General features: G+C 38.5%; 2 protein-coding genes across 5 annotated transcripts; one reads left to right on the forward strand and one right to left on the reverse strand.

Moving 5' to 3' along the window:
* Positions 1-25,749: 25,749 nt before the first annotated feature.
* On the reverse strand, positions 25,750-35,952 carry NPY1R (neuropeptide Y receptor Y1). 2 transcript variants are annotated; one of them, XM_039700308.1, is made up of 3 exons: positions 35,827-35,952; positions 32,521-33,329; positions 25,750-32,400 (listed from the first exon to the last, which is right to left on the reverse strand). In XM_039700308.1, the coding sequence occupies exons 2-3, from the start codon at positions 33,217-33,219 to the stop codon at positions 31,942-31,944; spliced, it is 1,158 nt and encodes a 385-aa protein (XP_039556242.1). In that variant the 5' UTR covers positions 33,220-33,329; positions 35,827-35,952; the 3' UTR covers positions 25,750-31,941. The 2 variants fall into 2 exon arrangements, with proteins under 2 accessions (XP_039556242.1, XP_039556243.1); XM_039700309.1 differs by lacking the exon at positions 35,827-35,952 and having other exon boundaries at positions 32,521-33,524.
* Positions 35,953-43,043: 7,091 nt separating this feature from the next.
* NPY5R (neuropeptide Y receptor Y5) lies at positions 43,044-49,762 on the forward strand. 3 transcript variants are annotated; one of them, XM_039700119.1, is made up of 2 exons: positions 43,044-43,078; positions 47,844-49,762. In XM_039700119.1, exon 2 carries the CDS (start codon positions 47,853-47,855, stop codon positions 49,182-49,184), a length of 1,332 nt encoding a protein of 443 aa, XP_039556053.1. In that variant the 5' UTR covers positions 43,044-43,078; positions 47,844-47,852; the 3' UTR covers positions 49,185-49,762. The 3 variants fall into 3 exon arrangements, with proteins under 3 accessions (XP_039556053.1, XP_039556054.1, XP_039556052.1); XM_039700120.1 differs by lacking the exon at positions 43,044-43,078 and adding an exon at positions 45,511-45,631; XM_039700118.1 differs by lacking the exon at positions 43,044-43,078 and adding an exon at positions 45,521-45,631 and having other exon boundaries at positions 47,841-49,762.
* The last annotated feature ends 22,327 nt before the right edge of the window (positions 49,763-72,089 follow it).

The following is a 72,089-nucleotide window of genomic DNA, read 5'->3' on the forward strand; positions in this document are numbered from 1 at the left end:
CCTCTTTATTGCAAATTATTTAGCTCTTTATATTTGGTATATTCAGCCCAAAGCTGAATATACCAAATATATGGACATACAGAAAGGAAAGGCAGCTGTGTGTCCCTGCTCTTTAGGCTTCTTAGGTAACCATCCTCTTTGCTCAGTGTCAGAGTAGAGGAAGGAAATTGGCTCCATTTGAAAAGGAAGAGAAACTTCAGAATGTGAAGTTTATAAATGAAGCCATTTCTTCACTTCCTTCCTTGTATCTTCTACCTAAAATGATAGAGATAAAGGAAAGCGTGAAATGGCAATTACTTCCATAGAGAAAATCATTGGACTTGGGATGCTAGAACATCAAACAGCAGAACGAGACAGTGCCCATGGTAACAAGGGGAAAATCTTGCTGCTGGTAAAGGCTGAAAGAGAAGCAGGAATTGTGAAAGAGGAGGGAATTTAGACTATGACATTATGGTGTATATCACAATGACACATGAAACCCCAGTTGGTGAACAAACTAAGCTACCAAAAAAATTATTTAGGAAAAAATAACATACAACAGTGGAATTGATAAATATTAGAGTATTTAGGGAGGTAATGATCCAATAGGTAGAATATTTGTTAGTGGTTCACATAGGCATAGTAGTGACAATTTTTAAAAATCAAAGCTACCCACAAGACTGAGTAAATTTGAACTGAGAAGAAAAAGCATAAATTTTGCAACTAGACTATTTGAATGCTTATATATTTTCTATATTAATAAAATCTATTTTTATATTTTATATATATAATTCCATTTTAATATTACATATTATATATTTTTATTTTATCTTAGCATAAGACCATTTTAGCTTCTTAGCATAAGCATCTTATTTTACTCCTATACATAAACAAGAAAATCAAACACAAAGGTGCTTGTAAGGACAATTTCTAAACCAAAAGCCAAGCCTTTTCTTTGCTTTACTACTTTTACATTCATGTAATCTTCACTCAATCAAATCTTCCTTCTTTGTCATCTGTTATTACACAGCCTAGTAAAATTGCTCTGTGATTTGTCTTTGTTTGTATATTTGAATTATGTATTTAACAACCTATATTTCTGAGAGCTGGTATTCTTTGTGATGCTGACCAGGATCATTAACAATATTAACAAAATACCACATTGCAAAAGAGTTTGTTTAGATAATGCAGTGATTTCTCTGTTTGATATTCCTAGATGCTTCATAATTATAAGATAGGAACACCAAAAATAGAAATAGCTACGTGGTTCTGTTAGGCAGTTTTTGTTCTGCAAAAAGCACATTGTGATGTTAGTCATGAATCCAAAATAAAGAATATATCAAATAGATTGCAGTAGTATCAGTGAATTCAAAACTAGGAATTTGGCATTTCATCAAATTGCTGGTAACTCCAGATGGTACTGTCCTATCTGAAGCATGTTCAGAAGACGAGGCCACCAATTACAATTATTTGTTCTCATTAAAATATTTTCACAAAGTGCTTAATTTTGTGTTCTCCATTTAGTTTAAATATAATCTAGATAAATTTTTACTAGCTATTCACCTTTTGAAGACTTATTTATCTATTAATACACTTTTCAGATTTTTCTAATACTGTGTTTCCTGCTTGAGAGATACAAAAGCTTGCCTAGAAATCTTCTCAGTGTCCAACAAATCAAAATATATACTTCAGTCACATATTCACTGGCACTCAGCTGAAAATAAAGGCCAAGTAATAAGGAAGTTAGCAAGCAATTCTTAGTCCAGCATGGAGTTTTCAGTCAGCTGTGGACTGGAGATTCAGTTGTCTCCTGATCACTTATATGAACAGGAGATACAAATCCTTCTAGATTTTCTACACTGGAATGGGGGGATTCATTGAGCCTAATGGTTGATCTGGTTTTCAACAGAAAACTCATAGTTAGGCTAAACATAAATACTAGGAATTTCTACAGATATAGATCAGTAAAATGTTATATTCACTGACATGTGTACCATTTTTTTTCTGTGTGTTTCAGTAAGAAAACTCGCCTTTTTTGTTTCTGTCTAAATTCAATATTCCTCAATGCCATGTGACAGAAAATGGGTTAGACTAAGAATATTAATATCTACTTCTAATATTTTGTTCTGAGACCTCAAAGAATGTGATCAGCTTCTTGACCCCCATAAATAAGATTTTTTTATCTATTTGCCATCAGAAGTGTTAATATGCCTCAAAGGCTTAACCCCTTACCTCTTTTTTTATCTTTTAGGAGAGTGAGACTGAAATGGTTAATGTCTCAAACATTGTTAAAATCACTAAAGGGCTTTGCCCACTGCAGGAAACTGTGCAAAGCAAGAACTGCTCTTCTGTGACCAGCAAAGTGACCTCCCTCCCCCAGAATATGCTTCCTGATATGGGAACTTGAGATATTGTCCAATTATCTCAGGTCTATGGAGGAGTACATAAAGCTGGGGGAGAAGAGTGTAGCCATAAGGAAAGCCAGACCTTGCAGCTGTGCTGAAAATCATCTCTGGCTGAGTCCATCTGGGGCTGGCCACAGCCCAGAGACTCATTTGCTGAGGCTAGGTTTGCATGCTCTTCCCCCCAGAAGAGGAGGAGGAGAGGTTTTGCGTGTGTGGCAGTGAAACCTCTGCATAAGACAGAGGGGGTGAACATCCATCACTGGAGGCTAGAGGATAAGGAGCAGACCCTGCAGAGAATCCTCCCTTACACAACAAACTCACTGGGCTCACTTGTAAAACTCCCGTCTCTGGAGGGTGGAATCTACGGAGGACAGTCTCAAAAGAGGCAACCTTCATGTCTTACAAAGGGTCATAAATTATCAAAGATCCCCCAAGTTCCCCTCAGACTCATTTCTGAGGCCTTCCAGAAGAGCACTGCATGTGATCCCCAAGTGCTGCAACAGATCCAGAGTTTGTTGCAAGAGACAGTGCAAAACTCCTCCTGCAGGGTTCTCACATATACCTGAGCCTACATTAATCCATTGAACTCCGTGGCTTGAGGGACCACCCCAAACCAAGAATACCAGAAGAGGACTGACAGGACACCACTGGATCCACAGGAATGATGACTCTCACTCTCTTTTTCTCCACCCCTCTCTTTTTTCTATTTCTTTCTGTCTCTCTATCTCACATTTACTGTTGACTTCAGCATACGGAGTCATTTGCACCTTAATTCTGGCAGAGGCATCTCTCTAACAATCATAATAATCAGATCATAACAAGCAGTTTACTATTTCATAATAGAAGATGGGGATTTTTGTTCTGGGATTTTGTAAATCTACAGGTTTATTTTCCGGCACAGTAATTTATGGATAAAGTTTCTTCAGTGGAACATTTTCCTCCAGCACTTCTCAGAATTTGTAACAGTTCTCCACATATAATTGACTTCAGGTCAGCCATGACCACTCCGTGGGTGAGCTGGCAATTTGGAACAACCATCCTGAGGCTTTTTTACAGAGGATGCTGACAAGTTTTAGAGTTAATCTTACTGGCCACTGTAGACTCTTGGCTGTATTTTATATTCCAGATATTCCAACATGCCTCTGAGGTACAACAGGGCAGGGTGTGTGGAGGCATTCATTTTGCAGTGCCACAGACAGAATTACTTATTATTCTAGTATTCAAAATTCAGTAAGTCTGCAAGACCCTTTTGTGTGAGTTTTACAAGGGGGACAAAGGAGGGATTTGGGTAAAATGTGCTGGATTGTAGGACAAAATGCTGAGTGACCTCAGAGGCGGAGAGCGCTCAGATTCCTTGGGAGCACTGAGATTCTTCAGGTGGGTGGGATGGGCTGCACTGTGTCTTGGGAGAGCAGGGGCTGTTCTATGGGAAACACTGAAGCGCTTAAGAAGGCCTGGGGGAGAGGTGTGAAACTCCAGTGAATAATTTAGGTGAGAAAGGCAAGCAGTGATGATGGAAGCCTTGAGTGAGGTCTGTCACAAGTTTCCTGCAGAAGGTGCAGTGCATGGAGGGGACACGACACAACCCAGCACAAAACGAGCTGGATGGTGGAGATTTTTGGCAGGAAACACTGAGGTACATCAGGGCAACAGACCATTTTTTAGGAGAAAAACAGGTATCTCAGAGGGAACAGTGGAGGTTCTTGAGGGTAGAGGACACCCAGATATTTTAAGGGGACATAGGTAGGAAATGCTGAGATACCTCCAGAAGATAGTGAAATTTAGGAGTGTGCTAAGCATCCACAAATACCTGAAGAAACAGTGTAGGATTTGGTTAGAAGTGATAATATGACTCAGAAAGAATAATTAATGGCTTTGGCTAGTAAAAACAGTGGGGTAGAGGTGGAAAAGGACAGGGTTGCTAAACAGCAGGAGATTTGGGGAGGGGAAGACAAAGGGAAACTAGCTTTGACTTTGTGGAAAAGCAATGAACTACCTGAGATTACATATACAGTAGCACCCAGCAAGAAATCTGATTTGGGAAGCAGTAAACTAGCTCTAAAAAAAACCCCAAAAAAGGTAGACTAACACCTGAGATGTAGCTGAGTTCCCAAAATGGCTACTGTTGTAAGGAGAGTGAGAATTACTGGGAAATTGGAAGTGTTCTGGAAAAAAAAAACCAACAAACCAGACTGAAAGGGCCTTCAAAAAGACTCATCCTCAGGGGTTCCACAGGGAAAGCTCACTACAAAAGGACCAGAGAAAGGTACAACTGAGAATGAGTTAGAGATTAGGTGGGAAAAGCTGAGATGACAATGAGCTAGAAAGCAGAGTGAGTTTTTCAATACAATAGTAAGTGAGAAAACAATCTTGTGCAACAATATCCTGAAGTAGAAGCAAAAAATGACTATTTTAGCAGGAAATACTTGAAAACCCTCTTTGCTTTAGGAATTATTTTTGCTCTACATGAAATCTTGTATGTTGGGCCATACAAGTCAATGGAGAGTCATGAATGCAGGTTTGGTGTAGGTTCTAAAAAGAAAATTCAAGTCAGTCACACAGTCCTTGGGACATGGATTTTTACCTTTTAAACATTTTTTTTAAACAGGAAAGGTTGTTGGATTAAGACATATAAAGTATATGATAACTAAATCTATATCTTAATGGAACTATGAAAAAAAAAAAAACCAACCCAATTTACAATCCTTGTGTGGGGGAAAGAATTACATGGTACAACACCCTGAGAGCAAAGTTCTGCAGAGGGGTGCTGCTTCTGCCTGTCCCTGTTTACAGGACTTCCCCTATCATGCCCTAAAACATATGCCTGGAGTCTCAGCCAAGTTATGAGACTGCTAACCTTTGCTGTACCTCTTGCCCCCGCAGCAAGAGCCACTGCCAAGGAAGGAAGTACAGGAAGCAAGGGAGGAAAGGCACAGGCTGTGGAGAAGCAAAAAGAAGGAAGAATCACTGGGAAGACTGTGGGAAGAAAGTGAGGGAAGAAGGATGGATAACAAAGAGTGGGGAAGGGCAGAAGAGAGGTGCTCTGGGCATAGGGCTTTAATCCCATTTGAGCATCCCCATGGAGGGGCCTGTTGGTCCTCTTTCTTTCTCAGACCTGGGTGATCTCCCTGTAAACAAGGTCAGGTTGGAGGTTCAAGGGCCATTTGCCACATTCCTCCTTTGGCTATGTGGAGAGAGATGGCTCTGTAAGGAGGGTGAGAGTCGCTCTTCTCTCACTTGAGGGGGAATCTGAGCTCACCCCAAGAGGAGGGCACTGTTCATCTGTCAGCTTTCTGCCAGCTGGTCCCATACCCAGTATAACAGGACTTACCAGCAGTGGTCTCTTGAGACAATATATTGAGAGTTCTGGCCTCCATCAGCCTGTCTGGGAGGCTTGGACCGATGTCTCTGGCTGCCCAGCTTGGTCTCTCTCTTCTGGAATTCCCTTTCTTGTGAATGTAGTCTGCCTGTGGTGCGCCTGTGGTTTTTCTGATTTTTTAACAAAATCACTGCAGTATAGATTAATTTGACTTCCCAGGCCTGGAATACAAACCTCATGTATGCCTGCAAGTCAATCCTGCCTCCTGTCCAGTGCTAAGGAGCATTCAGACTTGTTCCTGCCCACTTGGTAGGAAGGCTGATAGTGCCAGCCTGGCTGTGTCTCCTTGTCAGAGTCCATTCAGCACAACAGAAATTGAAACTGAAATTCCTTGTTCGTATTTTCTTGTCCTTTCAGTATTGGAAGTTTAAAAAAACAGTAGATGTTTCCCATTCAATACATGTACCAGAGATTGCCATTAATGTTAAATAGAGGAAAATGGCCCATGTGCTTACCTTTTTCCAAGAAGACATTCATTCCTCAGCAAATGGCAAAGCAATTTGCAACTCTCCTTTAACTTATGCCATCAAAACTGCACTTTACATTTGCATTTAATTTGTCCCCACTTTTATCTTTTTTTGATTGCTCTAGGTTTTAGGTTTGTCTTCTCAGGATTCTTTTGGAAGTCACCATTTAGTAGTTTGTTTCAAGCACAGCTTTGAAATTTTTGTTGTTATTGTTGTTCAGGAATTTTCTGTCAGGGGAGTTTCTTTCTGTAAGAGTGGTGGTTTTTATCAGATTTTTTTAATAGCTCATCTTTTAGTTGCAGTATGGGAAATCTATAGTGTGAATGGGTAAAAGTCATACAGTTTTGTAGAGGACTCTTAAGAGCAGCATAGGGGCAAAGCTGAGATGTATGGTGCAACCTGACTGATATGGAAAGTTAATAGAGAGTGAATTTTGAAAGTCACTGAGACAGTTAACATCTTACTGGCAACTTCAGCCCTTTTTCCTCTGCCTAGATGGGGGGCTGAGAAGGGCCACATGTAACTGAAGGTACTACAGTGGACCTAAGCAAGATTCAATTTACATGAATTCATAAAGGTGCAACAATTGCAGAGAAATCCAGTTGTGAGCTGTAACTTCTGTTTAAAAAAATGTAAATTCTCCCTTGACTAGAGCTCACTGGAATAAACATGCTACTTGTTTATTTCTCAAACTGTCAAAAGGTTTAATTTCACTAGAAGGCACTGTGAAATAGTGAATTAAATTATTTCAGTTTTATCTTATTTGAAACTAATCCAGATTCAGAGAGATTATTGTTTTTCAAGTTTTACAGGTGTGTTGCATTTTTTCTTGTATAACTACAGTGAAAATGGGATAAACACCTCATTTTTATGACCTGAGAAAACGTTATTGTAACCCCTTAAGTCCTAACTTACTTAATGTAACAGAGGCTTTAAATTCAGAAAGTTTCTTTCATGATTTTGGACAAGTCCTCAAAAAATCAAATGTGTGTGTTTTTTCATTATTTTGATATTAAAATGTATTTAATAGGGAGAGAGGAAATTTAATAGGGAGTGGTTGGAAAGTGGTAGGAGGGAGGAGGTGCACAGGGGTGTTTGAAGCAGGTATAGTGAGCCTGCATGTAAAGCCTAATCTGAAATTGTAGTTGTAGATGCTTGTCCCCTAAGGTTTCCATTTTGCACTGGTTTAGCTGTGCATTTGCAAAGAGAGATCTATACAATGGCATAAAGGAGTATGGAAAGTGGAGGGTGAGAGACATTTAAAAAAGATAGAGCTCTGCTCCTCTTTTTTGACTATGAAAGGGAATAATACCTTGGTTCCTATAATACTCAACAGAAACTTAGAATTCAGTCTTGTATGTCAGTTTGTATTCAAAAAGTTAAGCCTCACCAGTTATGTGCTGTCACATCCTAGTTTTCCATTAGTGCAAGATAAAGTAGAGTTCTCTGAATTCTGAGATAATTCTGAGGTAATCACCCATTGCTGTTGGTACAATTTTGACATATCCCCTATCCTTCCTCTCACTCCTGGAAACAGTGTAACCTGATGGTTTCTGTGCAGTTGCCACAACATATGCCTGAGCCTTGCCCTTTGCCTCTCATTGTGAAATTTCGAGCACTCAAGGCTATAAACAGACCTTGCTGATGGAGCTGTGTCCTGAGAGGATCACGTTGTTCAAGATGAAAAATGTTTTGATAACATATTTAACACTGCACCATGCACAGACAGTCTGTAGTCATTTCCTCATGGTCAATTCAGAGATAAGAAGAAATGAATGACATTTCAGATACCAGAGAAATTATTCCTGAGTAGAATGACTCGTGGAAAGCCCTTGAGAAATGGACTGATCTCTGGCCTTATGAAAGAGAATACTGGTTTTCTAATGAAACAAATGAGTAAATAAAGCCTTGAAAACAAATATATGTATTATTAATTGATGACACTGATATTTCATGTCAGCATAAGACACTGGACATAAAACATTACTAAATTACACACAGATATGGAGTCATACTTCAAACACTTAGGTGAAGCCTGAAATTTATAGGAAGTATTATATCCAATAATATGATATTATATAGACTGATTGTAGTATCAGTTTGTGATATAGCCTACAGTATCATATTATAACCCATAAATTAAATTGGATCTTAATGATAACATAACAGGAAATGTTGACTCAGCAGCTACTCCCAGAATGCTTTAATTAGTTCACTTTTCAGATTTTCAGGTTTCTTTCAAAATGGGGTTGAGCTGGTGATACCTAGGTAGGCACTGCAGTGGACCTGCCCCCTCCCTTCATGACACGAAAATGTGCTGGGTTACCCAACGGGAAATTCTGCTGGCTGCTCCAGCAGTGTGTCAGAGAGAAGCACAGAGGACTTTTGTCTTTTCTGATATTCTGTCTGCCTTGTCTCCATTGTGGAGCTCAATCAGTCAGGAGTAAGGACAGGCTTGAAGTTTCTTCACCCAGTGTTCCCCTCAAAATCATGGCACACTTACTACCTCCTTTTACCTTTTTCTATCATCAAGAAGAGAAATGTGGTAGTTAAGTGAAAATACCTGCAAAAAGATGAAGACTGGTCCTCCTCATCTGCATGCTCCTTGAGGGAGGCTGTTGCCTCCACTAGTGTGGCAGGATTTGTATTATTCAGCTGGTCCTATTTCTGGTTAAAATACAAAATTCAGGTTAGCTAGCAGGATGCTACCAGAGATACTTGGAAAATACAAGTGACTGTGGAGTGCCATGGATGTCAGGATTTAACATTATGGGGCTCTTTTTTTACATAAGAAACACTGCATACACTTCAACTAAGGTAAAACCCGTTTTAGAGAAATGTTTCATTGTATTTGAGCAACCATTTGGTATATGCAGTCATCCATTGTCCTTTTTTGTTTCTGTAGCCTTGGAAATACTTGAAGGCAGCATGATGATTTTCCCCTTACATATATTTTATAAATAATCAGTGTTATTTGCTTGCAATAAATGTAGTTGGGTAAAAGATTTTGAAGCTACATGAGATTGTGTCCAATGGTAATAATAACATGAACTGCCATAGAAAGCTGTGTTCCATTATGGCCTAAATTGAGAGAATACTCATCCAATATTTTACTTCTTTATAAGGGCTATAAAATTAATACCAGAACTGTGTGAACCAATTTTTTTTTCAGATTATTAAATACTGAGCTAAAACTGAATTTTTAAAAAATATAGACATATTGGAATGTCTGCAGAAACCACTGTTTCCCATTAATCAATAATCAGAAAAGAAGCCAAACCTTAAAATATATGTTCCTAGTTTTGAGATTTCCACATGAAAAAAACATGTGTTTTGTCTTATCCCATTTCTCACAGTATCAGTGAACCTTCCTATTAGTACTACAGGAGTCTTTATGACAAAAAATTATTTACAAACAGCTTGGACAAAAAAAAAACCCCATACCTACATGTGATCCAATTAGCCTTTGAATAGAAATTATCATCACTATAAAGCTAGGTTAGAAAGACAAAATGGGCAATTTGTTACACAAATAAAATTGTTCTACATATTATTTAATTGCTCTTTTTCATAATCAACAATGGAAAGTTTGCAGTGTGTCATAAAATTTAACACAAACTGCCTTTATCATTAACACTTCAGGCTGAGGTATGCTCATATTACTGCTATCATTAAATGCCTGCCATTCAGTTTCTGAGTTCAAATCATGGCATTTGCTCCTGCAAATAAGTACAAAACAAGGAAACCCATTATACATTTCCAATAGGTGCATGCTGAAATACCAGTATGTTGTTTGGCCAGCAGCATTCCTTTCTGAAAGCAAAGGTAGACAAAAGCTGTTCTTCCTCAAAAGTTAGGTCTTCACATTCTGGACGGGATCCGTTTCCATCAGTTTTTCCTGCAGTGTCCACATCAGGCTATTAGAAGCCCGGGCACGGATCACCCAGCAGCACTTCACAAGCAGCACTGAGCTGTGCGTCTCATCAACGGCATCCCATGGAGATCTTGGTGCAACTTGAACGTGGCAGTCATCAAACTTGAAAAACATTTTGAAGGACTAGTGGAGAGAAACATTCCCCTTCTCAGACAGACATAAGCTGCATAACTTTTCAGAATATTTTTTCTTATTCAGATGATATACCTCATTTAAAGTGGTATCTATTAATTAAGCAGGACTTGAAGCCTATTGACTATCTTCGAATAGAAAGGAGTAAGGCTTGTTAATTTCTAGACTTGAGGAACTTGCAAGACAGACACAAGGGTATTTTTTAATTGCTGAAGATGACTGCTGCACTGCAGATGCTGTAAGGACTAGCATGACATATTGTAAGGACAAGCAAGACTTGAAACATTAGCATTCACAGAGGATCTCCTTGACAGGATTCAGTATTGCTAAGATGTAAGATCTCAAAGCCTGGGAGAGTCTCCCCAGAGAGATGTTTGGAGAAAATACTCTACATGCAACATTTCTGCTTTGTTTAGAGAAAAAGCATTGCATTGTTTGACACTTGTGATTTATATCCCCACATCCCATTTATATCCATGGGACCACAATCCCATGGACACATGATCAGCTCTTGTAGAGGCATCCTTGCTGTAAAGTTATGAACATTCATGAAAAAAAAAACCAAAAAACCCAAGCCAAGCAAGCAAGCAAACCAACCAACCTCCTCCCAACCTAAATAAACCCTCCCCAGCCAGGATCTATCAATACCTGACATTCATTTAAACTAATACAAATAATAATGCTTCCAAATGTTACACAGACACCCAACTTGGAAAAAAAATCTACAACATGAAAACAGGCAGAAAGTGTAAAGAGGAACTTTTCTGCATGATAAATTATGTTACTTGCTACAAGCTGTGTCTGCAGGGTATTTTGTAACCCTCATAAAGTTCTTATTGCACATTTTCTATCAATAAAAGTATAATTTGTTATTCTATTGTATATGCATTGCTTTTCTACTGCACTTTATACCATAATGATAAGAACCACAGAGGAGACTTTCTAGGGGGACGTGATGACAGATATCAGTTTCAATAGGCAACAATCAGTTCCAGATCTGGAACTTAGACCTTGGCAGAAACACAGATGGAGGTATCAATCTCTATTGTAGGACTAAAGAACAGAAAGACATGAGACAACTGCAGCTCAGAAAGTTCTTCTCTGTATGGAGATTATTATTTCTGTGGTACTTTGGCCATTTACACTTGCCTAGACTATTCCAGATGACTTCAGAGAAATTTTCTCTGACCAGGTCTAAAAGGTGAATTCCCTTTAATTAAATTACTGCAGAGTAAGGCATATCATTCCATAGTCTTGAAAAATTCTCATTTGCTGTAGCCACACATCAGAACACCAACAACTTTTAGGGATGACAGATACTTAAAAACGCTCATAGAAATAAAATCAGCAATCAGTACAGTCCAGTTAACAGTTCTGTACAGATATATATTGCACATAATATTAAAAGCTTTTCTGCTTTCTACCACTTGAAAGTGTACACCATCCTGTGTTAAAATCATTTTGCAAAACTCATGTCAAACCAGACTTCCACGAACTATGAGTCAAACTCTATGACTTCCACAAACTTATTTAAAAGCAACAGCTTGCTCTCAGAGATTAAAAAAAAATTGGATGCTTTTATATTCTTCTGTCTATGTGCAGCTTGCATCAGAGAAGTGTGGATTTAGCAAGCATGGAAGAATGAGAAATAATCTGGAATTTATTTGTATTTTTTATCAATTTTGTGTGATTAAAATAACATAAAACTAAACTAAATTAATGGTCTGCTTCAATTCCTATCTGGGCATTGTTAATCAAAGTACTCAGGGACATATTTTTTACATGAAATATGATTTCTTTGTGCAACTTAGGTCCCTGAAAATTAATTTCACTCTCAATTTTTTCCTCAATAATCAGTACATGAGACATATCAATATCAAAATACTGATTTTAGACCCTTTTAAGAAAAGAATTACCTACTTGTAGAAAAGTCTTGACACAAAATAGTCAGAAATAAGAGGAGATTTGCATATGCTGTGTTTTTAATAGAGTTACAGTCCCCCCGAGCTTTCTTTGAAAAAGGAGTTGAGTGAAGAAGGCAGAAGTTTGTAGAATAAGGAAATTCAAGTAAAATTTTAGAATAATTAAAGATTACTTAAATTTTTTTCCAAAGAAAAAATATATTCTTCTAATCTAGTATAATTATTTAAGAAGGTGAAAGTAGGAACAAAATGAGAATAGTTATTAAAATTATTTTTACTATTAAGTAATTTCTTCTTGCAAAGTATGGTCTCCAAAGTTATTCCCTGACCTTTCCCGATCTGAAATAAATATCTGAAATATTGTGGCAATACTTGTCTCACACAGAAAAATGTTTTTACAATAATGGATTGTCATAATTTATGATTTAAAATATTCCTGCAGCTACAGCAGTCAAACTCAGAGGTTAAAAAATAACAGTTTTGCAGTGATGAAAACAGCTGGATTTAGGGAATTTATAGAAGTTATAGTCAGTAGCATCTCTTAAATGTCACATTAAATAACCATATTAAGCAATGACATATATGACTAATAAATGGAAATATTCCAAATAAAATACTTATAAACTAAAGCTAAAGCTCTAAATTAGTATTATTTAAAACACCATAGCCACAGTCTTGCATTTATAAAAGCATATCAAGAGGAAGCTTTGAAGAGTTAGAGTTCAACAGAGAAGCTCAATTCTGACTAGTTAATGGAAATTTTAGCTTTTTTTTTTCCTGAAAACTGCTGCAATCTTTTTGCCTAATGTAACCTATCTCATTTCAGTTAATGGCATTGAAGCATCCTAAAGCTAAATGACTGAGGCAGGACTGAAATCAAAAGTAGCTCTTAGACAGGAAAATGCTAAGTGCTGTATTACAGACTTCCATCATTTATTTGCACTTAGAAAAACTGAGACAAAATAATTGAAAGTCCCTCTTTGCTACATGTTGCCTAGAATAATAATTTCTGACTTATTTTATCACCTGGTGTACAGCACAGCTCATAGAGCCAAAAAGGTGCAAGTGATGGCACAGCCCTAATTCATGCCATGCTCCACAACTGCTAGAAGAGCTAACAGAGCAGCACACTGCCTTTCTCCCTGAGAAATGCCACGTCCACCAGCACGTAGATGGGCTTTGTGCATGAAGGGATTATTTCTACCTGTGCTAGCTTTTGGATATATCTAATTATACACCTATTAGTAGAATAAGGATAATTTTTAATGCATGGTTATCAACACAATCACTGATGAAAGGGAGTCAAACACATGCTGTTAGGCTTGAAGCCCTGGGTATCTTATGAAGATTTAGATGTCATTAAGAAAAACCCATTGTTTTCAGAATAATTATTTCCCTGCTGAGAAAGCATCCCCCAGTCTACAAAACCAGAATATTAACTTAGCATAAGAAAGCAATCTTATGACTTTTTTTTTCCACTAGGATGGTAGAAACACTATTAAGAAACTAAGTGAGCAAAAATGTTTATTGATGGGAAGTCAGGCTCAGAGAACAAAACCTCTTTTTTTTTTTTAAAGCAAGGTATCAGGAGTTGCATATGACTCCACAAACACATACTGTTTAATAAAATATTTAGGTCCCACTCCCATTAGGAGTTAAACCTGGAGTTTTCCTGGAAGTTATGACTGAGAACTTTTTTTGGTCTTACACAAGACTGAGTTTGGAGCTACTGGCATTTTGCAAGTGAACGCAAGAATCTTATGCATCTGTGTCAAGGCTGCCTGCTCCTTTTCTGAGACACACTGACTTAGCCAGGCAAACATGGACTCGTTCTCCTTGGGGCTTTTTTTATCCCTCCACATGTGGAAACAAGAAAAAAGTTGCCTTGGAGGCATAAATTTTCTAAACTCCACTCCTGGGCTGATTTATGTTGCACCTTAACCCGCTCTGATGTTAGCCTAGGGGCGTGACAGACAAGGCTGCATGTGCTGCATATTTTAATTTTGCTATGCTGCTATAACCAATTACTCTGAACAGCAAAGACAGGGAGCAGTACTGAGATTTACTGCAACATTTGGTTTGAATAGAAAGTGGTTAGTTTTCAGCAACAGGATGAAGAGTAAAAGTAGGTAAATGAACTAGATGTTTGAAAAATATTTTAGCTCTGGATCAAAAGTCTTGTTTTCATTGGAAGGGAAGCTCCTTCCTTGGACTGCTGTCCAGTGGGCTCTTCAGCTGCGTTGTTTACAGTCCCAGTTGGGGCAATCAGGCAAAACACAATCTTTGAGCACCTAAAATGCTTACTTTTTCTTCTGAAATATTGAATACTTAGCTATAGATCCTGATATGCTGAAGGCCTTTTCCTGCAGGACTAACAGGATTTAATTTCTATAGTCTTCAGACCTTGTACCACTTTCATACCTTGTGTTGAATGGTGAAAAACAGTCATGTCTAGATGTTTCCTTATGTATGAATCAGCCTGGGTTTAGAAAACACAAGTTTTTCAAGTAATTTCTTCCAGTATAAAGGCAATTAGGCACCTCAGTGAGATGCATGCCAGACTGGATTGAAAAATATGTATTTCAAACAGGAAATAATTTAGGATAATAATTTCAAATATGAAATGTAATCAAGGAGAGGGAAGCTAAGATGAATGCAATATATTTATGAGGAGACAGGTAAGACAGTTACATTATCTCCATAAATTCAGCTTTGCTCTTTCCTATGAGTTATTCTAGCTTTCAGAAAGGTCAAAGTAGGAAAAAATCCCTGTGCAAGTAGTAGGGGATGGTTGGTTTTTTCACATTATATTATTGAGAGCATGATTTCCTAACCTTTAGTATGTGAATGTTAGTTAATACATTAGTGAATCTAAAAATTCAAGATTTTGGATTTACCATTTCAGTACTCTAACCATTTGGAATTTATGTTAAATTTAATTAGGGAAAACAGAAAAAGTATTAATTTTTAGATCAAAATCTTCTCTCTAAACCCTTATCACCCATCAGTTTGCTACTTCCCATATCAGTAGTGAACTATTTGCCAAAAAACCATCATCAATAAAGGATTCATGTTACTCAGTCTGCAATGAACCTCTTGTTGCTTTCAGTTCAAAGGGCTTTGTGGATAACAAAGGTAATGGTAATTAAAGGTAATAATAAAGGTAATAACAAATCTATAGGTAACAAAAGATTTGTGAGGAAACAAAGTCATTATAGTACATCAGAAACAGGAATTTTGACCTTAAAAGAAAAACAATGGCTATTTTACTTAGATTTTTTTTTTTAAACTGTGTCATCCTCTCATAACTGACGCAAAATATTTATTTGGTGGGTTTTGAGTCAGAAAAGCTCCTGGTGGTAATCATCAGATCAATAATTTATTTTCAATTTTAAAAACTGAGTGCCTAAATGTTGGCCACTTGAATTCTGCACTGATAAGCAGAGAAATCAATTTTCCCCTAATGGGGCCAATGGACTTGTAACAAATCATTTTCACCACAATCAGCAACCAACTTCCCCATTACCTAATGGCATCTTGTCAGTATAATGAAAACAGCAGTTCAGTGGAAAAAAAGGAAAATATCACCTGTAGGTCCACAAATAAAGGAGATAAGAGGGAAGAAAGCAGTAGGTTGGACATACAGATATTACTGTCCTTACTGACACACTGCACACACAGTAGCCAGGGAAACAAAGGAGATGAAGGGCAGGTTACATTTATTTATTTTAGTAACTGACAGTCCTGATTCTAGAAATAATCATTTAAGTCTAAGCAGAAAATAATACTATAAAAATATGCACTTCCCTCAATTTAACTAAATTACACATTCTTTATAGCTGTTCTTTTTGAGTGCAGATTACAGCGTTACTGTGGCATCTAAATGCCTTCCAGCAGCTCACTGGCAATGTAGTTACTAATTGCTATGTTATATTTTATTAGAGCTTGATCTTGCAAAATGTTCTAAGAGTTGCATTTGGAACAAAGACAAATCACCATTTGTCAACATCAGAATTTCAGCAATGGACTGAAAAGTTCATGTTTTCTTCAGTCTGGTACATTTCATTCCACACACGTATACATATTCAGCATAGTCTGGTTCTCTCTCTCCATTAAAAAATTGAGGAAGAGCTTCTAGTATTGTCAAACTGAGGATTTGTGTCACTTGTTGGAATGAGCTACAATGTTCATAATGCTTAATCTAGGGGTTTTTTTCATTTCAGCTGACATACAGAAATTAAATTGTTAGTAATACAAAAGGAATTTGTTATCTCGCAGCTACTTTTGATTACCTATAGTGCTTTTGACTAAACTGTTCAATTTATAGCAGCCACAGAAATTTGTTCCTACGAAATCAACAGGAAGGCTGACATGTACAACAAAGAACAACTCTGCTATGGCAAAGGACTTGCTTGGATATCCCAGGTGGTCTCTTCTAGTATTGTATGGCCCTGAAAGAGCCAAGAGGAAAGCATAACAGCTTGGGAAGCTGCATTTTTAGGAATTTTATACTGCAATTTTTTTCACTGTTTAACAAATTTAAATGCTAGCAATAGGTATAGTCAAAATTTAAATGAGATGCAGTAAACTAGCCTTGGATCTGAAGTGCATTCAGTTTCCTAATAGACTAAATGATAAGAATTGTTGTGGTTCAAAATTTGATCTTGGGAAATTTTTACCATGGCAGTACAGTCAATCAGTGTGTCTATATCCACACACTTGTACATATGCATATATGAAGATACATAAAATCATATAATCACCTTTATTTTACTGACTACTGATTGATACTGTTGTCCCATTATTTTACCATGGCAGTACAGTCAATCAGAGAACATCTATGTACACAATGTATTACAGGGTTGTGCATTCATGGTTATTAATGTAAAAGAAGACAAAAAAACCTCTCCTATAAAACTGTGTGTGTTTATCTGTCTACATCTAAGCTCTGTCTATATCCACACACTTGTACATATGCATATATGAAGATACATAAAATCATATAATCACCTTTATTTTACTGACTACTGATTGATACTGTTGTCCCATTATAAATTCATTAGTACTATAGCCCAGCTTTAAAGACAGAACATGCATATTTTGTATGCGTCCTGTCAGTTGCTTTCATCCAACTGAATACTTTGTTAAATAGCTGAAGGCTTACCAGCAGTCCTACGAACAGCCCAAACAGACTGTCCCAGCTTTCAGTGGATGAATTATGACATTCAGTCATATGCCTGAAACTAAGCCATGAGTAGAAAAGTGCATTTAATTTCTGCAAAGGGAAGTCAGTTGAAGTATCTGCTGAAAAAAATTAATTTAAAGCTTATACAAGCTAACAGAATAAATTTATAATACTTTCCGTTTTTCTTGACAATACTACTTTCTCATTCCTGCCTCACTTTTGTTTTTCTCTTGCCCCTTCTGTTTCAGTTTTTCTTCATTTTCCAGCACCCCAGGATCTGTGCACTGAGCTTGATGTAGTTAGAACAATTGGACTGTAAATCAACACTCACTTTTCCCTTCATTGTTTGTATGTTACATCTAATAAAAAAAGGGAAAAAGAAAAATTGAATTTTAAAAACCTTACATTGGTACATGGTGATTTAAATTCATTGCCATAGTGACTACTGCTTATTTCTCAAGCTTAGTCTTTCTACAATAACAAAGCTATCACCCACACATCTCTCTGCTTATTCTTCCTCAAATAAACACTCTAATGCACATAGTACCAGAGGATAAGTACAGTAGATACTGTACTTCGGTATTTTTGTGAAAAATCACAGAAAAGAATGTGTGCGGTGAGAACTAATGTGAAAAAATGTACAAAGATAGGAGTTAACTTATTGAGAAGAGAAATATCAGTTGCAAGGGATTCATGAATTTAATATTCATAGGTTTTTAAAAAGTGAAGATATGACTTCTTTTCTGATTTTTCTGAAGTCATATTGATCTTAGGCAATTTGCAAACTTACTTTTTAAAGCAACAAATATTATTACAGTTTCTAAAATGAATCTGATCTAAAAGTAATGTTCCCAAGCTTCCCTACTATTTTTCCTTTACAGTGTCTCCGGTTATGCAGTTTTTCCCTTGAGTTACTACCTCTTTAGGAAGAGAGGGTAAAAAGTTGTTACAGACACTCCATATCCTTTTCTAATTCTCCAGTCCCATTCTCTATAGAATTATTGTAAAGGGATCTTGGAAGAAGACAAATGGTTTTCAATTACATTAAAAGGGTTGTAATTTATTGTGAAGTCACATGGAACATCTAGGGTGTTATGAGAGTGTGTAAGAACTGGAGAAGTTCTATCAGTGCTACTTTATAAAGTACCAGAACCCCCAAAAATGACATTTATTTGAAACCCTGTAATTCATAAAATTTGGCTTCTTTCAGCCAACATGGGGTGTTTTTCCAGAGAGGAGGAGAGGATTTTAGATGCCTCTTAGTGCTTAATTTCATGGTCTTAGCAAATGTTACATTTTATTGGAAAAAAAAAGCTGAATAAATTAATTTTGAAAATTTAATGGCAGCATGTAATTTTTCTTATCTCACAATAGCATTTTACAGCAAATTTTATCAAGATTATGTGAAAAAATATTTTAAAACTTTTATAAATCTGAACAGTATACTTTTTTTTTTACCAAGTCCAAAACTGGTGTTCACATACAACCCAAACCATGTATTTCTTTCAATTAACTTTTCTTTTTGATCTTAAAAAAAAAAAAAAAAAGATATGCTATTATTTCAACTCCAATTTCAGTGTTCAGTGAAGCTATTACACATTTTCCGGATCCATTCACCACACTGGAACTTTCCCAAAGCATTTGCAAGCTTTGTTGCCTCTCTTAGCAATCTGGTGCCTGGAAGGGAGATAGCTGCAAATGTTGTTTCTCTCTCTAACCCATAGTCAAAAAGAACATTGGCACTAAACCAGTAACTTTGCTGCCAAAGCTACTTTTTTTATCCTCAGTGCTCCACCAGCTTCTTACTGTTTTTCACCTTCCTTGACTTTTGATTTTCTTTTGCCTTCTTTTGGACAGAACTGTTGTAATGGGACTTCATTACAAGCACTTGCCCTAGCAGATTGACCTTACTCACCTTACTTGGATGTGGAAGTATTTCTTTCAGGTTCATGAAGAAAGATTTTCCAAAAGAGCCATTACTTCAAAGACAGGCTGTCTGTGTAAATACCCTGTCCCTTGGAGAACAGTCCACTACCTCTATATATTCTATCCATTACATCATGTATATATAAAATTCTGCAAGTTAGAAAGACCTGTAAGTCTCCTGAGCACCTTTTTTAGCAGCTGGAAATATCTCTTCTATTTCTCAGCAGATTCATCCTTCCCAGCTTCCCAGTTTTGTCTAGGGGAAGACAGCTGAAGATTTTTTTCAAAACCCTGAATCCAGCAATCTGCAGGGCTGTCCACTAATTGTCATTGAAAGGGGGTAGCAAATTCTGAGCAGGCTTTCTGAAATAATCAGGACACAAGAAAATGCATAGCTCATATGCAGCAACTCCATGAATGTTCAATGCAGTAAAGAAGGCACATATTATATTGCAATTAAATTTTTCCCTATGGATTTCTGTAGGCCTCACAGCAGGGCCTTGCTATTTAATACTGAGTCTATTAAATGTAATCTTGTATCACATTTAAAACTCCCAGCATCACAAATTATATATCCAAAGCAATTCTAAGAAGCTGCCAAAGGGGATCAGCAGGGGAAAATCTGAGACTGTGATATGAATGGCTAGTGATGACAGTCAATTTCTACTGTCAAAAAGTTATGTGATAGTGTGTTGGGTTCATTTCATACATTGTATGATTCAGACACAGTTACCTTCCATGACTGTAACAAAAAACTTAGATTTTAGAAAACCGGCCATCAAATTCTTCACGTGTTTTAAGTGAGAGTGCTGGTAAGATCATCTGAAAGGTTGGCCAGAAACAGTAATATGCTTTTTAAAAAGGAACAGAACAGAAGGAAAATCATGAAACAAAGTCCACACAATAAAATGAGAACCCAGGAGTATGCCAGTGTTAGCAAAATATCAATAGGCCTGGAGCACAAAGGAAAATCAGCACCTCCTACTACCCTTTCCTCTGGCAAACTTCATAGTGAACCCAGAGAGAAGCTCCATTTTGATCTCCCAGATTTTATACCCATCTTATGAAAGCAAACTTACTGAGGAAAAGGCTGTCAGTTGTCAGGTCACAAGGCAGGAGAGAGGCACAGGAGCCAGAAAGCCTCATCCCAGCGTTGCTGTGGCAGAGAGCTTTTCCTTCCCAAGCCCTCCCTTATATAGGGCATTTGAAAGACCCGGTCTGCATGCTTTCATTGGTTTGAACCCCACCGCCCTTCAGGTCCTGGCCAGTGAGCTGGCTGTATCTTTGGGAGATATTTGGTTGGCCAACACCCTTGTCAATCACTGTAACGGTTGGTCAAAATTCCAGGCTCTAGCCATTTCTTTTTAGAAATGTGACAGAATACACTATATCAGTCAAATTATATTTTACTGTGAAAGTTTGGAAAAGTCAAGAAGTTACAGTATTCTAAAAACCTCTAGATTTTTAATTCAGTCACTTTATTCAAAATATTCTTTCCAGTATGTCTAACAATGGGTGTATATGCATTTATTACACATTTATATGCAAATGTTTTAATGTGGAAACCAGATATATGCTTGCTAATACATTCAGTTAAAAGATCTCCAGACTAGAGTGCACATCTATGTCTTAGGGACTCAGTTAAAACCTTAGTTAAAACAATTTCACATTTCAGATATTGGTTATTACTTCTTTCTTTCAAAAAATGCTGCTGTTCAAACTTAAATATCTGATGTAAATGAGCTTCAGTGAACACAGTAAATAAGCTCTCTGATTTTATGAGTCTCACATATCACAGTCTCTGAGCACTTTACAAGGGAGCATATATGACAAGGCTGAGTCATATATGATTTCGTAAGTCAAGCTTAGCTGAATCAAGGCAATTCCTTCTAAGCTCAAACTTTGAAAGTGAGTTGAAAATTAAAGTTCACAGTGATTCAACACAGTAATTGCTGGTAAAAGTGATTGATTTTAGCAAGACAGTTTGAAGCTACTGGCATACCAGAATATGCTTGGAGAAAGCTCAGATATCAGGGCTAGTGACATTGCCTAGCCTAGTCATATAAACATAGAATCAATGGAATCTTGACCACAGTAGTTTCTTGAATTCAATTTTCACTCAATTGCACAAACTTTCTTTTCTCATTCAATGTAGCCCTGCAACAATCTGTCTCTTCCATACAGTGTCCAGGTGAAGGAGAGAAAAAAAACCCACTGAAATACAAGATTTTGGAATCCAGAGGCTCACGCCACAGATCACTGCACATGATTGTAGAGTTTACTAGAAAATGCATACTTCCATGATTATTATATTTCTTGGAAAAGAGTTAACAGCTTCTACAGCACAGTGTGCATAAAAGGTGTTTCTATATTGAAAAGCAAAAATGGTTGTCAGAATGCAACGCTTAAATCCTAAGACAAGAGAAGGCTCCTTTAAACAGCAAGTACTCAGGATCTAGACAAAGTCCAACCAAGCTTTTTTGTTTGGCAGAACCAGCAGCTCACACAATGGGGGCCACCCAAAATAGCTGACCTTATAGCATATCAGAGCTAACACTGATGGATTAAGAAGTATTTTCCTTATTAAGAAGTTAGTATGCAGTTTGACTGGTATATTTACATGGCCATGCCAGCCCAAGCACTGTGCATTCCCATCTTTAGACCTTCACTCATTCCTCCCACCAACCTCTGCCTTCACACCAGAACAAGTGTTTGTGTAACCAGCTGACAAATGGGACCAATTCCCCCATTCAAATCCCTTCTTTATTGTTAGGTTTATTGTTCTTTAGCTGGATCTATGCCACAGCTTAGTTTACCTTTAGTCTGACAAGTGCTGGTGATGCGGAGGCGTGGGAAGAGAGAAAGGTGGGGAGAGGGATTGCTTAATGCTGTACCACACCTGCAGGAGGTCTGTGAGATTGTCACTTCAGTGGTCCCAGCAGTGGCTCCTTGCAATGAGAATACAGAGGGTCAGTGTAAAGAATTGCAAACAAAACACTTAAAGGAAGCAGAGATTGAGCTTCTTTAACCCAGGCTAACTTGGAACTTGTCTTCCTGTTGTTCTGGAAACAGCACTGTATAAAAGGTGTTTTTAAATAGCATTGCATAAAGAACATGTTTATCTCAGCTTCTGTCTAATCAAAGCAGCTTCATATGATCTTGAATTCTGGCTATAGGGCACAGTAGCAGAATACTCTGATATAATTAAATACTCCTGTTAGCAGGGATATGCTTCCAGAGAGCACTGAAAAATCAGCATAGCTTTCAGACTAGGTCAGTAACGGCACAAGCCTTCAGTGCGATGTTTAAGGCATCAAAACTGTCTCTGTGCTACCCTGAACTAAAAACACAGGTTAGAGTGGTGTTTGAAGGAGAGAGGGTATGGTTTAAGAAATTATATAAAAATATATGTTTTGAGCAGAGAGGTTTTGTCTGGCTCTTTTTTTTTTTTTGCCTAACTGTAATCATGGTCATTGTACAAGCAGCACCGCATTTCTAAGAAAACCCATTTAAGAACCCATGCTGACTACTCCTCATCACTTTCCTGTGCTTCATGAACCTGGAAATGACTTTCAGGATCAATGGTTTTCAGGATCTGATGTTCAATAACTGTGAAGGAAGGCTGCATCCAGATCCAATGGATTTATTTATGTCAAGGAGTTTAAGTATTCCCTAACCTGATCCTTGTCACCCAAGGGTATACCTTCCTTGTTATTGCTTTTCCCTCTGGTCTCCAGGTCCTGGGATTTCTGAGGGCTTGTCATACTAATGAAGACAAAGGAAAGAAATAATTAGTACCTCAGCCTCTTCAATGGCCTGTGACACTGGGCCCCTACCCCACTTAGCAGCAGACCCACATATTTTTGCTGCTTGTGTACTTACCACTAATGAAGACAAAGGAAAGAAAGAATTCAGTACCTCAGCCTCTTCAATGTCCTGTGACACTGGGCCCCTACCCCACTTAGCAGCAGACCCACATATTTTTGCTGCTTGTGTACTTACAGAAGCCCATACTGCTGCCTTTCTTGTTGCCTTGTTCCCTCACCAGAGTCAACTACTGTTGAGCTTTGCCCTTCCTAATCCTATCATTGCAACGTCAAGAATTGTTTCTATGCTCCTCTTCTGATACCTATCACTTTGTCCCCCTTCTGTATGCTTGCTTTTTATGGTTGAGTGTTTAGGAGCTCCTTGCTCATCCACACAAGCCTTGTGGTATCATTGCTTAACTTCCAGCTCATTGGGATGGATTGTTCTGGAGCTTTGAAGAGATGATCCTTGAATATCAAACAGCCAGCCTGGTCCCCTCTTCCCTCCATAGCCTTATCCTATAGGACTCTTTCAGGCAGATCCATGAAGAGGCCAAAATCTGCTCTTCTGATGTTCAGGGCTGTGATCTTGCTGCTTGCCTTGCTCCATTCTTTTAGGAGTACCTAGGAGTCCTAGGAGCTCCTTGCTCATCCACACAGGCCTTGTGGTATCATTGCTTAACTTCCACCTCATTGGGATGGATTGTTCTGGAGCTTTGAAGAGATGATCCTTGAATATCAAACAGCCAGCCTGGTCCCCTCTTCCCTCCATAGCCTTATCCTATAGGACTCTTTCAGGCAGATCCATGAAGAGGCCAAAATCTGCTCTTCTGATGTTCAGGGCTGTGATCTTGCTGCTTGCCTTGCTCCATTCTTTTAGGAGTATAAACTCCACTGTCACTGAAGCCAATACTGCCTTCAGTTGTCACATCCCTGACAAACTCTTCCTTATTTACAAGTGTGAGGTATATCAGTTCTTCTCACTGATTTCTGTGTCATCTCTATCAGGAAATTTCCATCAGTGCTTTCCAGGAACTTCCTGGATTTCTAAATGCCCTGCAGTTTTATCAGGGAGGTTAAAGTCCACCACAAGGATGAGGTCTAACATGGTCTAAACATAAGAACTGCTAAAGGTTAAAGGTTTTATGTAAATTGATAAAATTCACTTCAAGTCAGAATGTTAATGTGCTTCTATAAATGATAGTAAACATATATATCTATGTTCTACTGTGTAGAATTTAAGATGCTAACACCTACAATGTGAAATTACCTGCTCAAAAGAACAACCTTATTTAAATAACAGGTACTTAGTTTATTCAATATCATTTCACTCTCACAAAGCTTCAGCAAATCTGTCAGGACTGAGTGAAACTCGTCAAGGAATTCAAAAGCCAAGGTATTTAATTTCCTTATGTTACCTTAATCCTAGGCAAGATAAAATCTATTAGTCTAAAAAACCAATCTGAGAGCTTCAGAGATTAATCTCATCTACCTGCCTCATCCATGCCACAAACTTCTGGACAATATCACAGATGTTTCTGCAGCATTTGACTAATATGAATGAGACCAGGCTCAGGCTTTATGATTTCATGAAGTAACTTGGTTATCTGAATGTATAAATTCCACTACAAAAATCATTAATATTTGAATTCAAGTTTCTGTATGTTGACTTAAATGTGCCCTTATCTAATTCTGAAGACACTTGTTTTTAAGCAATGGCTTGCAGTGGTTTTATTAAGACTGCTTATGTTCCTGCTTAAGGTGCACCTCTACCAGGTAAATGCACAGCCTGTGCTGCAGGCTGAGATTCCTTCTTGCCTGAAGTGAATTTCAGATGTAAACTAACTTATGCTGCCTGGCTGTTAGTGATTTTTCTTTTTTTTTTTTGAATATATATAAGGTGAAAAAAGCAGGAGTAGTAGTCATCATCATCATCATCATCATCATCATCATCATCATCATCATCATCAAAAGAAAAGCCCACACTTTGGCTAGTGATGAATTGCTAGTACTCGCTTCAATTTTCTGTGAAGCAAATTGGTTTAAATCAGTAAGCCAGGCAGCTCAGCGGACACATTTAACTTGTAATTGTGTCAAGAAAATATATCAGAATAAAACTCACAGAAGAACTTGAGGATTACCATACTGTAAGAAGCAGCTGAAGATGACTTTTTAATTTTTCCCTTGGACTTGTAGATGTTCAGACATGTATTGCATCTTAGTATCACTTAAAAGTACTTCACCCAAAGCTGACTGAAGTCAATGAGAGCCTTTTCATTAACCCCTCCAGTGTTTTAGGTGAGGCTTTAAGGCTTTTACTTCAGCACCCGTCTAACTACAGACATATCAGCATGGTGACTGACATCCAGGTGATGGCCACTGTGCTCAAACTGATAATAAGTCAAAGCTTAGATGAAGAGCCTCAAACTTTACAGTCATAATAATAATGGAAATAAAAATCAGAGAAGGTAATCCAGTCCTCTCCCTTATATTTCTTAATTACACAACTTTCACTAGTCTTCAAGAGAAAAAAGTGAAGACTTTTCCATATATATCTTCAAGTATAGTAGAAACAATGAGAAGCTTATAGGCAAGTGAGAAGCTGTAAGGCTAAGTAAGGATACAAAGTGGGTTACCCAGTGTCTCCTCTCGCCAAATGTCTCTGGTGTCTGATCACCAAGAGAAAGTTTACTCTAAATGTGCAAGCTGACATTTAGGTTACACAAATTAAAATTATAAAAACAGCTTTAAATGAAAGGAGCTGAATAACAGCATGCAACAACTACATTTTCCACTTCTCTATTGCCTGAAACATGTTCACATTGCCAGTCACATTTCTACAAGCCCTACATGGCCTCTCACCCATGTGTTCAAGCACACATTGAACAGGATCTTTCAAGGACATGTTTTCACAGACAGCTTTTATTAAGAAACAACATAAACAGCATAATAAAAACTTGGGAGACTTTCATAGCTTGGGAGAGGCTGGGGCAGGAGGGAAGATTGCAAAGGGAAAAACAGCAGCACAGTATCAGAGTGGATATGAGCCAAGAGAGACAAGGAGGGCTTTGTTGATCAGGTTACTCCTCCTGCCATAAACAAACCTTCTCCATGTTGTGCAGAAGAAGCAAATGGACTCATGTGCAGTAGGTGGGTGCAACGAAAAGCTGTTATTTTTCAATTGTGCCAAAACCATTTCATTTCCTTTGTTTCAAAAAGCAATTCAGATTAATCTAAGGTAAAGAGTATTAAAAATATATATTTTCAGAATAATTTATAAAGGTCCATATTCTTTTTCTGGAAATGGGAGCAGAGAACCTGTTTATCATATATACTTCTTTGACCACCACTTTGCTCAAAAAAACCATTTACCTGTCAGACTGTTGGCCTCCCAAAATAAATATATATCTGATTCTCCCTTTGAGTCTTTTTGTGTCTGACATCAAGGCATCAAGACTTCATCCAGATCTTCTGTTTTTTGTCTCTCTTCCAAACTCCATTTCCCTTTATATGTGAAATGTTGCATAATTTGTAGCAAGCTAGTTAACCATGCAGAGCATCTCCTGTGCAGCACTTTCAAACATGTTTTCACCTGGGACAAATTCTTGTAACTAAGCCTGACCTATGATAAATAATCAGATCATCAATTCAGATATTTGGAAAACCCAAGACAGTGTGTGCTGTCAGTTTTGCTGCAGTGAGCTGGATGTTCTGTATGGACATGCTTCCTACACAGGCTTTGTAAATTATATCCTTCTAAATTTTGAGAAACTTGCCTATGAGACACTTTCCGGAAGATCATTTTAATGAAAGAAACTATTTAAAGCACTGTCCTGAATAGAACTGAATTTTATCATATACTCAGGCACTTTACAAAATCAGAGAACAAATTTCTGCAGCTTCCTCAGAAAGCAGCTAGCAAGGGGATGAAATACAAAGTGAGAGCAGAAGCTCCATGGAAGATGGAGGAAGGGAGGCAGTAGTCACCAGGCTCAGTGCTGCCCTGGAAGATGCCAGTCCTGCCACTTAGCAGCTGTATAGACAACTGAGGGAAAGACATTTTGGAAATGCATAGCACCAGAGTAGTGTAGGTGTGAGTGTCTTGGAGACTAGGAAAGAAAGCTGAAGTTAGTCCTTGTGAATGCACTCCTGAATATTTGAAATATCGACTTCGATCAGACCATTAACACTGTTATGCATGGGCAGAAATACTGAATAGAAGTCATTTCTGACCACAGGTTAATTAAAGTATAAGAGCCAAAGCTGATCACATTTGTTCATCTTGTATGTTTTATACTCAAGCATTTGAAATTCTGCAAAACCTGTATAGAAGAATTTTCTTTCATGTCAACTTTAGTAATGACTTGGCTAATTAGTAATAACTCAGGGAAGCAGATACCACATATTAAAAAACACAAGAATGAAGAGGATATGGTAGATCTCGGAGCTGTATATATACCCTTCAACTGAGAAATTACTGTCAACAAAATTTATCATTTGGTTATAATTATTATTCCTCTTCCCTTTCCACTCAACTGAATTAATTTAATCTGTTGCATACAGAGATGTTATTTAAGCTACTGTTTTGTAAGCTTTAAAAATAAGAAGAGAAGATAGAAAATCTCCTTATTGTCTTCATTCTCTCTGCACTGCTTTGGTAAATTATTTGATATAAAGTAGGAAGGAAAGCATTAAACTGAAGTATTATGAAGCCCAGAAAAAAAATCCAGAGAAGAATCCAGAAGAAAAAAAAAAAGCCAAACAACTATATGCCATTAACTTATTTCTGTAAAAAGCTAATATCCAAAAATACATTTTTAAGAAAGAGTGTGAGCTTCCAGCTAGCAATTCTGTTTTATTTAGTAGAAAGCCTAGGCAAATGGTGAACTTTGAGAAAGCTCTCAGTTTTTTGATCTGAGGATGTTTCTATGAGGTCAAAATGAGAATTTGATATACAGGCCTGGATTGAAACATATACTGATTTACAGTCTGAATATGAATCAGCATAAAATTTTCCCTTTAGGATCCATTAATAATAGCTGGTACTGTAGTGCAAGACCACAGAGTCAGAATATATGAGCCCTTAGCCATTCACACCTTCATCAGTGATGAGATGCAGTCAGCAGCAGCTCAAGCCCCTCAGGGGTTCTGTCATGTTGATTTCTTTTCCTGCTTTAAATCTTTTCTCTTTATGTGGTCATAATGACAGGGTAGATTATATACATATAGATATATATTTTTAAATTTCCAGTCATCTCTTAGCCTACCAAATGCAGGTTTTATTGTCAATTAATCACTTCCTTTCTTATTATCCTTTTTTAATGTTGACGTGAAAGTCATCAGTTACTGTACATAGTAACAATGACACAACCTTTTTTTTTTTAATAGCAAAATGGGAACACAGACGTATTTATTAACATTACATACAAATATGCTGGTTTATTTAGATTATGCAGAAATGTTATGCAGAAATGTTTGTGGTTGATCAAAGTGACGCTTAAGATGCTAAAATAACTGACAAATGAAGCAAATACTGATGCTTATTAAATAGTTACATTTGTCATTTAAGGCTGGAGATTTGACATGAAATGTATGACACATAAATAATAAGATACATTATAGATCACTCACTGTTCTGTTTTTCTGTCAGTAAAACTTTTCTACAAGTCTGAAAGAATAAAAGGGATCTTCAGGCTTTTGAGACAGGAATCAACATGTGCTGAAGTGTAGGACGTTTGACAAAACAGCACATAGAAGAAATAAATATCAATCCAGAATGATTGAAAAATTATAGTGAAACACGAACCCTGTCAGCTTATCCTGTAAGAAATTTAGCATATAGAGGAGAAGCCATGCTGGAGCTCTGAAAATGAAAAAGAGGATCAGTACTGTAGCTGGCAGTTGGGAGGGGAAAGCTTTGGAGAACTCCAGCATCAAGTCATGAAACCAAAGACAAAAATACTGCTCTCAGTAGATCTGAGCAACACCCTGCAGATGTTAGGTCAGCACCTCAGAGAGACTACTTTTATCTCTGTCCTCATAACAAATCCCTCAGAAGAGCCATGATTTTGCCTCTGAAATTCTCCAAATGCATTTTCCTGCAGAAGAGTCCTTACATTGTGTTCATTTCCACTGTCATTACAGGCTGTGTGCTCTGTGCTATTTGTGTGGCAAAGCACCAACCTGCGTCCTCAGCAGAGGCTCAGAAAGGCTTCTTGCAGGGAAGTGAGGAAACATAAGAAGCCTGATCCCAGGACAGCAGTGCAGAGGGAAAACAGCTCCTGAGCTCAACAAGGATGAGCGGGAAGAATGCTCCCATTTACATTTCACCCTGTTGATCAGGTGCTGGGGGCAAAAAAAACCTGACATGCATTCTCAGGAGATAGTGTGACACACTGTCAGATGGGCTGTGTGATTTGAGGCTGTACCTCAAACAAAGAAATGTTGACATAGGAAGAATTATGTTGCTATCCCACTGGAGACCTCCAAATCTTAGGACACACCTGGTTCAGGTCCCTGAGCACCAGCAGGCTCCTCTAAGCTTCCTCTACACCTGCTCTGTATAAGCACCTAATTCAGCTTGGTCAAAAAATTTCCAGCAAACTAAGTGGAAAGTTTCTTAACTGAGTGAATTTTCTTTTTGCACTACATTGAAAGAAAGGGCTTAAAAAAAAAAAAAGAGGAAAAAAGCCATAAAATTCACAGTGACTTTTTGTAATGGGAAAACCCCACTGTGACAATCTTAATTAAAAAAAAAAAAACCAAAACCAACCCCGTGGCTGTTTTTGTACATTGTATCTCATTGTGAAAATATGCATCCTTTGAAATATGAAAATTGTTGCAAAGTGAGAGAGAAATAATTTTGGGAAACCCCTTCAAGTTATTAACGGCACATTCCATGGAGAAGCACAAAGAAAAAGGAAATCTCATAAAATACAAAAGGCCAAAGCTCTGAAAGAACCTTTTGTCTTATAATTAATTTTCTACATTCTGCCTCTGTTCTCAAGCACAGAAAACTCCTTCTAAATTAAATTATCTTCCAGTAGAGAAATACATGGAATTATGATGCACAAGAACACATTGCTACTTTAATATTCTACACTATTTATAAGACAGCACAAGGCACAGTGTTTCACTTTTAAATACTGGCAATCCAAATAATTTTAATTTCTTAGGTATTTATCTATGTCAAATTTAGAACATATGAAATTTACCATAACACTCTGAGATATTTTTGCTTAGAAATATATCACATCAGATTTCCATTTATGTTGCATTTGCATTTATATCCATTTTGAAGACTGTCTTGTCTGCCAGAATGATTTAAATTGACCTTGCTGAAAGAAAGTAGGGTCTATATTGTATTTTTAAAAGCTGATTATTCAAAAAGACATTGATGATATAGCAAAGTACACTGTATGACACAGAACCTCAGCTGGCTGGTGTTGTAATTTCATTTACAGCAGTCAAGTTATATGGTTTCCCTCAACTGGGATCTAGCCACGAATATTTTGTTTAATTCGAGGATATATATTTTAAGCAGTAAAAGAGGTCTATTGTGTATATTTGGGAAATGTTTCCACACTTCAACCAACTGGGGGAACTGTGAGTTTGGAAGCTAAACATACCAATTATACCCAACCTATATTCACACCCTTCTTTTAAATTTTGCAGGTCTTGATTAAACCATCCTTTGCCTTGGAAATTGTCCAGGTTTATGCCATTGCACATGAACACAAAGTATTGTGAGGCTATACATCATTTATATAGATCAACACTAATTATTATGAAAATACTCAGGTAACTCAATCTTACTTTTTTAATATCAGACCTGAATTTCTCTGTCACCTGTGAGGATGGAATTGCAGCTTGTCCAGACAGCAAACAGTCCCATCTCCCTCTAGATTCTGGACATAGGTCTCAAGAAGAACTTAGATGGTTCACAGGCTTGGAACAGATGGTGCTTTTCATCCCAGTAACAGTAACTCCTGTCACTGATGCCAGATAAAAATGGAGTTTGGATTTTTTAAATTAAAAAGCCTGTGTTATTAAAACCAGCTGTAATCATTTGGGACTGAAGCCCCATTTATGTTTTCATTTGCTGTGCTGAAGCATCAGTTATCCCATTGTGCTCTGTGGAATTGCTGTAGGGTTTTATTCTTGTAAATGAGAACAGAATTTCTTTCTTAATCCTGTCTTTGAAACTAACTGATTACAGCCCAAATTGCCTCTTTGAATGAGACAACTGTATGTCCCCATTTAAACATACTCTATAGGTTTCACATAATTATTTTTTTGCAAACCTACACTAACTTTACAGGATTTTAACGTCGATCAAAAGATTTTTTAAAAAAATCCTCTTCAAATCAAAATTTCCTAATTTTATTTTTTGGTGGATATCGTCTGTAATGACAGTGCCCCTGTGGTTCATATTGTTTCTAATGGTCTTAAATGGACACTCCTCAAACCTACTCCTTTGAAAAAAAATCAATAAGTAAACCTTTGTGCTGAAGCACAGAACTGTACAAAGAAAACAGAACAAAAACAGCTGATGAAAACCATAGGTAGCAGCAGGTCTGACTATGTCTTAAAATAAAATTCAGATATAACTTCTGTGAACATTAAAGCAATAAAAGGGACAAAAATGCACAGTGCATAATTTCAAAGTGACAACAATCAAAGTTCCTTGGAAAAGGAAGAAAAACATTACCCTTTTTGTACTTGTTATATAATTGTGCTTGTCCTTGGACACACTTCACCTTCAATCACACTTCTTGCAGTTTGGTGTTGAATTTCTATTACTTCTTTATATTTTTTCATCGTCATCACTATTTATTTTTTTAAATGTGATGGGGCTTGCCTGCCTTAAAGAGGTTTTTGAAACATCTGTGTGCATGGTGGACATGGCTATAGTCTCATAATCCTCCTCACGGGAGTGGAAGTGACAAAAATGAAAAAAAAACTGCAGGTCCCTTTGAAAGTTCTTATTGAGAAACCCGTAGAAGATGGGATTCACACAGGTGGAGATCATGGCAGTGAGGTGGCAAATCAGGAACAACAGGTTGTGGCTGCAGGTAGCAACAGGCAGAATTTCATGATTCCAATCAAACACGATATTGAAGATGGTGAGAGGCAGCCAGCAAACTGCAAATGCAACCACTATTGATATCAGCATGATGTTGATCCTTTTGGTTTCAGAGGATCTGTACTTACTGTCTCTCATCTTGTCCATCATGTTGTTCCTTTTTTTTAACCGTATGTATATCTGCAGGAGATTCAACAAAGAGAAACACATGGGATAAATTAACCTGCCACTGTCATCTTTGCAAGCATAAACAAACATCAGGTAGAACGAAGTACATATTGCAAGAGGATTCTGTCTTACCTTCAGGTAGCAAATAAATATAAAACAAAGTGGTCCAAAGTACTGAATCACCAAAAGCGTTGTTGTATAAGAAAGCCTGGCAGTGTCCCAGGGGAACAGGTCCAAGCACACATATTTGTCCTTATATTCATCAAATGTTACATTTCTGAAGGGCTCATCTGTTAATACGTGGTAGATCAGGAAAGGCAAGGAGGAAGCTGTGGCTAAAATCCATATGGCAGCAATCCCCATGTAGGCATGTCTGTTGTTCGGCCTCCAGCCGCGGGGGTTGATGATCAGCTGATGGCGCTCAATAGCAATGAGGACTAAAGAAAAGACCGAGACGGTGATGGAGGCACACTGCACAAAAGGGTTCAACTTGCACATGGCCTCCCCAAAAATCCAGTGGTCCATTAAAGTGTACACAAAGGTAAAGGGAAGACACATGATGGTCACTAGGAGATCAGAAAAGGACAGGTTGACAATGAGGATGTTGGTAACATTGCGCATCTCCTTTTGTTTTAAAATAATGACAATCAAGGCCAGATTCCCAGAGACTCCCAGAATTATCACAGTCCCATAAGCCAAGGCCAAAGTGAAGACCATGGCCAAAGGCACATGGCAATCTTCGTCCTCAAACTGCAAGATCTGCGAATTCATCTCCGAAAAGTTCAGGTGACCGGAAATATTCCCGGGTGGGGCGAGCACCGAGGTGTTCATGCTGTTTCCACCTCGCCGCCGCGCTCATCCAGCCGCTGCGAGCCTGCAGGCGGGCCCGGCAGCGGAGCCCGGGCCGAGCCGCTCCTCAGCGCCGCATGTCCCCCGCAGCCCTGCGGAGGAGGGAAGCAGCAGGGCCCGTCACCGCCGTGTCCCGCGGCAGCGCCCGCCGCTCCCGCCGCGCTCCCTGGGGAGGCAGCCGGCAGGAGCGGGGCGCAGCGCGGCCAGCGGGACACCAGCCCTGCCCGCACGACACAGCGAGCCAAGAAGCAATTTCAGCCCTCCACCAGCGCAGCCTCCACTTTGTGTTTTACGTCTCCTTTTCACAAGTTTAATCTGCAAACGTCTGCTTTCTTAAACTGCTCTAAATGAAATTATATCCAAGCATCACATGAGGAGGAGGGGAAAGCCCATCTGACTAATGTGACGGGTGGAAAAATGACTCAATTGCTGCTTTTTTTTTTTTTTTTCTTTTTTCCCGAAACACGTACACTTGATGTTGAGCGGCCAAGTGCTCTCACCAGCGCTGGCACTGAGTGAAAGGTAAATCAGGAACTCTGAACACCTTAATCTTAGCTAGCAGGGCTGTGCAGCAAAGAAAGAAGAATAAAAAGACAAAAGACAAAACTCGGCAAATTTTAAACGCTGCAGAAATTTTTTTTAACCATGCAAGGGAAATAGGCGTGCTTAAATAACCACCCCTTTGCAAGGCCTTGGATCTTAAAAATCTGAAAATTAAGCATATGTGTTCAGAAGGCAAATTAAAAAATTAAATCAAATGAATTCATAAACAATTATAGAACAATTAATTGATAACCTGACACACCTTTACTTCAACTTGCCATTAGTGCCGTTGAATCTGGGCATCATTAGTGGCACTGCAGTCCACACTTAATCTGGAACTTTCTGTCTGCCCACTCCTGTGATCCTGTGAGCTAAATTTATTGCTCACTTAACCTTAGGTTATGGTAATGGAAGTAATGCCACTTAAAATTCACACAAGTGGGTTTCGAATGTGACTTCATATGGCATTTATCAGAAAAACATTGCCGTAAAAACATTGTCCACTAAAATGTACTTCAATAGAAGTTACCCTGAACAGGTGAGCTTTTGTTCTTAAATGACACTCAATATAAATCTCTGTACTATGTAAGTTTCTGGAGAAGAATCGTCTTTGCTTCTTACTGGTGACAGACACCCTTTTAACCAGCCACATGCCGGACACCAGAGCTGGGGCTGCCTCCTCCCCAGGGCAATGTGTGAGGGCTGGGCTCACAGCTGCAGCCCCTCCTGGGGGTCAGCCAAAGGGTGACCAAGCCAATGCCATGCCTTGCTGCTGCTGTCAGAGCTAACCCTGCTGGCTTTTCTGGCTCTTTCAATCAGCACAAGGCTGCATGAAACTGTGACAGGCAATGTAGCTTGGCTCTGAGTGATATTTCACTGTGAGAGTTAACAGCAGTGATTTCAGACAAAAGGCTTCTCTGTCTGTTTGACTACTCTGATTTTTAAGCTATCTAGGTATGCACATGAGTATTACCTCTCAGACCTTCTGCTAACTAAATTTGTCAGATCCCATAGTCCACCTGTTTTAGGGTCTAATAAAGAAATTTCCACCCCCAAGATTCCTTGAAGCATCACTTCTGTCATAGCCAGAAGTGCTTTACCCAAATGGAAAGTGTGTGGCTGATGTGGAGAACCAGGGCTCCTCAATTCCCGCAGTGTAACTTTATCATAGTCTGAAAAGCACCACCTGGATTTAATCATGAACTCCACCATCACTTCTATGGCACGAGGTGAGCACTCCAGCCCTGTGACTTGATAGAATGATGCAAAAGCAAGCAAGGAGCAATGTCCTGCAAGGAGGGAACTGGGCAGGTTCTTTCACCAACCAGTACCAAACTGCCCCCAGCAATAACGTATCTAGGGTTTCATGCTCTTGGTTTTTCTACTCCCTTAGCCAAGCTCTGTTCTTGCTTATTTATTAAATATCAAACTCCAAACCAGAAAATGCTACTGCTCCTTCTTCCCTCATCTCTCCCATAGCAGAGATGCAACCTCTCTGATGTGGGCAAGAGTGTACCTAGGAACCAGCCCACTGCTGTCAAGTGACAAGGAGTCCTTCTTTCCTGTCCTTCTGCAAAATGGACCAGACAACAGAGGGGCATGAAGTTCAATCTCCCAGACAGCTGCACTGTTCCTTATCTCCTGAACCCCCAGCTCCCAAGTCAGGAAGGACATCCCTCCCCACTCTGAGTGGTGGCTTGGCGTGGGGAAAGCCCATAGCTCTGCAGACCCCTCTGGGTGATTGCACAGTCTCCCCTAGCAAGCACACCCTCCCGAATCTCCGTGAGAGATTTTGGTCAAAAGTTTAGCACCAGCAGACAAAACGGGTGAAATAATGTGCTGTGAGGTGAATGGAAATGCACAGTAAAACTATTGGAGCTGTTAAAAAGCAAGAGCAAAATGCTGTCAGCCCAAGCTGAAGGTTCACCCAGCTGTTCGGAAGTTCTGCCTGGATTTTATCACTTGCACCTAAGACAGCAAACAAGCACCAGCCTAACTGGCACAACCACCCAGAGTCATGGAAAAGCAACCACGGGGGAAACTCACCTTGCAACTGCTCTGCCCGTCTTTGGTCTGCTCAGGGGCTGGCCCAGGAGGCTGGATGGAGAAGGAGCAGGGAGAGGAGAAGGATCCTTTGGTATTTCTCCAGTCAGATCCTAAAGATTGGTGAGGAAGGCTGGAGACTCCCCCTTAAAGCCGAACTCCACCTTACCCCAGTATCACATGATGGTGCTCTACGGAGTAGATCCTGAAAATCACACTGCAAGCACATCACCTTTAAACTGCACATCTGGGGGTGGGTTGCCTAGTAATTCCGAAAGAAATGCAATTAAATATTGAAACAAAAGAGGGGGGCTGGGGGTAGAGCGCTGGGAAAAGCTCAGGAAGGGAGACAGTTTCAAATCGGTCTGCCTGCTTCATTTTGCCTGCAAGTTATTGCCATCTTGTGGCCAAACTAAAGAAGAAATAGAAACTGGAAATAGAAACTATTAGAAAGGAGACGAGGAAGCGGTTTTCAGCATAAAGAGCAAGTTACAAAGTTTGGGTTTGGCTTTTTAAACCAGTAGAGCTAGCTTCTGCTCTGCTTTTATCATCAGCAGCAATGACTGAACCAATAAGAAATGTCAGGTTCCTGAAGCATCTTGCTGTCTTACTCACAAAAAGCACTGCCCTGATCTACTTCAGTGAGCATAAAAGACACAGTAAATTGGGAAGGCTGCAAGAAGTTACCCAGATACACGTAAGCAACCATTTGAAAATGCCTTGACAAAACCTGCAGACTGTAATAGGAGTTTGTATTTCTTGGAAAACAGAAGTTTCCTAATTCGTCCAAGGTTCCAGATTGAATTTTCTGGTGTAAGGAGTTGTATGCTCTCACATTCTTACCCTCAGGCATGCACCTATTATGTGGAAACACTGTTGTGTCATTAATAACTCTCAGCTGAGAAACCAGGTTAATGATAGCTAAAAAATTTGTTGCACAGAGTGAACAATTGTGACATTTTTTGTAGAAAAGAACCCAGAATAAGGCTGATGTTTGCACTGTATTTACAGGAGTTCAGCTCAACTGCATTGTAATTGCAGTCCTTAATGTAAGAAAGGCAACTGCAGGCATGCTGCAAGGCTGCTATAAACCAGTAGCCGTGGTGCTGCTGGCATTTTAAGAGCAGCAGCCAGAAGGAAAGTGCAGGCTGTGTATAATGCCTCTCAAGAACTTCAGTCGTATGTAGGTCATTAGCATGTGTGCCTTTGAGCACAGCAAAAGTAGGTACTCTCAGGCAGGGATCCAAGCTGAAGGTCTCATAAAGAGCATATTTCTGTCTGAAGCAGTGACACTCTTGGACATGTACAACTGAGACCTTTCATTGCTTTGGATATGGAATGATATATTCACACTGTCCAACAAAGATATTTTTAAGGGCAATAGATGTATTGCTAGGCAGAGTGAAACCTTTTTTTTTTTTTTTTAAATGCCAGAATGTTCCCACTACTTCCCTGTAATGTTCTTACCCATATGGTCAAGACGGCTATTTAAAAATTAAAATAAGCATTCTGTGATACAAAATTGTTGTACTCTGCCAACAGGTATCCAAGGCAGAAATAAATTTTTAAGACCAGTTCAGAATAAGAGCCCTGAGTTTACATGGCAAGCTGGGGAGCTGCAGGGGTGGCTTTTGTGGCTTTTGTGAGAAGAGTACACCCGAATTGACCAGAACCATTTTCATCTGACTCCAAAATGCACCCACTGGTGGCCAGAGGAGAGATTCCTCCCCACCACTGCCTGTGGTGACAACCATGGTGACACAAGTTGCTCCCTGGCAGCCTCTCCAGGACCAAGGACCATGGTAGGAGCAGATACCCATGCTGTGGTCCATGGAGAGGAGTCCACACAGGAAGAGTCTGTTCCTGAAGGACTGAAACCCAGGGGAAGGACCTGTGCTGGAGCAGGGGAACATCGTGAGGAGGAGCACTGAGCAGGGGAACACTCAGAGGATTGGGAATATACAGCAGTTGGGACACAAGAATGATGCTGAGCTTGGAAAGACAGGCATGTAGGGAGTTGTGAATTTTGCCTTTGTTTCTCACTATCCCATTCTAGATTTGATTTAAATAATGTACCACAGAGACATTCATTTACTAAATGCCAATTTTCCAGAAATGTCTGAATTTTCAGATACGTATGATCTTCGTTCTCCTCCATTTTGTCCTTAGTCATGAGGATCTCCATTTCAGCAGCAAATGAAGTGATTCAGAATAGTTCACTTTTTATGGTTAATACACATAGGAATTTCAAACATTGCATAAACATGGACAAAGCAAACCTCACAATGCCTCTGTTATACCATGCAAATATAATAATTACCTATAAAAGATCAAAAATAGAGCCTACATGTCACTCAGTGACCTGAACTCACAGTGGTAACAACAAATATCCGTAGGATTATTCACACTGCAGACAGATGTAAGATCCGGCTTTGAACAGTGTAGTGGAGCAATGGAGAGCATTGCCTCAGTCCCTGAGTCTCTCAAACACATGTGCTACATACAAGTGTGTCTACATAAATACACACACACACACACACACACACACACATATATATGTGCACACATGCTATAACCCCAGCCTTGCTACAAGCTTTCTGCTTCACCATACCGAGGTGTGTTCACCTCAGATGACTAAATCAGTTGGAGCTATCTATATCAGTCTTCTCTGAAGCATTTCACATACATGTGAGCACTAATACATATGAACACTCAAAAATGATCACTCTTACAAACAGATACTGACTATTTTCAAACTCTCCATTATAACTGTATAAATTACATTTTGTACATCAGATATGCTCCATAGGAAGATCTGGCATTAGCAGGTCCTGGCTATTCTGTGCATCTCCAGTCTCAACACCAAGCTGATTGTCTCTATCTGGAGCTCCAAGCTCACAAAGATGTCAAAAAATTCCTCATAACTCTTACTTTATTGATGATGACTGTCAGGACATGAGAACACTAGAGTACTAAGACAACCATTGTGTTAAAGATTATCCTCTTCCAGGGAATAAATTTTTCAGTGCATCAAAGGCACCCTGGATTGGAAGACTTTGTGTGCATGTGTTTGTTTGTGTGAAGGCATGACATTGCAAAAAGAGAGTAAGTACAATAAACAGAACACAAGTATTTCACTTAAGGAAATTGAACAGCTTGAGTAAAAGATTACAGAAATGCTTTGAAGCAAAAGCATTGAGAAGAAAATGAGATAGTTTTTTAAAAAAAATAGACTAAGGTGTAAATCCATTAAAATTCTTTCTCACTGCAAAACTCAAAAATAGAAAACATATCATAAAATGAGGCTGTCACTTTTATTGCAATGTACCTTTGTGTGTTCAGGCAATGCAATCCCTCCCTAAATTTTAAAATCCAGTAAGTGAAAAAACACCAGGAGGGTAATTTGTATCTTCTGTTCTGTATAAAACAAAGGTCTGAGGTCACCACTATAGAAAAAAATGGAAATACTCTCTGAAGGGTTTTTAAACTTTATTTTTTATTGGTTTTATATTCTAATAATGAACATCAGTGCCATTTAAATACATGCATTTCACCCTACTGTATTCAAAGATAAGGGAACTCATGGTTCTTGGGGCAAAATTCTGTCATCAGTAGACAAAATAGGCCTTTTGCTGTTGAGTATAATTTTAATTGCAGCAAATTCTCTCTTTGGCTAAGAACATGTTTATTCTGACATAGCTGCATCTGACACCAAACATTACAATACTTCATTTGACTGCTGATGTCACAAACAAAAAAAAAAAAGCTGCATGAATGATTATGTGGTTCATCTCTGCTGACAGTCTTGCTGCTACAGTTCCATTTTCAACAATACAGCCAAGCTGACTAGTGCAAATCTATCCTGAACACATGAAATATTGCTTAAAGGCTGCTTGAGCTATAACCTAAATTATGTCCACCTGGCTAAAATACTAAATTATGTTTTCTGCTATGGGCGCCCCACTGTGTCCATTCAGGATTCAAACTCCTATACACTCATACAAAAGCTCTCATCTGAGAGCTTCAGATGAAGTAGAAATAGGCCCCACCCATGAACATCCAGATCAATAACACCAGCCAAAAATTGTCATGAGACGTTAGAAAACAAAACTTACTAATTTCAGGCTCACCCTTGGAAGTATTTTATTAGCTAACCATCAGGTGTCCTGCCTTTCATTGCACAGACATATCAACTGTTGCCACCTTCTCAGAAGTCCAAGGCTTGCTGCTTTATGCAAGCTAAGAATCTGTGGAAGGGATGGACCATATAGAAGCCAGACATTAGTGGTATTTTTAATAGTGTTTTATTAGACTTTTTCTGGGCATGAAGTGGTTGGGTGAAGAATTTTAACTAACACAAATGCTTTATATGTATCTCACAAATTCTCTCAAATTCTGTAGCATCTCTGTCCTACCACTTACACTGTTTTGCCCATGGATAGGTGCTCCATTGGTAGCAGACTTTACAATAACATTAGGCATTGTCTCATGGCAAACTTTGATGATTGACTGCATGCTGCGGAATTGGATACTAGGTGCTTTAGACCTTTGGTTTTGTGGCATTTATCAGTTCTCACAGATTTCCATTAGAGCTTTGAGTCTTCATATCTTCCACAGTTTGCCTTTAGAGGCAAAATTTTCTAAGATATTGGAATGATTCTCCCAAAAGAAAGATTTGGGACTGTGGTAAGAAACATGACAAAACAAATTTGAATTCATATAGACACAGAGTTTTCTCCTGGGTTTTTTGGGGGTTTTTTTGTGTCCTTCTGACTCAGGAGTCCCAGCCTTCTCTCTCTGATGCACCATTTTTTTCCCCAGCTCCTCCAGAGGAAGTATCTTTTATCTTCACCATCTCCTACTTCCTCGAGGACTCCTCTGTGGTTTCAACAACCCTATGGCAGCTGGTTTCTAGGGAACTTGTATTATGATCTGCTGTCACTCCTGATATTTGATATCTGTAGTGGCCATACCTTTTCTATCTCTAGATTATTGATTTCATTATTCATTAGTATTACTGGCAAGACAGAGGTACACAAACAGTGGAAAAGAAAAATTATAATGGTCTGAATAGTAATTGTCTCTGATGTGTGCAAGTATCAGGGATGAAATGTACAGACACAGTTGAAGAAAATGGGATGTTATTTACAGGTCTGTGGGGAATAAAACAAATAATCTCACACCTACTCATACATTACTGGCTGATTAACCCTTTTGAAATAAGACAATCAACACAAAAAGTAGAACATTTTATTCTTAGAGAGAATTGCTTTGAGGAAGGAATACTTGTCTTACTGTCTACTCCTGCTAAGAAGCACATATTTTATGGAGGCTTCCTGGGAAACTGTACTGGGTGACCTTAGAAATGGCATAACATGATGGTAGCTGTTTGTACCTTTATGAAGGTACAATGGCATCCCACATAAATCACACATGTGCAATATAAGAAACTTTAATTTCCCACTGGGCTCTGCCAGCAAATTTAGACTGCTTTAAAACACACTATCAGTCTGCTGTAGCCAGCAGTTTCTATAGGAAGATGTAGTGTCTTTAAAACTTCACTTTTTCCAGGAGAGACTTTCCACTTCAAGCAGTGGGCCCAGTAATGTGGGATGCTCTCCTGGAACAGGAGAAGTAGGGGAAGTGTTAATTGTGCCCATCATGTGTTAGAGCCATAGTGGGTTTCTATGTATAGGTCAAAAATTTGTGTGAAAGGATTCAAAACCATCAGTGTTATGTGGGAAGATGGTCAAAAATGCTAAGAACAGCTACTCAGGCCTAAAAAGGATTAATTCTGTTCTCCCTTGTGACTAACAGGAGAGTTGTGTTAATACCATGAGATGGATTGGCACGTCACTTCCACCTGGCAGCTCCCTGTGCTCCACTTGCACATGCAGTGATTCACCAGCAGTGGGTGGTGAATTATGCAGAAGCAGGCAAAAGAAGATGGGATGAAATCTTCAAAAGAAGATAAGATGAAATCTTCTTTACCATCCTGAGCTCATCTGCTGAAGATGAAGATTATTTGTTCCTGGATGGCTCAATGAGTATTTTCACAACACCCAAGTTAAATAAGGAAGCTACCTGGACTTTTCAAAGGTTATTTTACAATATGATTGATCCAGTTGTTTTGTCTTTGTGGGGTACAGTCTTTCACAGGCTAATTATAGGGACAGCTTTTCTGCAGTGCTCTGTTAATATCAACTGTCAAAGTAGCACCTTGGCAAATGGGAAAGTCATTACATTTCTGTGTCAGATTCTGCCACTTGTGCTCCCAGGGACCTGCATGTCACTGAGTTCTGCCGTAGCTCTGTAATAGGACTATGATCAATGACTCTTCTCGTGCTAGAAGATAACAGCTGGTCAGAGTAGCAGAGTTTGTCTTTTCATGCTTTGTACTATGACATACCCAACAGTTTTCAGGCTTTAAAATATTGCTCACATAAGAATACCCTGCTTTCTCACTGATTGTTCAGACAAAATTAAAAACACCCCTCAGATATTTTGCGCTGTAAGAACCGAACTCAGCTCAGCAAGGAAAACTGTTTGGGGGAAAACCATTGCCTTCCACCTGTTCTAAAATAAAAATTAAAGGGTATTTGAGCAGCAGGGATCAAAACCTCCAGCGCTCTGCTCCAGCCGAAGCGAGGGGAACTCTGATCAGCGTTCTGTGATTGCCTGTGTGTGCTCGCACCTCGCTATGTCCCGAGACTCGCAGCGCGTTTCACCTCCGCAAAACGCCGTGCCCTGAGTGCCGGGTGAGGCACTGAGAGCATCCCCTAAGCACCGGCGAGCGCAAGGTGTATTTACCGTCTGGCTGTATTTCCATGGAAACTCTGAGTGTCACACCGTGCAGCGCTGAAATACCGGGCTCCAGGGCTGCCTGGAGCGGCCTCCCGAAATGCGCCCGCGCTGCAGCCCCAGCCGCACCTCAGCCGAGCGGGCGGCGAGTGCGGCACCGGCGGCGGCACCCCCAGCCCCGGGGCCCGGCCCTCGCCCGCGCAGCAGCACCCCCCTAAGATGCGCGGCCAGCCCCGGGGGCTGCAAGCCTCCCTCCGCTTCCTCGGAGCCGCGCTCCGCCCGCCCGCCCGCCCCGGAGCCCTGAGTGCGCCCTGGAGCCCTGAGTGCGGACCGGCGCCCTGAGTGCGCACCGGCGCCCTGAGTGCGCCCCGGAGCCGCCACGCGCGCAGGTAACGCGGGGCGGGCGCGGAGCCGCCACGGCGGGCTCGGCACGGCTCGGCTCGGCTCGGCACAGGTCGGTTCTGCTCTGCTCGGCGTAGCTCAGCTCCCCTCCCATCGCGGGGCGGCCGCGCAAGTTTGCGCGGGGCCCCGCCCTGCCACCGAGCGCGGGGATGGGGAGCGCATCAGCCCTGCCGCGGGTGGCGGTGTCGCGGCGGCCGCGGGTGCCGGGGGCTCGGGCTGAGAACGGGAGCGATGTTTCGGACGCGGGGCGGTGCAGAGTGGCTCCCGAGGGAGGCGTGGAAGGGCAAAAATAACAGTCGTTCCCGTTTTGGGGTGGTTTGGTGTTTTTGCGAGCCAGGAGTTGCTGTGCTCCCTGGAAAAAAAATGTAGCCAGGCGTTTCAAGTTTTCTGCTCTGGCCAGCGAAGAGACCATTATGTTCCATAGCATTTCCTTGGAGCTGGACATACAATCTTATTAGTTGGCTTTGGCATAATTTGGGAAGTTGTATTCTTGTTTTCCGGGATAATTGCAGTTCTTTTGGTGAGACAGAGAAATAGGCATACCATTCATGTGTACAAAAACCGGGCTTTTTTTTGACTTCTGAAGTAATTTCAATCTGTTGAATTCTTCCAGGTTCTCAGGCTAGTTTTTGCTGTTGCACATTATGAACAAGAACATGAGAATCAGCAGCTTTTTATCCTTAGCTTGTGTAGTGAATGCAACACCAGTGGTTTCAGATTTTGTCTCGGATGTTATCTCAGTCTGTATTGATGTGAGGGTATTATTTCTTAGGCTGTAACAACCCAGCTCAGTGCTTTCCTAAATCTTTGATGGTCGTGCAGTAACGGCCACGCATATTAACTATTTACATCTGTGTAGATGCTTAAAAACCTTCTCTGACTTTTCCTGTGCAGTCTTGATACTTCTCCAGTATTATGAGGGCAGAAAGGTTGTACTTCTGACGAATTTACACAATGTGCTTCCTCTCTGTGTGTTCACCATGGGGTTTGGGAGGTTTTTATTTTTTGGGATTTTTTTGCTGGGGGTTTTTTGGCTTTTTTTTTTTTCCTTACTTTAACATAGAGAAAGGTCATCCAAGACTGTAAATCGTTCACAGCTATAAAGATTAATTGCCCTGTTGCAAGGATTAAACTGACTGGAATGTACAAGGACCAGCCAGTCAGAGATAACTCAATAGGTATTAATATTGTGGGATATAAGCTCTTATCCATGAATAAACCTTAATATAAGTTCCATCTAATTGAAGGAACATTTATGGAAAAAACAATTGCCTTTAGAAGATGATGGTTGCCTGCCTAACTTTTGTGTTCTTGAAAATTTCCCTTTAAATATATAGAGAAATAGAAATATCCAGCCTGTTAACTGTCCTAAATTATGGTTTAGGGAATCTGTAATTTCAGTGACAGCTTTAAGTGAAAAGATGATTATAAGATATTAAATATATTAAATTAGGACAGATTATCTGGTGCCTCTAACTCAGCTAAATGCTAACTGCAATCATTTGACTCTTACAGTAAATATTTGAATCTACCTTGGATCCTGCCACAAAACTGCAGTCTCTACTGCTTTGAGCAGCCTAGCCTCCTGCCTCAAGCATTCCACTGAAAGTACAGGAGACCTAGGCAAGCCCACACAGAGCTCACAGGTGGAGCTGAGCACAGTCAGGAATGTGCGATGTGCAGACTAGCATTACAGAACAGGATCCTCGTTTGCTTGACTGATAGATGCAGGAGGTGAAAGTGATCCAACTTTTGGAGCTGACAGCTAAAAAACCTCCAGCAGGTACCTTCAGATTAACTAAATCTGAGCTTAGAAAAGAGGCGCAAGCCACCCTGGCACTATCGTGCACTTAGTTTAGAAATACACTTCAAATATGAGGTGAAGGTATTGAAAAGGGGGTCATATTACTTAATTCTCTTTTCCACAATGGCATTTTCAGGAACTTCCATTTCCCTGAAAGTTACAGCCATGTGCTGCACCGGGATTGACCAACCAACATGAGGGAGGGTGAGTGAATCTCTGAGAATAGAAGCAGCTGTTGAAACAAAGCAGGAAGATAAATGCCAATAAGTCACACAGCCCTGTGAAGATGAGTTTGGGGACTAGAGATATGGGAGGAAAACTCCTGTTTGCATCTTTTTTACTACTGCTGGCACTCAGACTGACAGCAACTGGTTTCTTTTTGAGCAGGAGAAAAAGCTCAGAGAGCAAGAGATCTGCTTGGCATGTTTTGAAATTAGTGGGCAAAGTCTGCTTTCTTTTTACATTTCCAAAATTAAAATAAAATTCTCTTTGGGCATTTTGCAAGGGAACTTGTGTCAGCACAGGAGCTGTCTGTTGAAACCAGTAGATTATACCTTCCCTCTCTGTCTTGCTGTCACTCTGAAACTGTGACTATAGGAAGATGGTGCAGAAGGGGTTTCTATGCTTCACAGACTTTTTGGTGCCCTGGGTGTCCAGCCATGGTCTGAAGAGATGCTCCTTCCTTTCAGATGGTCCTTCCTTTCAGTGCTCCTTCCTCATGGAAATGAGGACACATGGTAGGGAAGAGTTTGTCTCTCACCTGAGTCCCAGGACAGCCAAAGCACAGAAGGAATAGAGCTGGTAAGCCCATACTGGACTTCAGAGGCACTCCTGCTAAACTTCTTCAGTACTGATGCATCTCAACAAAATATGTCTGTTTCAGAAAACCAGCATATTTTCTTTTTGTTTTTAAACTTGTATTAAAAACACAATCAACCCTTCTGCTAAATCCATACTGCAAGATCTTTATGTAGAGGTGTAGAAATCCGCAGAACCTGGCAACAATCTTTCACTTAAACCTTCAAGAACAATTTAGTAAACATGAATTTATTAAACATGTCACAACATAACACTACATAAAATTTTGTTCCTTGGTCTTATTCTTAGCATTATATTACCTTATCCAGGGCAAAGGTTATGCAGAAAAAGTTATGAAGTGTTAGGAAATATAAAGAAATTTCAGCAGATTTAGGAAGTCACTGTGGTACACAACCATCTTCAGTTGGTTACTAGCAACTCAGAAATTAGCTCAGAAAAATTAAGTAAAAAACTCTTTACTTCATGAACTAAGAGTTCTATAAAGAGAAACTCACCAAAATGAAAACTTCTGATTGTATCAATGTAGAAATAAAGAGATTAGATCACTTACAGAATCTCTAGTCTGCTCCTTTAAAGTTGGTCTTGCAAATGTAGTCTCAGATAACACTACTTGTCTATTATATGGTTTTCCACCATTTCATTAAAGACTAGAAGAAACTGAACAGAAATAATATGCATTCATGCCTCTCTGCTCATATGCACACAATTATAATATTTAGGTTATCTGATTTCATGTATTCTGGTTTTAATTCTGTTTTAGCTGTTAAAAAGCACTTTAATATTGAGGCAAATTGAGAAGGCTCACTTTTTTCACCTCTTTCCAACATATTACCTGCAAGATCTTTTCATATATGTATATATATATGTATAGAAAGATATATATGCGCATATGTATATTTCTTCTCTTACTTGGAGGACCTTCACATCACAATACAGTTAGTGAACATTCTCAGGTTGTTTTATGGTTTGAGCTTCCCTTTGGCTTAAACTGTAACAGTAGGAATACACATGATATGAAGGAATGAGCACATCTGCACGTGTGGAGGGAACCAAATAATATTATTTCACTTTGAAAATGTCAGCACGGTGCAGCTCATAGAGGATTGCTATAATCTTGAAGAGCCTTGCCTTTTTCAGGTGACAGATACAGCCTTCTGATCTATTGACATATGCTTTGGGTTTGTAGATATTTTTTTGTTTTCTCCTGTGTAGGATTTCTAAACATTAAGCAGTTTTGTACAGAACATTGGCACTCTGGGGAATCTGGACTTTGAAACTCTAGTACATGCAAGTGTTTAAGGTAAATGGAGGTTTGAAAGGAATTCTCACGTCTTTCTGTTTGTTTTAAAATGAAGACTAATATATGAAGATTCAGAAGGCAGAATAACTTTGTGCTAAGCTAGGTTTAACATCAGATGATTCTGTGCTGAATAAGTAGCATTCACTGAGTTTTCAAATGGCTGTGTGTAGTTTGCTTCCAGATAACACTGTCCTCTCTATATTACATGCAATTACTTTAGGTGTTTTTTAGTTTTCCTTTCTGCTTGAGCACAGTTAAACTATATTCAGCACTTAGTAGAAGATGTTTTCTACACACACCACGTCAGGAATTCCATCTTGAATTACAGTGGATTTCCTGATCCTTTTTGAAAGCTCTCACGTATTTTGTATTAGGTCTCTACTAGCAAGGTAAGAAATACTACTGCAGTTGTTAGCATATGCATTTTCAGGTGCCTTCTTTATAATTTGTAATGATATAATGATTAGCCATCTGCCCAGATGGTGACTGTAATTTCCTTACTCATATCAATGGGCTGTTATTCACATGAGTAATCTCACCGACTCGAGGTGTATTGCTTTTGTAGCTAACTGTTCCCTCATGGAAAGCCTGACACTGTGTTCTGCAGCAAAACACAGTTAAAAGGCAGCACCATAATGCAGACCTGTAAATTGCCATTCTCTCACGTGAGCATCTAGGTAGGAGGCCTAGGAGTGCTGAACACCCAATGATAAAACTACTTAGCTAATTCATGTTGACCTGACATTATGCAGGATCTGCCTCACGGTAGACTAACATCAATAGTAATTTATTTGCATTGAGGTAAAAGGTAAATTTATGTACTTTTACATTCTGATTAACAGCAATATCATAATTTCTTCAGATGCTAATTAATGCCTTTCTCGTTCTAAGCAGGACTGTAAAATGGATTTAGAATTCAAAGACCGTAACAACAGCACACATACCAAGAACACCTCTTCTCCAACAAAGAATTTTTCTGCCTGGGAAGACTATAAGAGTAGTGTTGATGACATGCAGTACTTTCTTATTGGGTTGTACACACTTATAAGTCTGGCTGGCTTTGTGGGAAATCTCCTTATACTAATGGCCCTACTAAAGTGCAAGCAGAAGACAGTAATAAACATTCTCATTGGAAACTTGGCCTTTTCTGACATCTTGGTTGTGCTGTTTTGTTCACCTTTCACGCTGACATCCGTCCTGCTTGACCAATGGATGTTTGGCACTGTCATGTGCCATGTAATGCCCTTCCTCCAGTGTGCCTCAGTCCTGGTTTCAACTTTGATGCTAATATCTATTGCTGCAGTCAGGTACCGCATGATAAAGTATCCCCTCTCCAACAATCTCACAGCAAAACAAGGCTATTTCTTAATAGTGATCATTTGGGCCTTTGGCTTCACAATTTGCTCCCCTCTGCCAGTTTTCCATAAAACTGTGGACCTCAGCAAAACTCTGAATTTAGAGGGACTGGAGAACAGGCTGCTGTGCATCGAGTCATGGCCTTCTGATTCCTACAGGATCGCCTTCACGATAGCCTTGCTGTTCATGCAGTACATCCTGCCGCTGGCGTGCCTGACCGCCAGTCACACCAGCGTCTGCAGGAGCATAGGTGCTAGGCTGTCAAGCAAGGAAAACAAGTTTGAAGAAAAGGAAATGATAAACCTAACTCTTCATCCCTCTAAGAGCACTGGCACACAGGTTCAACCCTCCAGTTATTCCCGGTGGAACTGTGCCTTTGGCAGAAGGCACCACAGAAGATACAGTAGAAAGACTTCAAGTGTGATGCCAGCTATTTCAAGGCATCATCAGGATGCTCATTCCAGAGATGTCCCAGAAACCTCTGACACAGAAAAAAGCCAGCTCTTTTCCTCCAGTAAATTCATCCCTGGGATCCCTATCTGTTTTGAAATGAAACCAGAAGAAAATACAGAGATCCGGAACATGATTACAGTATCCCAGTCCATCATCAGAATTAAGACAAGATCGAGGAGGGTTTTTTGCAGACTGACAGTGCTAATACTAGTTTTTGGCTTCAGCTGGATGCCTCTTCACCTTTTCCACATTGTCACAGATTTTAATGCCACACTCATTTCCAACAGGCACTTTAAATTAGTATATTGCATATGCCATTTGTTGGGTATGATGTCCTGCTGCTTGAATCCCATTCTCTATGGGTTTCTTAACAACAGCATAAAAGCTGATTTAATGTCCCTTATTCCGTGCTGCCAAATACCATGATTTTATGTGCCCCAAGATAAAGTAAAACAAACAAGTATGGCTTTCAAGCCTAGTGGTGTGTATAGCTGTAAAAGCTAAATTAGTTTAGTTTAGTTTAGTTAGTGTGACTTGGTTGTGATTAGTAGCATTTTTTTGTGGATGGATAGTTCTATGGCTTCTTGTATTTCTTGCATTGGGCAGAAATGTATGCATATGTTATCATATTCTTTTATCTGTTACATGTAGGAAATCATGCCCAGTCTACAAAACCAGAATACCATTTTCATTACCCAAATTGTTGGCAACCTGTACTTTCAAATTATACAGAATATGTAATGAGTAATAAATGTGAGACAGACTACTTAGACATATCAGTATTAACTGTCATAAAACTATAATAAAATACATATAATTTACTAAATAATTATTGTTGAGATTATTTCAGTGCCTTTGACTGTTTTCTAATATAATTAAATCTCTCTGGATGTTATCAAGAAAATATTTTTCCTTAGTTCTTTGACTCATAGTTTTCAATATCTTTGCAAGATGCTTTGCTGCTTATTCCTAGGTTGTCTTATTTCCTGGAATGGGTTTGAGGGTCCTTGTTCTTGCCTTGATTGTTTCCATCTCACTGTATTTATCCAATACAACCTATCTCTGATTTCCTCAGACAATTTTCACTCTGGCTTGTCATTTTATGTCATTTTCATCCAGCCTGAATTTATCTATAGTTATGTCTTTATTCTCACAGTGATGACACCCCTGAACATACAACACATTTCTGATCAGAGTAAGCCTTCATTATCTAAGCAAATGATAGTGGGAAAGAAAAAGAAAATGGAAAGACATCAGGAATTTTTTCTCTTCCTTTACTAAAATGCAAAAGCTGACTGCACTTCATTATAACTGACCCACTTGCTTTGGCAAGGTATAACAGCTTTCAAATAAACATGTGCACGTGTGCCTTGACAGATGCAGTGGGAGGGGCAGAGAGGATTACTTTTAAATTCAACAAAGGCAAATGCAGGATCCTGCCCCTGGGAAGGAATAACCTGTCCCTGCACCAGCACAGGCTGGGGGTGACCTGCTGAAAGCAGCTCTGCAGAGAAGGGCCTGAGGGTTCTGGTGGACACCAAGCTGTCCATGAGCCAGCAGTGCCCTTGTGGCCAAGAGGCCAATGGTGTCCTCTGGTGCATTAGGAAAAACATTTAGCCAGTCAAGGGAGGTGGTCCTGCCCCTCTGCTCAGCTCTGGTGAGGCCACATCTGGAGTGCTGTCCAGTTCTGGGCTCTTCAGGACAAAAGAGAGATGGAGCTTGTGGAATGGATCTCGTAGAGCACAACAAAAATGATGAACAGACTAGAGCATCTCTCTTACGAGGACAGGCTGAGGGAGCTGGGCCTGTTCAGATTCAAAAAGAGACAGCTGAGATAGGAACTCATCAATGTCTGTCAGTGTCTAAAGGAGGGTGCCACAGGGATGTTTCCAGTCTCTGCTTGGTGGTGCAGAACAATAGGACAAGAGGCAACAGGCAGTAACTGATGCACAGAAAGTTCTACCTGAACATGAGGAAGAACTTCTTTACTGTGTGGGTGACCACAACCTAGAACAGGCTGTCCAGAGATGGTGTGGAGTCTCCCTCACTGGAAATACTCAAAAACTGTCTGGATGCAATCCTGTGCCATGTGCTCTGGGAAGACCCTGCTTGAGCAGGGAGATTGGATCAGATGTGATCTGATGTCCCTTCCAACCTGAAGGGACTGTAGTCCCTTCCAACCTGACCCATACCCATTCTGTCATTCTATGTGTGTAAACACCTGTGCAAACACACAAATACACACAGACACAAATGTTTTCTGCATCTCCCCTCTCTCCTTTTCTCCTTTTTAACTAGACCAGTACTTTTGCTTCCAAATTTAAATCACAGGTAACTTCCCTAAGTCGTATTATATTTCACAGCACAAATGCAAAGTGTATATATATATATATATATATATATATATATATATATATATTTACCTGCCCCAGATTAATTTAATAATCCATCTCTGCCCTCAGGATTCAGTAAATATAGAGTCTTTGCTTTGAGTTTTAAGCTGTAAAAACTCTCCCCATTTATAGCTGGTAATTATTTCCTTTTCTCCAATAAGATTTTTTATCCAATAGGCTTTTGTATATAGCTTCTACAGACGGAGAAACAAAGTTATTATTTTTATAAATGGGTGGTTGGAAACAGTCATCATGCATTTTTTTCCCTCAAGATATGTCCTTTCCAGACAGTCTTTAAAGTGAAAGCAGTTGTTTTGTTTTGAAGAATCATCATCTTATTTTTTTATCACAGTGTTATAATTCTGAGACCTTTCCTCCCCAAGCCATTTTCTGCTAAGGAGTTTATTACATGCCAGTGGGTAATAGCTTCTCTCCTAAAGAATTTTTCTAACATCTAGTTCCCAGTAACCTGTTGTTCTTTGTTTTAAGTAGTGATATACTTTAATAGTTTCTCTCTGGGCATTGATCACTGCATTTTGCAGATTATTATCTTCTAAAACCCAATGTCACTTAATAGAGTACAAATGGTACAAAATAGATACTTCTGGAACAATAGATATTAAAATAGCTTCTTAAATGTTTTAAATACTTCAAAAATATTTATGACTAATCTTAGTATATAAACTTAGGAAAAAGTTAACTAAATCTACAGTGAGAACACAGTTATGTAGTGCTACAGAAGGTACTGTTGCTTTTGCCCTCTTTCTGTCCACAAATTTTTGCATCATTGTAATATGTAATCTTATTTACACCATGTGATATAGCCAAATAGTATAAAAGGAAAAGACAGCAGTCACATTGTTTCAGCTTGAAATATTCCTTCTGACATTTTTTTTCAATTTACTGTTATCTTCCTTCCTACTTGCTGTTTATTTTCTATTCCTTGCATTCTTTCAGAATTTTAACTGTATTTAACTCCTACATTGCCAATTGTTATTTATACATAAATTACATGTTTATTTAGTAATTATTCTTTCCAGAGCAAATTCTACTCACTCTGTATGGCAAACAGAATCATGCTAGGACTCTAACAAGGCCTTTCTCTAGTTTCTGAGTTGCACAAAGATTAGTCTATACACTGGAGATTTTAGATTTATATCTCTTTGCCTGGATGAAGTCAATAACTGTGCTCTCTACTCTTTACACTGATCAAAGCACAACAAATTATGATTTGGCAATAGAGAATTAAATCAAGACAGCTATTGAACTTCTTTAGTCCCGTGCCATATAAATCTGTCATCTTTTTTTAAAGCAATAGTGGGAGAATGTGTGTTTTCTTTTTATTTATAAGAAATCATTAGCATTCTATTTGGAAATTTCCAAAATATCCCTGTCTTTCCTCTGAAATGTTAAATAAAATAAAACAACTTTTCTACCTTCCACTTTACTTCAACAGCCAGTGTAGTTTGATCCCAGTAGCAGCAAGGAATACCTATGAAGCAGACAGGAGCAGTAGCAACTGAAACCAGGCATTAGGCAATTCCCAAAGGAGTGACTTGTATAAAAGGGATAAGAAACAACTGAACCATCCATTTAATATTTTCCCAGTCTTGAACATCTAAAAAATAAAAACAAAATCTAAACACAAGGATATTTTCCCCTGCTTCTTTACTAGGCCTCATCTGGTCTGAGCTGCACCAAATGCAAATGCTCCTTCATACCCAACAGGGACAGGCAGCATGGTGTGGTTTCCAATATGTGTGGGAAAAATATTATCTTACCACAATATCCAGTGACATTCTATCATTCTTATTTGTAGACAGGTATATGTGCAGGTACAGATAGAGATAATGCATACTTCCTAGAAAATAAAGCACATGAAAATGGATTTTCAGGTAGCACATATAACCAAGTTCTTTGGTTAGCTAAAGTCTACCCCTTCTGTAACTAAAAATCTAAATAAATGGGAAGATGGGAGTTTTGTTTTGATAGCATCCACTAAATGCAATCAGGAAACAGCAGCTGCAGAGCCATGTATCCATTGGAGTTAGAAGAATGGATTGTAATGGTAGAGTAATTCCTTCTATTAATTTTAAAAAAGGAAAAAAAAGGCTTTCAGACAGATGATCTTTGTGTATGATGAATGTTAAAATTCTTAGGAAGACTCACATAACAATAATTGGTTTTTCTAGTTCTACAAAATATCATTTACAAAGTTGACTTTTTGCAAATGTCAAAGATTAAAATTCACCTTTGCCCCTTCTCTTTCAGTGGAGAAGAAACAGATGCCTTGGCATGTCCAGGTCACTCCTGAGGCCACAGCCAGGGCAGTGACCATGGCTGAGAGGAGGTCTGCACGGGCTGACACTGGAGTGTCTTTAGTGAGGTTGTGGTGAAGGGGTTTGGAGCCCCTGTGGTTCCCCACAGTGCCATGGTAACAGAGGCTGGGAGAGCTGGGCATGGCTGCCATGGGCCCAGAGCAGCTGCAGCCTCAGCAGGCAGTGCAGAATCCTTGCAGGGAAACTGTCCCAGGCAGGTCAGTGGGACAGGAAAACCACATTACTGGCAGCTGGTTGCTCTGTTCCTGGAGCCTGGAAGCTCTCATGACCAAATGTTTCCTTTTCTTTAATATGAACACCTGGGAAAAGGGGAAAAACAATCCATTGATCTGCAGATATGTAAGAACCAAGAAGAGGAGCATAGTCAGAAATATGAACACCTGGGAAAAGGGAAAAAAACAATCCATTGATCTGCAGATATGTAAGAACCAAGGAGAGGAGCATAGTCAGGAAGAAAAGTGTTCACTTCCAATCATGCTGAGATAGGATCCAGTTCTGGTGTGCAAAAGTAATAACAAATTAAAAAACCGTTCTGTTATCCATAGGGGTCTGTCTGATTATACTGCACTTTTGAAAAAAAAAAAAGATATCAATAGATTTTCACAGTAGTCCCAATATCTCTCTGCAGCATACAAGACAAACAGTATTAAACATCATAGTCTCCAGAAAGATGGCTTTCATAAATACTGTTGGGTTCAGGAATTTAACCTTTTGTTTTGTTGAAAGCTAAATTATGCCTATAGTATTTGTATTTACAAGTCCTTTCCAGAAAATACATTAGCACAATCTGGAACTATATTAGGGCAGTGGCAGGACTTTTGTCCTAGACATGTCACTTCCCTTTTTCCCCCAGATGACTGGAATATAAAATCATGAACTTCATGACTTTGAAGACGATTAAGTAAATTTTTGAACTGTTTTTGACCACATGTGGTCTTTTCCCTTTTTCCCCCAGATGACTGGAATAATGGTATAAAATCATGAACTTCATGATTTTGAAGACGATTAAGTAAATTTTTGAACTGTTTTTGACCACATGTGGTCTCTGAGGTCAGGGTTCTTGTTCTTTTATTTCATGGGGGTTTTTTACATATACAGTTAAATACAAACCTCCTGTATTCTTTTTCTTCCAGAGCCTTTTACATGCAATATGTGATGAAGACTCCTGCAATTCCTTTGTTTTGATTCAAAAATATACACACCTTTTTAAAGGTATATTGCTTGAAGTTTGCCCTTCCACTGAGAGTAGGTAGCGCTGTTGTTAATGTTCATATTCAGTTGAAGTAACTTTTCCAGGAATAGGAAGAGAAACACGAGAACTAAAAGCAGAATCCACACTAACACTACTTACCCACATTCTGCCAGTGACAAAGCAATGCATCAAAGCCAGACCCTTCTCAAGCACCTGCCATGAGCAGTGAGTGTGTGACAGCACCACTGAACATTACTAATCCCACAGGTGACCCAGAAGCCTATAGTAAATTTTTGAGTCTCAGGAAGTAACAGCTAATAAGTCAGTATGGGTTTAAATGTCTTCAAAATTACCACTCTCAAAATTTTCCTTTAACACAAAAGCATTTTCTTCCCACCCATTTGATAAAGATAGGTTTGCTGAGATCACTCAGAGTGCATCATGCTGTGCCATTAAGACAATCTGTGTCATCATTGTAGAGCATACACTTGGGCCAGTGAATCTTACCACAGCATCTATTTTTAAATCTCCCAAGCCCAGGGGTACTAGAAATATGTGCTCTACCAGGTTACCATGATTTCCTGGCCCCCTTATTAAACACCATCTCAGTTAAAAGAAAAAAAAAAAAAGCCTGATACATCTTGTCCTTGGTAAAAAGTCTTAAATCCTGATTTCCTCAGAAAGACTGTAACTGCAGGCAGGAAGATGTGGTCACATTGTGTTTTTAAGAGCTGAACAATGAATTAAGATCACAACTGGCACCACTGTTATGAATCTAATAGAACTATACAAGTCAGACTTTTATTAATCTTGTTTCCTTTTGAAGAGAAAATATTGTAAACATTCGTAAAGTTATTAAATTACTTCATTACATGCTAATCTTAGGAAATGCCATAAACCAAAATAGTGCTACAATCCAAATTTGGTTCATTTGAACAAGCATGAATGCTTCATTTTGCCCTTGTAGTCACATTAAGATGATCCTTTTAATAATAAGGCTTAAAAGTAATCCTCTGGGAAGTTATTAGAACAGTGATTTGACATTTGAGACTGAAGTATGTTGGCCCTGCTCTTCCATCCAGTTCATCAAATACTTCCTTTGTCTTAGCAGGAGAAAGATCATATCTCTATCACTTGGGAGATTAACTGGACATTTTTCGACCAGGAAACATTTATTACTGTCCCTGTGAATAAAATTATTTTAAAGACACTTCTGGTACAAAATTTCTCCAGAGGAGCAACTTTATAATACTTAAGCAGTTGTTCATCTTTTCAGTCTCAATTGGAACCACAAAGACACAAACCCCATTTTATGCCACACCATAAGACTGTTAATTATAATTTTAAGTATAAACCTTTTTGTTTGTTTGGTTGGTTGGTGGTTTTTTTGTTTTGTTTTGTTGAGAGAAAAGTAGATAAACTAGGAGATAAATAAAACCATCCCTACTACAAGTAATTCTAGTGCCTCTTTCTACCAGATTTTCAGCTGATTTTCATCCAGATTTCATTATGTTGAAGGAGGTGGTAATCAATCTGTTTTAACTCCTAGTAATTTCCCTGGATGTATGATGCTTTCCACCAAATTGGGGTTCACTTAGCATTCACAAGGATTTTGATCTCTTGGCCAAAGGATTAAGAAGCTGCAAAAAAAGTCAGAATATAAGCTAAACTTTTACTTTCTGCTGGTTTTGTGTTGGTTTTTTTGTTTGTTTTGGGGGTTTTTGTTTGTTTTTTTTTTTTCTTTTTTTGTGATGTCAGCACAACTGGGAAAAGTGCAAGTTGTTTACTGCAGGAAAATTAAACTTATTTTTATATAACTACTGGGACCAAAACCAGGCAAAACAATTATGTATTTCTTAAGACTCCATCAGTTCCAAGGCACAACTCATAAAGGTAATTGTCTGAAGCCTCGATGATACATTCTCTCAATTAATATCCTGGAGTATGAGAACACATTTCAGATAGCATAGCCTCATCTGATCCACACTGCACATCACAACGGGTAAAATTCAGAACCTCATTTCTTCTGCAGAACTAAATTGCAATATGCTCTACTTGAGATTGCTCCTTAAGACCATTCAGGGACTGAAGCTTATTCAGGGCACAGCTTGTATCTTACTGGTTTTGTGGGATTCTGTTCCTCAGAAAAGCTGCTGCAAGGCCCTTTATGTCAGAAAAATTAGTTATTTCCCAGGAGCTCTCAGGAGCATGTAACACCAATCTCCCCCTCGCACATCATCACACCTGCAGTCAGCAGGGGCCCTCAAATATTGTTCCTTTCATAGAAGAGCTGGAGAAAAAAGCAGTGAATGAGACTGAAAACTCTGTGGTACTTGTTTTTCCTCTTGATCTGAAATAGTCTAAAACTGGAGACCTTCCAGAAAGTTGTGGGAGACACCTGTGTGAGACTGCTGGAGAGGGAACAGGGAATCACTTCACAGAGATGAAGTGGAATGAAGAAATCTGTCTATGCAGGACTAGATAATTACTTCAACATATCCAGGATCCTAGACTCCTACTAATTGCATGGGAAAATAATAATTTTAAAAAGCAGATATTTGGATATGCAGTTTTGATTATTTTAAGACAAATCTATTGCAAGTCCTTGGAATCTTATATATCATGCATACATATCTGATATGTTCTCTGACTGAAGCAACTTCACCTTGTAACATGGCTCTAGCACCAAACTACCCTTTGCTTTTAAGCTATTCACTTAATTTTTATTGCTCCTTGTAGAGGTTTAGCCCCAGCCAGCAGCCAAGTACCACATAGCTGCTGCTCACTCCCACACCAGTGGAACTGGGGAGAAAATCAGAAGGGTAAAAGGTAGGAAACTCAGGGGCAGAGATGAAGACCTTTTAATAGGGAAAACAAAAGCCACACACACAAGCAAAGCAAATCAAGGAATGAATTCACTGCTTCCCATGGCAGGCAGGTGTTCAGGCATCTCCAGGAGAACAGGGCCCCGTCACATGTGTCAGTGATTTGGAAAGACAAGCACCATCACTCCAATTATTCCCCCCTTCCTCCTTCCCACCACTTTATACCTAAGCATGATGTAATTTGGTCTGGAATATCCCTTTGGTCAGTTGGGGTCACCTGTCCTGGCTGTGTCTCCTCCCAGCCCCCCAAGCACACCCAGTCTCCTCCCCAGTGTGGCAGCACAAAAAGCAGAAACAGCCTTGGCTCTGTTTAAGCCCTGCTCAGCAATAACAAGAACATAACTATGTTATCAACTCTGTTCAGCACAAATCCAAAACACAGCCCTATACCTGCCACTGGGAAGAAAATTGACTCTACCCCAGCCAAATCCACTGACTCTACCCCAGCTAATAACATTCCATTAAACTACAGGTGTGATCCTGATTAAAGATTCTGATGAATTACTACAACGAAAATTATTTGAGAGGTAAAAAAAAAATTTGTACATCTGTCAAAATGAGAGACGTTGATTAGATCAAGATATCCAGATAAAAGCTATGGGAATACTGAAACTTACTGGCACTTGTTGAAATACCTGAAAAGTAAAGGCTTGTTTTCCATACTTTGGTGGTTGTTTTTGCTGAAATACAACTTCCAGCCTGTGTTTTTAAGTAGGAACATTGACAAAAGACAAGGTTATACTAAGAATTTAATGACCAACAAAAACAAAAAACAAAACACACACACACAAAAAAAAACCAACCCAGAAAAATCTCAAAACAAGCAAGCAAACAAACAAACAAAAACAAAACAAAAAACCCACCAGAAATATCGCAAACAATCCAGACTGGAAAAGGCTTTCATGTAAAGAACATAAAATAAATTGATTATGGTTTATTTTCTTTGGTTATAGTACTTCAAGCACTATAGCAAACTGATTTCTCCTTTCCATGCACAGATTTCATGAGATAATGCTTACAGTAAACCCATAATTTATAATGGTAAACAAGAACTAAAAAGCAGAGTTCATTCAACTAATGCTAGAAATGCAAATAATCTTGCTGTTGATTGTTTACAACAGAAATAAAGACAGCATCTGTTACTCTGTTTATGCAATAGCATTCATATAAAGATTTTATACATTCATTTTTAACAAATAAGAGGTATAGTAAGAAGAGACACAGCCAGGCTGACTCTGTTTGTATCACTTTATAAATTTATTCTTCGTGAAACATAATGTTATTTGAAGGATGGCAAAAAAGTAATAAACAATATTAAAAAATCCTTTTTCCTCTCTGAAACATTAACTTCTATTTTCATAACAGTGTTTAAACCACACTAAGCACCCCAAGAGGAAGGGTCTTCACAAATCTGTGGGATTTCCTTGGCAAAGCCAATAGTAATGTTAATCTGCATATTGATGGTGCTGTACATAAAGTTGAATTCTATATATTTTAGTGCTGTTTAACAACAGCCATACTAAGGAAAAAACATAGCTAAGCTACAACAGCATCCTTATTTTTCACCTTTTGTAAAAAAAAAAAAAAAAAAAAAGCACTTGAGTATAATTTTCCTTACTTATACAAGAGTAACATTTATAGTATCTATAGCATACTGGTGGACATAACCTGATTTGAGCAGGTCTTGCATGACTTTTTCTGTACCTTCACCTTCTGGTCTTTCTGCTCCCAAGTTCAGTAATAACAGAAGACTGTGAGAGCCCTCTCCTGGTGAACAAAATTTATCTCATTCCAGCTGCTGCTTGCCAACCAGAGATTCTGAGACAGATACTCCAGCTGTAAAAGAAGATAACACTTATAAAGTACTCTTAAGGTTTTTATTTATTAATACTTTTCTTAAGTTAAAAAAGTCACAAAACAAAGGCTTTATTTTCCAAATACTACCTAATAAAGTGAAGCAGAAAGTTAAGGAAAATACTTCTCAAAAAACTTCCATCTGCAAAGAAATACTACCTTCAATATACTTTCACACCAGTACAAATTTTGCATGGCTAAGGCTGCCACCCATCTGGAATGTTTTGAATAAAACTTCTTTAAAGATTTGTTTGTTAGTGATAGGTATTGAGAAGGTTGTATGCACAGAGTCACTTCCTAGACAGGGAATGAATGAGTGAGCAAAGTCTGAAGACCCTGAGACATCTAAAGGGAGCCCTGGGATCCTCTGAGATGGGAGTGGAGAGGAAGGCTCTAGGCAGGAGCACATTTTTTTTTCTCCAGCATAACCAACCAGAGACAGCCTGTGCTGGGTGCACAAGTTATTCTTTCATGCTACCAAAACTGAATCTTTTTCTAGCCATTCCCCTTCCCTCCTAGAACATGTATGAGGTAGCCTGCCCACATTATTCAGAAAAGGGAGGAGCATATATTAAGCACAATATTCTTTCCTTGTCTGTAGTTGCTGTTATTAAATTTTGCTCTTTCCTTAATATCTACACTTGTAACATGAATTTGGCTTATTCTCCTGCTGGGCTCTCCCCTTTCTCTGTAGCAAGCACTCAATTTAGGCTGAAACACTGTCTCTTTCACTTGCACTTCTGCTTATCTTCTTAGTCTGATTTACTGTATTAATTTTAAGGATGCTGTGTCTCTCTATTCCATTACCTTTGAGGCCTGAGAAGAATTTTAAGTTCAAACAATTTTAAGTTCAAATCAGACTAAGTCAAGGAACAGACATGCTTGGGTCCAGCTTACTGTGTAGATAGCATCTCACTTCAGAGGCAAAGGCAGTTTAAGTAATGTTGACACAATAAGAATGCATACATGCTTAAAGCAAAGCTCCTACTTTGAGACCTTTGAGCTTCAAAATATACAGAGGCAACAAACACCCTTCCACTGCAGAGGGAGTGAAGCATTAGAGCTGTGATCACACCCCCATGTCTTAGGGAGCAGAGGACTCCACACAGCAGTTTCACAAGTGTTTTTCTGGGGAGCAGCGATGGCCCAGGCAACCTAAAATGAACTCACTGATCATTTGCATCAAAGTTATCTCAGCTGAAAGCCAAGCTTTATCCAGATTGAAAGCAACCCAGAGAGGTTTATGGGCCTGTTTTTCTATGCACTAGCATAAATTGTGGTGCCTTATCTGAAGAGTTTGCATGGTGATGGCAGAGGTTGGCTGTGTAGCAACTGCTAGTGGATGAAATGTTCAGAAAACAAGGAGTTTAATATATGTACTTTGCTCTTAATGTTGACACATGGCTGGTTAAGGTGTAGTGTGTAGTCAGTGTAGTGAGTCAGAAAAGCTGTATACACTGAAACTATTACACACTGGATAATTTTTATGATAGGCAATTTTCAATCAGTTATAAAAACAAGTGTTTCACAATGTAAATTTTTCTGCTCGAAAAGGGAAGTTCTAATTTTCAGCTAGCACACAGTTGTTTTCCTCAGCAAAAAGGAAAACATGAGCAGTGAGTTATGTGGAAGAGCCTTCCATGATTTCAGAGACAAACACTCCCATTTCAGTTTGCACTACCACTGCTATCTCTTGTAGTGGTCAAAGACCTGAAATACACTAAGGTCTCCTTATTAAAAAGGACATACTTTTTATATAAATATGTAGCTTAGTTTCTCATTTCATATGATCTAATACAAGATCTCATCTCCTCTGTTTCTTTTAGAGCAACAAAGCACATTAACCCTACTATTTCTAGCTTCTGCTAGAAGCTAGAATCCACTGTAGCAACAAGACATTAAGTGTCAACTGGGAGAAGTCATGTTTGGAGGCAGAGTAGTGCTGGTGAATTTGATTCCTAGGCTGCTATGGCTGAAATGTGCTGTAAAGATTCAAACTGACAGCTAGGAAAACACTTTTTATGAAATGACTTCATGAGTTTTTGTTGGTTTTTTTTTCATTTTTCACTGCCCTTTTTTCTTTTTCTTTTCTTTTTCTTTTCCTAGTCTTTTTCTTAAATAAACAAATATATTTTTGACTTTGAAATTCTGTGTTATTAAGGGTAAGCTCAAATGACACCAGTAGGTAGAGGGCTCATTGCTTGTCTGGAACTGAATAATTGCAGTGAAATGCTGTACAAAGCAAACCACCTAAGAGCATTTGTACTCTAAAATGGAAACTGGGACATGTGTTGTGCAAAACTAAAAAGATCAGTCTGAGGACTTGTATCACTAAGTGAGAGAACTCGAGAACTTGCTCTCAGTCATTGACCAGCCTTGCTGTACCAAAGAAGTAACAGACAGATCACTGATATACTGATTAATTCCCAAATTATCATAGGAGCCCTGAGGACCCTAAATTAATACACCTAAGTTGGGGGAAGTTTTCAGAAGTGGTAAATGCTCTGCAGACACCTCTGTAATCAGGGGCAAAAGAAACCATAAAACACCTCAAAGAGCAAACGTATTTCTTGCTGACCTCCATTCAGGAGTTGAGAAGACAGAGGAGGGCTCTGCTGGCTGCCACTTGCTTTTTTGGAGCTGCCTCATATGAGCCCTGAGGACCCTGAATTAATACATCTAAGCTGGCTGCCACTTGCTTTTTTGGAGCTGCTCTTACACTCTCGACCCACGTGCTTCGCAGCCAGGTAAAGCAGAGTGCACATTAGCTTCCATTTTTCCACTTTTTTGAGGCCCTGGAGAAGTTTTGTCTCTCTTTCTCTCCATTGCTGTACTACATCCAAGTGGAAATACCTGGGAGCACTTCCAGCGTGCTTCTTGTCAAGTCCCTACACCAGAATGCAAGAGCAAGGCAAGGAAGGTGATACAGGATAACAGGAGAGCAAGACACAAGATATGAATTTCTCAGATATCTAATATACCATTACTAAGTACAGCCAAAAAACCTAGTTCCAGTCCAGTTTATTTAATCTACTAAAATTATTTTGGGCAAGTCAGTGGAAGCACCAGCTCACCTAGGTAGGAAGCAAAAAAAAAAAGGAAAAAGAAGTGACTTTGTTCCTTCTCTAATTCAGTAAACTAATAACATGTGCTATTTTAGATAGGATTATATGAGATGATTATTTTTAATCAATTAAGGTGTGGCAAATATTGCCAAGTAGTCCTTTAAATCAACAGTGTGCTTTCATCTACAGTCACATGGATCATGCTGATCATCTGTATTTATACAGAGCAGAAAAGAAGATGATCTCTAATTAATAAATATATTACTAGCAAAAAATGTAATTTGGTGAACTGCATAAAAAGTGTTAATGAAAAGTTAGTAGAAACCCCTAGTTATCTCTTTAAATGATACCTACAGAAATGGACTCTTACATAAACAGAAACTGCAGACTGTAAAGGGACACATTGTATTAATACAATGCATAATTAATCTGTAAATTTATTGTCAAAAGTATTGCAAAGGTCAAAATTTTTGTGAACTGAATCACTTAATGAGAACACAAAAGCACCTTTACACAAAGCCCTTTTTACACCTGCTAAGTGATAAAAGTACTTAATCATGAGATCACAGGTTCAGTTGTAAATTAGTTAAAAAACCCCAAGGCTTGAATAAAATATTCTCTGACTGCCACTTGGAGATTCTAAGCCACACCAGTCCCTGGTCTGATCCATTTATAAATGACTACAAAATTCCATCTGAAACAGTTGAAGTTTTAAGACAACACATGTTACAAAAATCCCCCACCAAATCTAACACTTTCTGATACAACATTTACAGAAAGCTGATGACAAATGATCAAAACAAAAACTGTAGTGGTGATAATTAATTATTTCTGTGTGCATTTACCAGTTCAGCTCCTCTGAACCAATTAACTGAAGACAACAATTAGGCAGATACTGTCATAAACAAACAGCTATACTGCTCATGGAACTGCCTAACAAGGTCTCCCCAAGGATTTAAAATTTAACTCACTAAAATAATTCTTGTTCTAGAGTAAAAATAGGGCACAAAAGTATGTCATTAAGAGCATCTTTTTCTTGTAGAAACCAGTATAACTGGATGCCAATGCAAGAACTGCCTAAAAAAATTGATTAAAAAATTGTCATTTCTGTCATCAATCTATTTCTGAATTAGATTGAGATATTGCCCTTCTAATATAAAACATTTGAAGTTTGATGTCCACTAATACTATTTTAGGAAGCATTAGGCACTGTAACCCAGACTTTCAAATAGAGATAACATGAATAGATCCCTTGGATATTTTTGAAGTTTTAGATCTGTCACTAACCACTAAAAATCTTAAATAACTTAAAGCTATATGGAAGTGGAGAGGGAAAAAAAAACAACTTATCAAAGATCCTGCTAAAACACAGTTTTGAAAGTTCACACAACAGCAATCAAGTGTGTATGAGACAAGACAGCTCAATGTTTCTAGAATATTGCTTCATTACAGAAGAAAAATAGCACAAACAGTTGTTCAAAGAGTGAGCCTCTTGCAGGAGATGATGTTTTTCTTTATACCAAGACCTTCACTTCTCAGTGGACAGGCATTTCAAACTGATTCTTCCAATTACAGTAGCCCAGTGAGAAGCATCAAGTAACATTAGAGACATCTTCAGCTTGTCTTCCATTCCCCCCAGTGAAATGCATCTACCTGGTTAGCAATGCATCTGTCTAACTGAATCGCTCAACAGAGCATCAAGAACCAAGCTGAGGCAAGTCATAGTGGGCATGGAAATGCCTTTTCATTTAAAATTTATTGTGACAGGTATTCCTTGGTGATTCAAGGAAGCCATAAAGCTCTCCTGCCCCCTTGCACTCACCAGTATGCTGCAACACCAACCATGGCCCAAATGCCCAGCTTGCTCTCTTCTTCTCACACCTCTGGGACCATTCAGGTTACATATGGCAATGCTACTCTCCCCTCTCATGTTCCTAGTTAGGCTACTACTCATCTTAAAAATCAATTTTATTATGGACTTTCAGACTTCCCCTCTACCACCTCTGAAAAGGATTTTGGCCATATTCTAATTGTTCAAAATCTGTTGGCTATTAGTTCATAAAAATTGCAACTGTAAAATATGGCTCATAGCATGCATTAAAGCTTTTCTTTTAAAGTGTCTACTTTTGTCCCATCCTAAGGTAACCCTTAATTTTTTTCTTTTGGAATAGTGGATGGTAATAGCTGTGGATAAATCGGTTATTATTTCAAGTGTCAGATGAATGGAAAGAAAAATTTCATAGTGAAAGCAGCAAATGCCCACAAAGTAGAAAACTGCTTTTCAATACATCAGACTTTTCCAAACTTAAATGAGCTCTTCCTGATAAAAATTGTCACATTCAAGAACAGACTTTCTTTGTAAAGTCTGAAAATGAAAACATTGTGATCTATCAAATATGATAAAGCCAACACCTTCCAAAATATCCTTATATTTGCACTATAGATTTTTGAAAGAAGACAAAATATGAAAAACCGAAAAACTATTAGGCAATTATAGAACTTGCATAACATTGTGTGAAACATCAGGGAAATTATTTTCTAAGCTGATAATGTTATGTTTTCTCTCTATTTAAACACCTGCACAAATAAGAGGTATAGCAAGAGGAACTCATTTATGCTCATTAGCAGCAGAAATTCCTGAAATTATGCTGATAATTTGTTTCAACAGGATTTTATTTAACAGATGCAACAAAATATGAACAACTTCCCCCGCCAAACAGGGCAAAACTTCTCTTTCAAGTTATTTAGCCTGGGTTTTCAAAGAGTAGTCCTCTGTTATAAAAAAAAGCTTTTATCTATCTCATTCTAATAGCTCTGCCTGCAAAGATGTCACCTCTCTGTTTTCTAAGAAACATTGTTCTCATGATGTAAGAAAATGCTTCTTCTGACCATCTTCTAGAGAAATGTATGCATAAATACCTTTTTCAGTAATATAAATGCAAAATGTAATGGTCACTATGACCATGGGAGCTAAATGCAGAGAAAAGGCTCTCTGCACACTTCCAATTGGCTCTTGTGACTCTTCAAAAGCCAGGAGCCACACAAAGTCACAAAGTCCATAAGAAATTCTGCTTGTATACGTGTACAACAAACAGTAATGTCCATGCACTTCAGCATGAGTCCTCTGTATTGATTATGCCTATTTGGCAGGTGCTAAGTTTGGAGTAGCTGAGGGTGAAAGCAGAATCAAGTTGAAAGCCTGAAAAAGAGAACTAATTCCTTGATGAAACCATGCTGGATGCCTCAAATCACTTCCCTGTATTCCATAGGCATAAGCAGAGCTTCTGGAAGGATCTCTTCCATGACCTTCTCAGGCACAGAGAAATGAAATGCATGCAACAGGATTTCACACTGAAGCATCAGAAAGCAAAGAAACACTCCTCTTGAAGTCACTCAAATTCTACTGTGTTGTAATTTTTTAAAAAAATCATTAGAAACAAGAATAACAAGATAATTTAGCTCCTGGATTCCCCATGATGCCATGCAATAAAACTGTATCTTCCTGCTCTGGCATTGTTACACTGTAAACTAATTGAGACTGCAGAATGGCACATGTCATTTTGAAACTCTTCCAATTATCTCTGGGAAAAAAAATCAGATTAACTGCTTTTTCTTCTTGTTTTTTGTGATACCAAATGTACAGTTTGAGTAATTTATCTGGTTTACTTTTCTGCCTATACAAATTAAATTATTTCCAGAAGCTCATTAGGAGTAAGAGCTCCTAATGTAATAGTAACAGTAATAGTAAAAGGAGGGAAGGGTCAGCCAAGGTAACTGACCTTACTAATCAGAGAAAAAAAAAAAAAAGTGAAATTCAAATTAATTTATGTATGTCTACACTTGCCCACACAATTCATTATTTAACAACAATATTTAATGATTAGTGTGACTGGAGTAGATTGTACACTTCATATACCTATGCAGACACAGAACACTGAGTCAAACAACCAGATCTGGTTGTTTTCATGAAAAATCACCAAGAGTTATACAATTAATATGTTTCACAACAAACTTGTGTTTGGGAGATGTTCAGACACACAAGGCAGCTTTCACAATAAAATCTTCTCTTTCTCAGGAGCTCTGAATTTTATTCTGAACATGGTGTAAACTGATGATGTGAATAATTTATTGAAGACTACTGCCTCTGTTTATTTGTCAGTAAAGCAAATAAAATGATGATGCCCAACATGATGAGGTATTTCAGGATTTCTTGGGGACAAGAGTACAGCTAAGTGATCATACACCTCATGCTTGTAACTTCCACTTGTATCACACCAGGATACAATGCAGCAATTGTCTGCAACATTTTTGCACAGATCCAAAAGACATCATTCAATTTCACAAATTCACAACACAGTGGCCCAGAAGAATGAATTTTGGTGCAACTGCACAAGCACAGCAAGGTTGGAACCAGAACTGGCTTCAGCATGCAACAATCCAACACCACACACCAGCTTTTCTGCCCTGAAATACTGAAATGGAAATGGAACTCAAAGTCATGGACTGACTGAAGTCAGTGGACTTTTATAGGGATGGTCCATAGACTAAGGCCATATCTAAATAGATAGATAGAGAGATAATAGATAGAGAGATAATAGATAGATAGACAGTCAGACAGACAGATAGATAGATAGATAATCTCAAATGACCAGAAAGATGATGGTGGTTAACTGGGATGTATTGGGAATTGTGGCATATGGGCATGATGTAAATAGTTTGGAATAAGGAGTAGACACTGTCTTGCATTTGTCTAGGATAGAGTTCATTTTCTTCCTAGTAGCTGGTACAGTCTGTGTTTTATTTTTCATATGAGTAGAATATGGAGGACACACTGGTGTTTTAGTTGTTGCTAAGTAGTGCTTTCTTTAAGTCAAGGACTTTTCAGTTTCCTGTGCTCTGCTAGTGACTATGACATGCAGAAATGTTTCTGTACTCTAGACATGTAAGTGCCTATCATACTATTTCAGTTATGGTCACTTCAGTTAATGCTGTTTTAGCTGCTTCTTAACCCCAGTTTTAATTATTTTTCCCTCTCCTCTCATTCAAAAGCACAAGGCAAGGTAGAGAAATTAGCATCCTGAAACCACAATTATATTCCTTCAGGAAATACTGTCACCAGTAGCTGCCTTTAGTTTCTTTAAAACTCAAGACATTCTGAATTACTAGAAAATGCAGAAATTATTTAGTTATTTCTGTACAGTTTTATGCAGTGGTACTTAATTTTTAAAATAATGGTGCTCTTAATTTTGCTTTAGCCCAAGCAGCAGAATTATGTTTCCCATGCATGCCATATTACATGACAAATAATAAAGATGTGAATCTTCAAGAGCTGTAACTTGAAATACTGGCTTGAATGAATGTTGTCCCTAAGGAAAAGTAATATTAAATCTTATTCTACACACAGAAGCACCAGCTTTTAAAAGCTGAAAGTCTGGCTGGAGAGCTTTTTGGAACAGACTTTCTGTTGCAATGTTTTGCCTTTCTCCCACCAGTGATAAACCAAGAGCTTCTGGGTTCCTGGCCTAGCCATGCAGATTACAATTGATACAATGTGGAATTCAATACTGATGTGAATGCTTCTGAGCTTGCAGCCTAAAAGGCCATTTAGCCAGAAAAAATAAACAACAAACCACCAAATAAGTAAACTTTTACTTACCGTGGCAGGAAATACATGCTGGAGACACAATTGTTCATGAGCATTACAACAGGGACTCTGGGGCAGGGAACATGGTTTTTCCAGTCTCTCCAAAATAGCTTCCAAGTCTCTGCAGCAGTCAGCAAGAAGAATCTGAGGCCTGATTTGTGTGACAAGCATCAGAGTCTGATTTTCTAGAATGTAATGTTATTTAATATAAAGACCTGTGAGTTAAAATGAGTTTAAATTATTTCAAAATTGTTTTTATAAATAAGTTCCTTCATTTTGTAAAGAAATACATTTTCCTACTTTTTATTCCAGAAAATTTTTGTTTTAGTTTGAGATTCATAATTTCACAGGGAAGGGACTAATGATTAATAACAACACCGAAGATCAGAGCCATAACCTATTAAGCATATCATTCAGTACACCTGTCTTCTAATACTGTGAAAGTATTTATACTCAAATATAATTTCTTTTTATCCTGTTTTAAATACCAGAAGCTACGCAACAATTTTAAGTCCACTGAGGGATTTTTTCCCAAAGTAATTCTTTATATCCACAGAGTACAGTACTCATCTTGCAAAAGATGTCATCACATTTGCTGTGCCAGGTCATAGCCAGTGGGAAAATTGCCTTTGGTGGATAGGTGCAGTTATACCACTTCAGAGCTATTCAGGAACAGCTCTGAACATGGAAGCAGAGTTTTGCAGGACTTCATCACCATGATTCCATGCCGTTGAATTACACAGAGGTCACTGAAGGTCTTTGCCTTGAGACAGTTTCAGTTTCACACAGCAGAATTTCATGACACAGTAGTTACTATGGCACACAGTGATGGCTTTTACACTAATAACATTCAGTAATGATTTAGATCACACTAATTGTTAAGTCTGTGCTCCCAGTGTTTCTTACAATATAATCAATAATAATATGGTTTTTTTTATTTTCTAAATATTATTAATCAGGAGCTAGTAGTGCCCCATTTTCATGATTGAGGCTCCTCTGTCAAAACAAATATTACTATTTAGTAGGGTATGATTTTTTTAAGGAGTAAACACACTATTGAATATGAGTTGAGGTACTTCTCAGTCTAAGTGATTTTAGAAATTTTTTTGAAGTTTGCAGAGGATGAAATTTCCCAAACTCTACCAATTACACACACCAAAAGCTGAAAACAATCCAAGCTCATCCTCCTTTTCTTAAAGGTTATTTCCTTTAAATAGGCACTAATGAAATCAGAAGAAGAAAAATAGAAAACATGAAAGGGACTAAGGAGATGACCGGAATTATTAAGATTGTAGAAGGTTTACAAGGAGAAGTTACATTTATTTAATGAGGAAAGTTACATTTATTTAATGAGGAAAGCTAGACAATCAGCAAATAAGTCAAACCAAATTTAAAATAATGGAGTTCCGAATACAGGTATATAGCAGTAAGCCTGAACATGTTTATCTAGACTCTGCCCAGATCACACTTGTAGACTCAGTTTGAAACTCAGAAGTATGCAGACTATCTACTTTAAAAAAAAAAAACAAAACAAAAACATTGTAGGAGAGTTGAAACATGCTATGCTGCTACAGAATTATGGGGATTGCATGCTTTTAAACTGAAAATATCAGAGAGTTGAATGCATGTACAGTTAAACTTTTCATAACACTGTGACGTCTTAACAACATGAGAGAAATGTTGTTAATAATAATGAGAAGGTCTATTCCAAGTTTGAAATAAAAAAGTAATTAAAAATTAGTATAAACAACAAAATCAGAAGTTATTTTGCCTAAGAGGCACCTGACAAAACAATATGCCTGCTAGAGGAACTGAGGAAAAGCTCCTGAGACCTGATGAAATCCCAGACAAGATTGAATTTCTGGAGTCAGCTCATCTAAAATATTACACAATATGTTCATGTAATAGCCTCAGCTGCTGCAGCTACAGGGCCTGAAGATTGAAAAGGACAAAAAGGAAAGAGACCACTCAAACAAGACAGATAGATTAAAAAATTATATGCTGTCACTCAAATTTTAATGAAAGCATTGAGATTTCAATCTTTTCACATTTTTCTGTTTCACACAGTACTGTGATTTTTTTTTTAGGCTAACTCAGTAACCACCTTTGTATTGTCAGAGAATTTCATCCTTATTTTTCCATTCTTAGTATATGTGTACTGAAAATACCCTGATATATCAAGGATAGGTCTGATAAATTTACCAGAGATTAGATTCAATTCACTATTGAAGAAAAAAGTTGCAATAAAGTCTCACAAGAATAAATTAATGAATTTTGGTTGTAACTTAACAAATGGGTATATTTGAATGGTTATAAGGAAGAATTCTTCAAATGGATGCCCAGACAGGCTAAACAGAAATCTAAGCAGAGACAGAAAAGTTTATTCTCTAAGCATCAGACATACTGCCCAAATATATCTGCCCCTACACTAAACTTTTGATCATTTTATCTGAGCATTACGCCACTGGGCATACCACAGGCTCCAAGGAAACTGTGGGTTCCAGAGAATCTGTTGAAAATTTTTGTGTATTGACACACTTGCATGCACCCTGACTGGAATTATTCTGACTGGTCCAGAAAGGTGTCTGCAAAACAGAGCATCTAAAGGATCCAGTACAAAAGATTTTATTTTCTTTGCTGAAGCTGCCATGATATACGGTGACAGCATGTTATACTGCTACTCTTTGGGCCCACTTCTGGTTCTTTTCACCAGAAAGTTTTAAAGGTAGATACTTCTACAGTTGATATTTTGAAGCTGGAAACTTGCAGAGTATGCTACATGGCTCCCCTGTTACCACGGACTTGCAAAAGGTGAAGCATGGTAAGAGAGCCTGTGCAAAATCGAAACAAATGAAGCAGCCAGAGCTCTCATTTTAAAAGGTTAAAGAGATGGATAAAAGGAGGCTCTGTCAAAAGGACTAAGTGGGCTTCTGATGTTCTGATTAGCAGCAGGAATCCATTAGGAAGAGCTTGAGTGTAATTAGAATGGAGAGATTAAAAGAAACACAATAGTAGAAGCATTTAGAAAAAATAGGAAGTGCAGGAATAGGCAACCTGCAACATAATCAAAGGAGCATATAGTAGGTGTTTTTAGTAGTTTCTTGTGCAATATAGATTAGAAATAATTGTAAACCATGTAGGAAAGAGTGAGTTATATAAACAGGTACTTCTATCACACCTTTTCTTAGTTTGTCAGCAGAAAAATTAAGATAATCAGTGCAAAATGTATCAGTATCAATGGCATAAGCAAAATCAAATTTACTGAATATAGAAAATGTAAAGAAAATTTCAGACAATTGCTAGAAAGTCTGGAACACAGGTTTTAAAACTTGGCTTTATTTAGAACTCTCTTGAGTAATTTACATTGAATTTGTAGAAATATTACCTCAGCCACTCATGTTCACAGTCTGTAAACTGTGGACATAAACAATGGCATTGAATTGACGGAAACTTAATGTCAAAGCATAAGCCTGACTAAATTAAAAGCAAATGGCATTCTATTTATGAACTCAGGATACAGCAAATATTAAGGTCCACCTTTAAACCAATGAATGCATCCTCAGATTTGCTGAAGCTCAGGCAGTCACCTAACTGTGACAACAATGAGCTCGATTGTCAGCTGAATTATTCTCCAAAAGGTTGATTTAAATATAACACAGCTTATGTATAATTTTCAGTACTTTATACTTCTTACCCAATTTATTTATATTTAAACAACACAGTTTCCTTCATACCACCACTACCTTAGAAGATCTGACCTCTGCATATGTAGAAAGATACTAGAATTCCTAGGAACGTATAATTAATGAGGAAGTTTGCAACATATATACATTAAGTGAATCAGGGAGCTATATCCTTTATTCGTTAAGATAATAGCACATGCAAAAATCACCTATTTAACAGATATTAGCTTAATAAATACACACAACTGTAAGCATAACTGAAATTTTCTATTACTA

The sequence above is a fragment of the Passer montanus genome, unplaced genomic scaffold (assembly GCF_014805655.1).
Source record: "Passer montanus isolate IOZ18808 unplaced genomic scaffold, ASM1480565v1 scaffold14, whole genome shotgun sequence".
NCBI lineage: Eukaryota > Metazoa > Chordata > Aves > Passeriformes > Passeridae > Passer > Passer montanus.

What these genes read in the sequence shown, in the direction of transcription:
- NPY1R (XM_039700308.1), bottom strand. Translation starts at nt 33,219, where the DNA reads ATGAACACCTCGGTGCTCGCCCCACCCGGGAATATTTCCGGTCACCTG. An exon ending in TATTTATTTGCTACCTGAAG is followed by an intron (nt 32,401 to 32,520) that starts GTAAGACAGAAT and finishes AATCTCCTGCAG; the next exon opens with ATATACATACGGTTAAAAAA.
- NPY5R (XM_039700119.1), top strand. Translation starts at nt 47,853, where the DNA reads ATGGATTTAGAATTCAAAGACCGTAACAACAGCACACATACCAAGAAC.